This window comes from Helianthus annuus, chromosome 14 (genome assembly GCF_002127325.2).
Source record: "Helianthus annuus cultivar XRQ/B chromosome 14, HanXRQr2.0-SUNRISE, whole genome shotgun sequence".
NCBI classification, from domain to species: Eukaryota; Viridiplantae; Streptophyta; class Magnoliopsida; order Asterales; family Asteraceae; genus Helianthus; species Helianthus annuus.
In genome coordinates this window covers 105,227,066-105,299,154 of record NC_035446.2, presented here as the reverse complement: position 1 = coordinate 105,299,154, position 72,089 = coordinate 105,227,066, and the positions used below count along the sequence as shown (strand labels likewise).

General features: G+C 35.9%; 4 protein-coding genes and 1 pseudogene across 12 annotated transcripts; 1 reads left to right on the top strand and 4 right to left on the bottom strand.

The window, feature by feature from the left end:
* Positions 1-24,503: 24,503 nt before the first annotated feature.
* Positions 24,504-28,035, bottom strand: LOC110907071 (annotated as a pseudogene).
* A 3,182-nt stretch (positions 28,036-31,217) lies between these two features.
* LOC110908908 lies at positions 31,218-35,397 on the top strand. The gene is made up of 4 exons (XM_022153906.2): positions 31,218-31,615; positions 34,042-34,116; positions 34,433-34,573; positions 34,790-35,397. The coding sequence occupies exons 1-4, from the start codon at positions 31,451-31,453 to the stop codon at positions 35,096-35,098; spliced, it is 690 nt and encodes a 229-aa protein (XP_022009598.1). The 5' UTR covers positions 31,218-31,450; the 3' UTR covers positions 35,099-35,397.
* Positions 35,398-38,524: 3,127 nt separating this feature from the next.
* On the bottom strand, positions 38,525-39,831 carry LOC110907070 (ATP-dependent DNA helicase pif1-like). Its single transcript, XM_022152104.2, has one exon. It carries the CDS (start codon positions 39,719-39,721, stop codon positions 38,543-38,545), a length of 1,179 nt encoding a protein of 392 aa, XP_022007796.1. The 5' UTR covers positions 39,722-39,831; the 3' UTR covers positions 38,525-38,542.
* On the bottom strand, positions 38,548-51,505 carry LOC110907069. Of its 9 annotated transcripts, none has more exons than XM_035982634.1 (11): positions 51,366-51,505; positions 50,140-50,222; positions 49,797-49,888; positions 48,411-48,579; positions 44,577-44,659; positions 44,234-44,339; positions 43,220-43,583; positions 42,673-43,111; positions 41,627-42,567; positions 40,301-41,518; positions 38,548-40,189 (listed from the first exon to the last, which is right to left on the bottom strand). In XM_035982634.1, the coding sequence occupies exons 7-11, from the start codon at positions 43,293-43,295 to the stop codon at positions 39,840-39,842; spliced, it is 3,024 nt and encodes a 1,007-aa protein (XP_035838527.1). In that variant the 5' UTR covers positions 43,296-43,583; positions 44,234-44,339; positions 44,577-44,659; positions 48,411-48,579; positions 49,797-49,888; positions 50,140-50,222; positions 51,366-51,505; the 3' UTR covers positions 38,548-39,839. The 9 variants fall into 9 exon arrangements, 8 of the variants coding, with proteins under 8 accessions (XP_035838527.1, XP_035838525.1, XP_035838526.1 ...); XM_035982632.1 differs by having other exon boundaries at positions 44,234-44,325; XM_035982633.1 differs by having other exon boundaries at positions 44,234-44,659; positions 49,797-49,902.
* A 13,298-nt stretch (positions 51,506-64,803) lies between these two features.
* On the bottom strand, positions 64,804-65,876 carry LOC110907068 (replication protein A 70 kDa DNA-binding subunit E-like). The gene is made up of 5 exons (XM_022152102.1): positions 65,724-65,876; positions 65,368-65,635; positions 65,149-65,248; positions 64,927-65,046; positions 64,804-64,822 (listed from the first exon to the last, which is right to left on the bottom strand). The coding sequence occupies exons 1-5, from the start codon at positions 65,874-65,876 to the stop codon at positions 64,804-64,806; spliced, it is 660 nt and encodes a 219-aa protein (XP_022007794.1).
* Between the last annotated feature and the right edge of the window lie 6,213 nt (positions 65,877-72,089).

Here is a 72,089-nt window from a genome sequence, read left to right as displayed (position 1 = left end):
AAACGAGCGTAAACAAGTTTATATACTTAATATCATATTTTATGAGTGTCAAAACAGGTTTCTTAGTATGTACATTACAGATTATGCATAAATCGCTAAAATAGCTTTCTGTTGACTTTTTAAGTGCGCGCTTGACTCGATATTTGACATAGTTAGAGTGGTGATCAGGGGGAACCTTTTTAGAGGTTTATTACCCACATAAATACCAACTCAAAACCACTTTTGATTCGTCATAAGACTGAACCATTTGCAAGTTATTGTAATGACAACCGTTAGTTACGACGGTTGTGTTTATAAGCTATAACTATGGAAATGCAAGACCATATTGATTGTGAACGACTTACAGAAGTTGTTTCTTGCTTATAGAGCAGAGATGGATGCTTGGGAGCTCTTAGAATGATCAGAGATGTGTGTTTGAGGTGTGGTGAACATATGCTCACAAGTATGCTATTTATAGCCAAAGAAAGCACCTAAGATCATCACAACTCAGTCTACATTTGATCATGGATCATGGGCAGGTGTCCCTAAGTGATATGGGTCAAGTGTAGGGTGCCCATGCCTCATTCATTGGTGTTTTGATCGTTCAAAGGCTCCAAAAGGCAAGTAGTTACAACTTTCTGCATCTGGGCGTTTTACGCGGCCCGCATGGGAGTTCCATGCTTGTTTAATGCGGGTCGCCTGGGATTCAAATAACAGGCGCGTAAAACAGGAGGCTCGCGGCCCGCCTACACTTAGGCTATTACTTAACGCGGGTCGCGAGAGGCTTGGTTTCCAGAAATTTTAAATCTTTTGAAATGATTATCAGAATCTGGTAATTAATAACGAAATCTTTCGTAATGATTTGCCTGGCCTTTCGGTTTTGAAGAGGTAACTTTGCGGTTTGGCCCTCGGTTAATTACAACTAGGGGCCTCGTGTTATTTATCCGCGTTGTTAAGTCCCCGGTTAGTTTATTAATTATTCAGAAAGCCTTAACTTTCATTATTGACGCTTTTAACCCTTCTCCTACGAATTCGATCGTAACTTCCTCGTTTCATAACGAAACTTCGCGAAATTTATATATTATATTTTAGTGAGTGTATAATACCGTTACAAAGCCTTGGGAACGTCAAAGGGTCACTCAGAGGTATAATTAAACATGTTGACACGGTTAACCCCTGTAGCTTGTAATCTCTCACTTTCTTTGGCGTTTCGCTTCTGTACGATCTATGATTTATTCGTTTGAAGGTTCAAGCATTATTTAGGGTTACTATACAGTATATTTACCCTTGTTGACATTTATAACCCTCGAATTTATATACTTTCAAGGTTTGTCAAGATTAGTCCTTTATTTAACATCAATGCCACGTGTAAACAAATGACACGTGTTAACACATTATTGGACACAGAAATTCGAGGTGTTACATCCTCACCCCCTTAAAATAAATCTCGACCCGAGATTTTCTCAAATAAATAGGGGTACTTTTCTTTCATTGTGTCTTCGACTTCCCACGTATATTCGGGACCTCTACGAGCATCCCATTTGACTTTTACAATCGGTACATGCTTTCTGCGAAGCTTCTTTACCTGTCGATCCTCAATCGACAAAGGTTTTTCTATAAACTTTAAGCTCTCATCTATATGCACATCTGTGTGTGGAATCACCAATGATTCATCGGCGAAGCACTTTTTGAGATTGCAGATGTGGAACACGTTGTGAATTCCATTGAGCTCTTCAGGCAAGTTCAACTTATAGGCGACTGACCCGACCCGTTCAATGACCTCAAAAGGTCCTATGTATCTCGGACTCAGTTTGCCTTTCTTGCCGAAACGCATCACCCCCTTCCAGGGTGATACCTTAAGCAACACTTTTTCACCTACATCGAAGTGAAGATCCTTACGTTTTGGATCAGCGTAGCTTTTCTGCCTATCGCGGGCAGCCTTGAGACGTTCCCGGATTTGGACAATCTTGTCCGTCGTCTGGAAAACAATCTCTAGTCCTGTTAATTGGACCTCTCCTACTCCCGCCCAACAAACAGGCGATCTACATTTCCTAACGTATAATGCCTCGAAAGGCGCAACCTTTATGCTGGTGTGGTAGCTATTATTGTAGGAGAATTCGATTAGGGGTAGGTTCTTATCCCAGTTACCACCTAAATCGATCGCACATGCACGAAGCATGTCTTCTAGCGTTTGAATGGTACGCTCACTCTGACCGTCCGTCTGTGGATGGTAAGCCGTACTGAAGTTCAAACGCGTGCCCAAAGATTGCTGGAAACTCTTCCAGAAGTGAGACGTGTACCTGGTATCCCTGTCGGAGATAATAGTCACAGGTATGCCGTGTAAAGCTACAATCTTATCAACATAAAGTTGGGCTAACATATCGGAGCTATACGTCTCCTTGATGGGTAGAAAATGAGCTGATTTAGTCAGCCTATCGACTATGACCCATATTGTATCGTTTCCTTTCCTGGTCTTGGGTAACTTGGTTATGAAATCCATAGTTACGCATTCCCACTTCCACTCGGGAAGTTCAGGCTGTTGTAGCAAGCCAGACGGCTTTTGGTGCTCGGCTTTGACTTGAGCACAAGTCAAGCACTTTGCTACGTGGGCGGCCACAGACTTTTTCAAGCCTATCCACCAATTTTTTGCCTTTAAATCTTGATACATCTTGTCTGCTCTAGGATGGACTGAGTATTTGGAACTATGGGCTTCCTGGAGGATAACATCTCGTAGTCCTCCATAAATTGGAACCCATATACGTCCGTTCAATCTAAGGATTCCATCCTTGCTAAAAGTCAACTGCTCCTCAGTTACTCCTAACTTTTCATTAGGATAATTAGCTTCCAACACAGCCTCTCGTTGTGCAGCTAAAATCCTTTCAATTAAATTGTTCTTGACCTCCATGCTTTTGGCATTGATTCGAATAGGTTTTACCCTTTCTTTCCTGCTCAAGGCATTAGCGACTACATTCGCCTTGCCGGGATGGTACCTGATCTCGCAATCATAGTCATTCAAGGTTTCCATCCAACGGCGCTGCCTCATGTTCAACTCCTTCTGGTTGAACAGGTGCTGGAGGCTTTTGTGATCGGAATAAATCACAAATTTAATACCATAAAGGTAATGCCTCCACAATTTTAGTGCAAATACAACGGCACCCAACTCCAAATCATGGGTGGTGTAATTCTTTTCATGCACCTTTAATTGTCGTGAAGCGTAGGCAATAACCTTGCCCTTCTGCATAAGCACACACCCCATGCCTAGCACAATGTCGAAACCCGCTAATTTGAAGGGAAGTAGGGATAAAGGAAAAGAATGGTTCCTAATGGATATTTCACATCCTTCTAGAACAGTAGAGACGGTTTCTATCGTGTCGTCTGCTAACTCTACTTCGTATTTCATATCAAGGGTTTTGATAGGCATATTTAGTAGTTGGCAAAATTTCTGGTCTACAAAGGATTTATCAGCGCCAGAATCGAATAGTACTCTTGCAAATATATTATTTACGAGAAAAGTACCTGTAAGCACGTTGTCGTTCTGGACCGCTTCCTTTGCATCCATGCGAAAAACTCTCGCATTTGACTTCTTTGTCTCTTCCGCCTTCTTGGCATACTTAGGGCAGTTACTCTTGATGTGCCCCTTTTCATTACAACCATAGCAGGTTGCATCCTTGATCTTTTTGCACTCCACAGTCTTATGATCCTTGGACTTGCATAGTCCACAGGAAGGAGTCTTTGATTGCGACTGTGAGTTTGATGCAAATCTGCACTTCCCAGAGTGGGGTTTCTTGCAAATTTTGCAGTTGAGCCTTTCACCAGCTTGCCCATCTTTCTTTGCCTCCGACCCCTTTTTGCCATCACCGTTTCCACGGTGCTTTTTCCCTGACCTCCGCGAGGTATCATCCTCACGTTTCCTCTTCTCAGCCTCCTTGCTCCTTAGTGTCCTCAGACGGACAGCGTCTAAGGTGAGAGACAAGGAGAGGTCAGTAACTGACCTGAAGGTCGTCGGCCGAGAGGCCTTTACACTCGCCTTTATTGCGGGCTCCAAGCACCCAATGAAACGGGCGATTCTTCTAGACTCTGGTGTCACAAGGTACGGAACCAGGCGAGACATCGTATTGAAGCTTGTCAAATAAGCCTGGCAGTCCAGGTTCGTCATTACCAGTGACACAAAGTCAGCCTCGATCTTCTCAACCTCATGCTGAGGGCAGTAGTTTTCCTTAATGAGAGCAATAAATTCCTCCCATGTCATCTTGTACAAAGCAGACTTACCCGATGCCTGCACCAACGCTCTCCACCATGCCAGGGCCTCGCCCTTAAATGACTGGGACACATACTTCACCACATCCCTCTCTGCACACCCACTGATGTCCACAATAGTGTCCATCTCATCTAGCCAGGTGATACAATCAACAGCACCTTTCTCCCCCGTAAATTCCCGGGGCTTACAAGATACAAAGTATTTGTAGGTGCAACCCTTAGCATTGGATGCATCAGTATATTCTCTATCGCGATGAACGCTGTTCTCAGTGGACGAGTGTTTGTCGTCATCTTTCTTGGGTTGAGAGGGTGGTTTGGAGTGTGTCTTTGGTTTAGAGGGTGGTTTTGATACGGTTCTGCCTTGGGACTCAGTATATTGACGATCAAGAGCTGCCTGAACAGCATTGTCAATCAGAGCCTTTAGCTGTGCGCCTGTCAGATGCACTGGCGCATTGTCGTAGTCATCTTCATTTGTATGGCTGTTCTCTCCATTGGGATCCGCCATTGTAACTTGAATCTGTTACAGAAGATAACAAAATTTTATTCAGGAGATTATTATATAATTGTCTTTTATGACAATTTGTCAACCATGGTAACAGAGACCATATTTGGTTAACTTATTACTCATTAAATCTTAGGATTTGAATATATCCTATTTTAGCTATATCAATAACATTGGCGGCATAAAGCCTAATTACGAGGATGTTTTATATTATTAGCCGAGATTTCAGAGAATCAAAGGCATAGAGATTTGAACCGTAGTTCTTTTATCTCTTTCTGACAGAGAGTCATAGACTACCACTGCCTTTTGTCTTTATAAGACAATTATTATGGCCCATAGGCACTACACCTCTAATGGATGTTTCAATATGGTTGGCCCGTAGGCACTACATCACTAATGGATGTTTCAATATGACTGATCACTTGCATAGGTGATTTAACCCACGATTTATAAATTATTTAGTTGGGCTTTTAAATCCTTAAAGGATTATTGTATAAGAATGACGCGCGTGATTTTAACGAATCACATCTGCCATGGTGGTTAACATGCTTGCAGCGGTTAACAAGGAATCTGAATCCTTTAATTAAGTCCTACCATCTTGACCGGATCTTAAAAGACACCAGGCTAGGTTTCACTCTTTAAGATTCTTTATTTAGGCAGATCAATTTAAAAGGATTGGTTTTGATTTATTTCATACGTATTAAAACAAAACTCATAACATACATTCCATAATCTTAAATATAATTACATATTGCCCTAAACGGGTCTTTCAAATAGAACATACCTCCATAGAGGTTTAAAATAAGTGACAAGTCCACGCAGGGACTAATACAAGATAGGTGTCCATGTAAGGACTAGAAGATAAGTCCACGTAGGGACTGAAATACGATAAGTGTCCACGCAGGGACTTATTTCAAAATAGAAATTACATTAGTACAACTATTAAGGGCTAATGGTCACGTTTCTTCTTCTTGCCCTTTAGTAGGTTCGCCAAGCCTTTGAGAAATCCTCGGTGGCTCTTTTTCTCTTCTTCGAACTCTCTCTCCACACGATCTAGTCGATGGAGTATCTCTTCTTGTTCAGGAGGAGAAAATCGTGGTTGTGGCGCTTGTTGCGGAACTGGGGGTCTGGGAGGTATTGGATACCCATGAGCTGAGTAGTCCGGTGGTCCCATGTTCCCATGAGCTCCGTCGGGGTAGCGCGCATTATATCTAGCTGACACCACATACGGGTCGCGCTCATAATTGTAGTTATATTGTGCTTGTGACGGTTCGAACGGGTTGTAAGCCGTTGGACCCGTGTAAGTAGGTATGGGTTGGTCATACCCAAATGGTGGCGAATTTGGTGCAGCTGGTGCGGAGTTCGCCTCCTGTATAGGACTTGAAGGTCCTTCTTCTTGTAGTGGCGGATAGTGGCTACTACTAGAGTGTCGAGGGGTGCTGAAATGGATACCCCCTCCTCCTCGTGTGGACATACGAGCATTTGTCCTCCTACGCCTTGGCGGATCAGGCATTACTGGTTGCGCCGGTGGCGGAGGTGGTGGCGTAACTGCCTCAAAGCGTGAATCCTCAGAGGGATCCTGTGGATGTCGCGGTTGTTGAGATGTCTGTTGAGGTGGCGTGTAGTACCACTCATGTCGGTCAAACAACGCTTGGAAACTGTCTGGCCCCTGATAGGGTGTGCCATGGAAGGATGACCCATCCGAGACTTCTATCGGATGCGTGGGCGTACCACGAGCAGGTTCAGTTGGATCAGTATCTTCATCCATATGGTCTTCGGAGAAGTGATCTTGTGGCCCTAATGGAACAAAGCGTGAAGGTTCCTGTATGTAGTCAGCCGGATTAAACTGACCTATGAAATATGGAGTAGGGTCGTCGTAATTTCGGTGCGATACCGAACGTTGTAGAGGTATGAAGGAAGGTTGTGGGTTGTTGGGATCATTTTCTGAGTTTGGCCCAAAGGAGTGCCGGTAGGATGGCGTCGAGCTGTGCGAGGTGGAATGCCTCGCGGGTTCGTAAAGATCTCTTCGTCGTTGTGGTTCTTCACTCCGTGTCATTGAAGGATGTCTTGTACCTGATGGTCCAGCTTCGTTATCGTGATGTGTCACGATATCCCCTCTGCCTCTTCTTCCCCTTCCTCTTCCTCGGAATATAACAGGTGGCATTTTCCTGCTTTATAAAACTTTAAATTTCCGGTAATAAAAGAAAAAGACAAAATTGGAATAACAATTCGAATTTGTCCTAAGTTCTTGTCTAGACTCAAGTATGTGCAATTGTGTCATTGAGATTAAACACATTAGGATAGTGTTTAATTCACTCAATGTTGGCTCTGATACCAACCTGTCACACCCCGATTTCCACGTGTCTCACCGGTGGGCCCGGTAGGGGATTTCCGTGATGATGTTGGCAACAATATAGTCAAACCACACAATTATATAATGCACAGCGGAAGCTTAAGATAAATATATAAACTTCAACCTCTGGTTGTAATATCAAATGTATTACAGAAGTTGAATATATCCACAGCGGATCAAAAATCATAAATATTGTTCATTCAGATGCAGCATCGAGTTTGCGAGACTATGTACGATGCTTAGGACGCCTATACCAGCCCATTTCGTATAGTACCTGCACTTAATCTTTTTGGGGAAAATACGTCAGTGTACACTGGTAAATACATTCAACTGACACATTTGAAAATGTTTATTAAAATTGATTTGAATGCACAAGGCACAAACTCTTTTATAACTTGGGAAAATTATTAAAATCTTGTGAACGTTTTACATGTTCTTTTATGCGTTCAGTACCCCGGGTCGTGCCGGGTTAAAGATTTATAGACACGCCACATTGCGTAAAACCGTAGTATAAAAACCAACGGCTACGTCTTTTAATTTAATGTCGACAATATATACCGGGTGTACGCCTACACCGGGATGTCGATGGTCGTGGCCATTTCGTAAAATGATGCCAAGGATATCCGGGACAACGGTCATTAAACCCCCCAAAGGCTTTTAAGAAACAAAACTGTTTAAATGAGCCGATCATATTATTTAATTAACCACCTAAGCGATGGAAGAGTATAATGCTCAATCAAGCGGTATTAATATACCGTAACCCAAGCCCATATAGGGGAAATAAGTTAAAGTATTTACCTTTGCAAGTATATATCCTTAGTTCGATTAAATCGCCGATAGCTTTTACCGGGGCTCCTAATCTGGAACGAAGGTTTTAATTAACCTCTTAGAATCCTAACGGGTCCTTATATTAGCCGTAGCCTAGACCGGTTGGTTCCGATATATATAGATATGGTTTAATCGCGCGAAAAGGCGAAAACCGAGAGTGGAGTGTGATTCTGACCCAACAAGTTCAGAGACTTGTTATATATGGGTTTATGGTTCACACTCTGGATTTTGGGGTTCAAATAATATAATTTGACCCGTATCGGCTAAACTATGAAAACTAGTTTCATAAGCCGAACCGTGCGCGCAATAGGAGAAACGGTTAACCATGAGAGTCTTACGCTTATTTCCTAAGTCAATATGCCTTAAAGAGGTTGTGGTATCAGTAGGATACCTTCCGTGATGCCCGTAACGAGTTTAAGTTAATATTATGCCCCGTAGGGGCTTTTCGGTCATTTTAAAGACTTTTAAAGAGCTTTTCGAGTTCTACAGGAAATCTGAGTTTCCCGAACAGCTTATAAAGCTTAAAATACTTTATTTATTATTTGGAATCAGTACCAATTGGAATCGGGTCAAAAGACCTTGTAGAACTCATGTTTTGGCCGAAAAGGGCATATTCGGTATTTACCGAACCGTAGCCATAACCGCAGGTTATGAGCGAGGTAAAAATTATTAAAAATCTTTAAAATTCCCAAAATATTATTTTAATACAGTGGGTTAAAGTTTTGGTGACGAAATCTTGGTTTAGATAGGTGTTATGCTAATTGCGCCGTTAATTACTAAAGTTTACTTTAAATGCGCCATTTAGCATAACTCTCATTCTAGACCTCGGATTGACGTGAAACTTTAAGGACATGCTTATAATTTAATAAGCAAGGTTCTGGTCCGTCCACGTGTCCGAAATACTCGTTTTATTTTCAAAATGGCGTTACGGTCAACTTTTAGGCGATTAACGGAAATGCGTAAAAGACTCGGATAACTCATGAACCGATCACAGAGGTTTATACCATCATGTAACCTGGTCCTAAGAGAGTCCTAAGGTATGTCTATACCTCACTAAAACGGGTCAGAACTGAAGTCAATGCAAAAGTCAAACTTTTGCGACATTCGGCTCCGAACCGGTTCAATATAGCAAATGATCGATTCAAACGAGCGCAAACAAGTTTATATACTTAATATCATATTTTATGAGTGTCAAAACAGGTTTCTTAGTATGTACATTACAGATTATGCATAAATCGCTAAAATAGCTTTCTGTTGACTTTTTAAGTGCGCGTTTGACTCGATATTTGACATAGTTAAAGTGGTGATCAGGGGGAACCCTTTTAGAGGTTTATTACCCACATAAATACCAACTCAAAACCACTTTTGATTCGTCATAAGACTGAACCATTTGCAAGTTATTGTAATGACAACCGTTAGTTACGACGGTTGTGTTTATAAGCTATAACTATGGAAATGCAAGACCATATTGATTGTGAACGACTTACAGAAGTTGTTTCTTGCTTATAGAGCAGAGATGGATGCTTGGGAGCTCTTAGAATGATCAGAGATGTGTGTTTGAGGTGTGGTGAACATATGCTCACAAGTATGCTATTTATAGCCAAAGAAAGCACCTAAGATCATCACAACTCAGTCTACATTTGATCATGGATCATGGGCAGGTGTCCCTAAGTGATATGGGTCAAGTGTAGGGTGCCCATGCCTCATTCATTGGTGTTTTGATCGTTCAAAGGCTCCAAAAGGCAAGTAGTTACAACTTTCTGCATCTGGGCGTTTTACGCGGCCCGCATGGGAGTTCCATGCTTGTTTAATGCGGGTCGCCTGGGATTCAAATAACAGGCGCGTAAAACAGGAGGCTCGCGGCCCGCCTACACTTAGGCTATTACTTAACGCGGGTCGCGAGAGGCTTGGTTTCCAGAAATTTTAAATCTTTTGAAATGATTATCAGAATCTGGTAATTAATAACGAAATCTTTCGTAATGATTTGCCTGGCCTTTCGGTTTTGAAGAGGTAACTTTGCGGTTTGGCCCTCGGTTAATTACAACTAGGGGCCTCGTGTTATTTATCCGCGTTGTTAAGTCCCCGGTTAGTTTATTAATTATTCAGAAAGCCTTAACTTTCATTATTGACGCTTTTAACCCTTCTCCTACGAATTCGATCGTAACTTCCTCGTTTCATAACGAAACTTCGCGAAATTTATATATTATATTTTAGTGAGTGTATAATACCGTTACAAAGCCTTGGGAACGTCAAAGGGTCACTCAGAGGTATAATTAAACATGTTGACACGGTTAACCCCTGTAGCTTGTAATCTCTCACTTTCTTTGGCGTTTCGCTTCTGTACGATCTATGATTTATTCGTTTGAAGGTTCAAGCATTATTTAGGGTTACTATACAGTATATTTACCCTTGTTGACATTTATAACCCTCGAATTTATATACTTTCAAGGTTTGTCAAGATTAGTCCTTTATTTAACATCAATGCCACGTGTAAACAAATGACACGTGTTAACACATTATTGGACACAGAAATTCGAGGTGTTACACTTTCGAAGCTGTCTCACCGTACACACACAATAAATCTCCATTCGCGAGCGAGAATCAAATCATCTTTTCGAAGCATACAACTTCAGCATGGTTTTCGCGAAGAAAGTCCATGCCTATTATGACGTCAAAACTTTCGAGTTGCATCGGAATAAGGTCGATTGGAAAGAGGTGATTGTTGAGCTTGAGAGTACAATCACGAAGAACAGAGTTAACGGCAACAGTTCTTCCAGTAGCGACTTCGACTTTGAAAGACGAGGGGAGATAAGAACGCTTACGACTAAGGAGCTTCTCGAATTCAAACGACACAAAGCAGTTATCGGCTCCAGTATCAAACAAACATGATGCATAAATACCATTCACAAGGAACGTACCATTAACCACGTTGTTGTCAGCCTGGGCTTGATGGGCATTGATGTTAAAGGTTCTGGCACGGGCTGCTTACTGTTGCTGCTGAGGCTGTTGCTGCTGCTGCTGGGGTTCCTGCTTCACAACCCGGTTCGGGCACATGTTTGCAAAGTGGTTAGGGTCACCACATGCAAAGCAGACTCGAGCATTGACCGCGGGTGCTTGAGCTGCAGGTTGGCCTTGAGGGGCTGGAAGTAGAGCTTGATGAGCGGCGGCTTGAACTGGGGCTTGACGGGGACCATAGCGGCAATTCGCAGTGAAATGGCCGTAAAGGTTGCAGTGGGTGCAGAAACGGCAGGCGATTCCCACCGGGTGATGGTATGAGCATGTCGGGCAGAGCGCGTGGGGACCTGTGTAAGCGCGCTTAGCTGGCGGCGCATTGATGACTGGAGCTTGTCGGTGGTGAGACTGCTGCTGAGCCGGTACGGCTTGCAGAGGGGCAGCAGTTGTTGTCACAGCACAGTTCTTGTTGCTAGAGCTGTTGTTATTGTGCTTCTTCCTTCTTCTTGACGACTTGGAGGGTTGAGCAGTGGTGGTGTCGACGGTGGACGTGGCGGTGGCTTGGTGCAGAGACTTGGATGGCTTATCCCAGAAACCATATTTTACTCGCTTGTCATTGATCTCGGCGGTAAGCAAGTAGGTCTCCTCAATTGACGATGTCTTGGCGGCGTGAACAAAGTCGGCTACACAGTCAGGTAGAGCTCGAATATACTTCTTGATGGCCATGTCTAGAGTCTTGACCTGATCGGGGCAGATGATGCTGAGTTGCTTAAAGCGTGCAATTAAGGCAGCGTTGTCTCCATCCTTCTGCTTGATGTTCCAAAACTCGTCCTCCAGCTTTTGGCGTTCATGGGGGGCAAAATTCGTCCATCATAATTGCCTTTAACTCCTCTCAAGTCAGCTCATAAGTTGCATCATTTCCGCGCTTGTTTCGTTCGGCCGTCCACCTGTCTAGAGCTCGGGACTGGAAGACGCCTGTGGCATTGAGGGTGCGGAGATTCTCAGGACAACCGCTTTGGCGCAAAGTGACTTCAACTGAATCGAACCATTGAAACATGGCGGTAGGGCCATCTTCTCCGGTGAATTCCTTGGGTCCGCATGCTTTAAACTGTTTGAAGCTGAAACCAGTCTTGCTAGCATCTTTGGGAGCGTTGGTTCGCGACTCTTCAGACGACTTGCTAGCGTTTTCATATGCGTCGCTTACAGCTTTAGCCACACTCTTGGCGATGAGAGTAGCGAGACGCTTGTCTCTCTTCTCTTGGCGAGTCAGATGGTGTCGAGATCCAGACGACGACATGGTCTGCAACAGGTATCGTCACAGGACTCAACACAACGTAATTGAATCTCACCTCACACGTCTACTACTTACTTAAAGCTTAGAAACACGCCGAAACATGCATCACACAAACACGTAGGCACATAACCACAGATTCACGTAATCACAGAAACATATAGGCACGTAGAGCACAGAGACACATAAACACAGAAGCACACATACATTTGAACACAGAAGCAGTTAAGCACGCAGTTCTCTTATAAGCACACAAAGTATTCTGACTGCCTCAAGATCCTATCATTCAAAGCTCACGTGTTGTTCGTATATGGCACATCGAGTAGTTTCGTATAATCGCATAGCATGTCGAGGATAGTATAGCGTATATCGCATTATAGTACTGTATAGAATTGCAACGACTTGTTAGCGATGTGTAGTGTGTTGTGTGATTTGCGGAATCAAAAGGCGTTAGATCGAAACCCAAGGTACCTCAAAACGCTAACAGTTTAAACATACAAACAGGTAATTACATATAAAGCTCATAAAAATCGAGCTAATAGATTGTCTGCGGCTACTAGACATTGACTACCCAAAGCGATTCGACTATTCACAATAGGCTTGTCGTCAATTTTCGACTTTCGGGATCGCGTTCCTGCCTCGATTCTCGGGCATTCAACACGTTTTCCTTAAGTCATACTGGTGAGTTCAGGTCGTTGGAGTCCGTCGAGGCTTTGGTGAGATGAGTAAAAGTTGGAATAAGTTGCCAAGGTTCGGGTTTCACCCCTGGCTTAGCAATTTCTTCCTTGTTTTAGTAAAATTTGAGGAATTGAGCAGGTAATTCTGTCGAGAGTTTGCGGTTTTCACACCTATTCTCGATGAATAATCTCCTCCCAATTGTGAATAAATTGCAGAGTGAACAAATAATTTAGTCGAGAGTTCGAGGCTTTCACACCTAATCTCGACCAAATTACTTGTTCGGTGTCAGATGATTAGGCGATAGCAGTGTAGTGCAAAGCAAGAATAATGGAGCATATAAGCTTGGGCTGTTGGTTCCTAACTATAGTCTAGGTCTCTAAGACAGCGACCCGGACTAGGTCGTGTCCTGCCTAATTCCCTATAGTTATGGCTCTGATACCAATCTGTCACACCCCAACCGATGGCGGAATCATCGGGGCATGGCACTGAGCGAAACAGATTGTCCAGAAGTTTCCATAACAACTATCCATATAATCCAGTTAAAGATACGTCCCATACCGTATCCCGAATAAACAAATACATTATTACAGATAACATCCAAACAAGTAATTCTGTTCCGACAACTCAGATTTAATTTAATACAAAACATAAATATTGTTCAAATGCTCATAAAGACCCGGCCTGACAAGATCTACAGACAACTATGCTCTAGTTGTTCTTTCCTGACAGACAACTATTTGTTGGGGGCCTCTAAAGCTTTATTCTAGCCTCGCTTTCCTAGCAAGCAAACATCTTAAAGACCTGTCACATACGTTAAAATACAGTCAATACATAAATGTAAAGGTGAGCATACAAGTTTGATATAGCATATAGAGTTCGAATAGTTTACGCATAACCAGCACGTACACAGAGGAAAACGAAACATGTTAATTATCGACATGGACCTATCGATACCAATGACTGCGGGTTGACCGTCCAAGACGGTTCGCAATACATGATTACCACCGTAATCCATGCAAGTAATTGTCCTTAACAACCCCCGTGTGAACGGGTGCTGAGTCCAAACTATAGTACTACGTCGTTAAGGCAGGTAGACAGCATTCCACGTGTAAACACAATCAACAAGCATTCATTTAGTCACGTAATACATACGAATCGGTTAGCGTTCAAATAATTGAGTAGTGTGTTCGACAGTGATTTTGATAAGTAACGTATGTAACACCCAAAAGTGCTAAAAGCAAAAAGGGATCGAGTATACTCACAGCGGTTGGTTGATGGATTGAAGGGAGCGCTTGGGAGTAGGGTTAGCCTGAACAGTTCGATAGCGTAGCGATGAATACACATAGAATGGAAACAAGTGTAAACGGGTCAAACATCCTAGTCGATCGAACGGCATGTTCGATCGGGTAGGTTGTTCCTTCGGATGGACAATCCGTTCGGACAGCCTGCCCGATCGGCCGGTAGGCTCGATCGATTGGACTGTTCGAGTGGATTGTTTCTTCCTTTGATGTGTTTGTGTATGATGGTTTGAACTTTTGAAGTTTTCGTTGTAGCATTTGAGAACACTGAAGTGTTCTTACCTTTCAGGTCGATCGATCGAATGGTCTGTTCGATCGGTCGGCTTATCCGTTCGGTCAGGAACTTCAGTAGTAGTCCTCATCAGGTTGTCACTCGATCGCGCAGCATATCCGATCGAACAGCCTGTTCGTTCTGATAGCATGTTCGATCGGTTGGCACCCCAATGCGTCGAACGAGTTGAAAATCGATTGAGTGTTGAAGCATAGTATCTCATGATCCGAAGAGTAATGTTTACCAATCGATTTGTTCGATCGGTCATTACTTCGTTCAATACCATACCTCATGAATTTGTCAAGGTGTGGGGCCACATGCTAGCCGATCGGCTGGCCTGGTCGATCGACTGACATGTCCGATCGGTTGGGCTGTTCTTTCGAACAGCCTAACCGTTCGGTCAGCATCCTGACCTGGTTGGCCTGTTCGTCTAACACTTGGTTGTTCCGCTTAATTGACGTTATGTTGAGGTAGTTTGACAACGAGTTGAACTATGACACTTTCGTTCTTACTTGTTTCTCCTGCTCGGACAGGAATCACCCAAGTCCGGCCGGTGAACGGTTCGGATCATCAGTTTAACGTTTAACCCGTAGTCGGTGAACCTCGTAGATAGTACCCGAATCTTGAACCACCCAACCATTGGAATGATCGGTGAGTTGGCACAAGCTCCGTTTCTACCGGTTTGAAGGCATTGAGTGTAAAAGAGTTGAAAGAAAGTTGGAAATCCTCCTTTCAATCCTTTACATCGTGTAAATGTTTAGATCTCTGATAGATCTTGACTTGTTTATGTGGAAATCGGTTAGATCCGAGCTATTCATGGTGGATTGAGGCCAAAACATGATGTTCTTGAAGAACACCATGATGACATCATCCTAGAATGCTTAGATCTTGATGATTTTACGGTTAGAAATCATGATTTGAAAGATAGAAAGGTGTAGAAGCCTGTTTTGTTTAAGAAAGTACAAGATTTAGGTTGGAAACTTACCGAAATCGGAAGAAATCTGAGGAAAAAGGAGGAGCACGAGCTGGTCGGTCAGATTACTTTCAGTCCCAACTACTATATCTAACATACAATCTCCTAGGATTCACCCTATCCTTACGTTACCATTCGTCGTAGTTCGATTTCGATTGTATTCGATTTGAGTTTCGAGCTTCGATTCGAGTTTCGATTGAATACCACACAAATCATAAAGTAGGCACGCACAGGTAACACGTAAGGCACACACACAAGTAATATAACACCAAAGTTGCATAGTTCGAAATTCGAGTTTGATTGATGGTTTGATTAGTTTGATTACTGATTGATTAACTTTATCGCATTGTTACTTCCTACTATTCACAGTCGTAAGTCGGTTCGCGTCGATTCAACATTCGATTACTTCGATTCCTTCTTGATTACAACACTTACTCCACACAATACAAATAAAACGGAAAATAGACTATCTATAGTCAAAGAAAGTCAAAGTTGACTTGGATTTTGACTTTGACTTTGACATTCGAAAACACAGGGTGTTACACGTGAAGACCAATAGTAAGCATTTTGAAAGGTATTAAGAACTAGTGAAATTCCCCGCGTTGCGCAGCGGGGAATTCGAACGTTATTTAATTCGTTTTGTTTTGTAACGGGATAAGCACGATACCCGTTCAGTTCGTTACCTACCGGTGTTTTACCCGTAAATACCAGTACCATACCGTTTGGTTATCAATATTACAAATTTAGAAGCAGAAAACAACGTAAAAGTGAAAAAAAGAAAAAGGAATAAATCACGGAAAATATTATTAACAATAATAGATACTCTCACTTTTATTTATTAGCAGGTAATAAAAAATTTTCTTTCCCATCAAGGGCATCGAACCCGAGACACTCACTATATTTGAATGTTCATACAACTAACTGGATTACAAAAGTTTTTTTAATAGTTTTGCGCAATTATAACTATAATATATACATAAAGCGGAAAAGGAGAAAAAAAAAAAGAAAAGAAACAGCAAAGCAAAGAAAAACAAAAACGATGGCAAAAATGTAAATTTAAATTGAGGGCAAAATCGTAATTTGGCTGGAAGGAGAAAAATAAAACTAATTGCAAAACTGTAAATCTAAATGGGGCAAAATTGGAATTTTGAACCGATGACAAAATTGTAATTTTTAGTTATGGACAAAAGCATAATTTTATTTTGAACTGGAGGTAAAAACGTAATTTTGAACTGATGACAAAATCGTAATTTTAAAACGGGGATAAAATCGTAAATTGGTGGGACAATGGGGGAGTTCCAGGCAGTTGCCTCGCACTATGCCCCCATCTTGTGTCTGTACTTATACACTGGGGGCAAAATCGTACTTGTGAGAAAGAAAACAAAACTAATGGCAAAACTGTAAATTTAAACGGGGCAAAATCGTAAATTTGAACCGAGGGCAAAATTGTAATTTTTCACTGGGAGCAAAAAACATAATTTTATTTTGAACTGGAGGTAAAAACGTAATTTTAAGCAATGGCAAAATCATAATTTTAAAGCGGGGCAAAATCGTAATTTGACAGGGAAAGCAAATAAAACCAATGACAGAAATGTAAATTTCAAATGAGGGCAAAATCGTAACTTACCTGAGAGGAAGAAAACAAAACTAATGGCGAAACTGTAAATTTAAAGGGGGCAAAATCGTATTTTTGAACCGGGGGCAAAAGTGTAATTTCTCACTGAGGGCAAAAGCATAATTTTATTTTTAACTGGAGGTAAAAGCGTAATTTTAAACCGACGGCAAAATCGTAATTTTAAAGCGGGATAAAATCGTAAATTAGTTCGTTCCCAATTTCACATTTAAGGGCATATTTGTAAATTCAATATTTAAAATAATATATATGTACTGTTCATCGCACTTCGTAAATGTTATAGAGTAAATAAATGTATTTTTAAAAAAAGTAGAGATATTGGGGGTACTAAATGACGATTCGGTGCTAATAAAAAGGAAAAAAAACTATGTAGTTTAAGGATATAAATAAACAAGGAAATTGTTTTTGGTAGATAATCGGGTATACCACCAAATTCCTTACCCGTCCATACCAACAAAAATATAAAATAAAAAGTAATCTCATACCTTATCATATACCCGTCCTAAATGCTTTCGGTTTTGGGTTTACTCGTCGAGTTTAGGTTCGAATGTTCGATTTTATCCCTGAATGCCATGTGAATAAAGTTGTATAGGTGCATGGGTGAGTTGTGTGCATGGTTATGTCATGTTTAGTGTGAGGGTTCGTTCGTAACTGTTAATTGTGATGAATTACTAACCTTGTTTTGTGGAAACTTAAATCCTTATTGGTTAACAAGGTAAAGTGTGAAAATTTTGTAAATTATAGCCTCACTAGCTAAAAATCGCATATTTTAGTATGTATTTTATGGCGAGTCTAAGTGGGAAGTAGCATGACATATTCGGGTTATCTTATAGGGCAACTGAATGACATAGTAGCCAATTTAAGACTAGCTCACTTGGTAAAGACTCTTGTCTCTTAGGGGGAGGTCTTGCGAGTTGTAGTCATAGATCAAATATACACTACTAGAAAAGAGGGTTTTTTGTCATGAAACATTTGATCACAAAACAGTAGCAATTTCCCTATTGTCACCATTTTGCCACTAAAAAGGCGGTGACAAAAACACCCGTGTCAATTGCCCTAATGTCACCAAATAGTCACCGTTTTTATATTTTGCCACCTTATTTTTGCCACAACAAAATTGATCAAAATTATTTGCCACCGCTTCTTGTTTACTACGGTCCGGCCACCTTGTTTGCGACCGATTTGCCACCATTTTTTGCTACCGATTTGCCACCATTTTCTGCTACCGATTTGCCACCATTTTCAAACGGAATATGTCATTGTACACATAAAAGCTTCCTTGTGGTGTTGGCATCAAATAAAACATCTGTATCAAAACCAGGCAAACAAAACATAAGAAACATGTTGTGTTGTATCATTAACAGGTAGGGGTGCAAACGAGCCAAGCGGCTCGCGAGCTACTCGAGATCGGCTCGAAAAAAAGCTCGAAACGAGTCGAGCCTTATCGAGCCCGAGCAGAGCTTGAGCTTAAAATAAAGCTCGTTTGTTTATCGAGCCCGAGCTCGAGCCTTACATGTGAAGCTCGTTAGGCTTGTCGAGCCTTATCGAGACTTAGTGTAAACGAGCCGAGACGAGCCGAGCTTATTTTAACTTGTTTATAAGCCGACCTCGCACCTAAAAATAAGCTTATTCATAGACACTAATAACAACATAATTCATAACTTAATACAACTATTTCCATTGTTGATGTAATTAGTTGTTAGAAGCTTTGTTTTAAAATGTGCGGTTAATTTTAATACCTGAACCTGATTTCGATGGGGTAAACCGCCACTTCGGTTCCGATTCGAAGAGGATTTGGTTAGGGTTTTGTCTGCAGATGATGATGATGAAGGTTGTTGTGGTGGTGCAGAGGAATATCTATAGTAAAATACATCATCTTCATCATCACTGTATCTTGATCCAATCATTTTGGAACAATTTAGAGCATCAAATTCTCACAAATTGGTACACAAAGATGACTAATTTATGACGAAAACTGAATCAATTAGGGTTCGATGTTGTGTATCTGACCTGAATATAGATTGAATAGTGAAAATCAACAGTTGTTGTGGCATCAAATGAACTCTAAAATGGCCGATTTGATGTTCGAATTCTGTAGAGTTCTTCGATCAGATCAAACATACGGGAGAACAGTTCTTTGAATGGCTAGACCTAGGGGAGCGGGTGAGAAGCAGGGAATAAAATTTTGGGTGGGGAGTTATTTGGTTGGAACCCAAATTATTTAACTTTTCGAGAGCGCGTAGATTCATTAAAAAATAACCTGTCTATTTGAATTTTCATGTTGTCACCGATAACATGGTCACAATTAACAAATACCTTTTTATTTTTCATGTTTTTGCGTATTTTTACCACAAATTGCCACTGAAAATAAAAATGTGGCAAAAATTGCAACCACTTTGCTACCATATCATGATAAATACACTTATTTTCATTTCCGTGGCAAATCGGTGGCTAAATTTGCTACCATTTTTTTTGGTAACAAATTTTGGTCACAATTGCCCAATTTTCTAGTAGTGATATTAAGAAATATATCTAGTAAAACATAGGACTTTATCCCGGCAGATCTACAATTTGACAATCAATATAAGTGTTTAATTAACTAATGAATGCAAGAAACGAATAAATCCGTTATTAGCTAGCAAACAAACATTATTTATCTAAAAAACTTATGTAGAAATCATCAAACTCGAAAAAAACAGTAGAAATCGTCAACCTTGGTCTCTGCTAGAAAGGACCATATATAAATACAAGAAGAGCAGGCCTACGCCCGGCCCTATTGTTAACAGTAGACATCAGAGAGAGGAGTAATGGCATGGCTTTGTAGAAGCATGTGAATGATATACAAAAGTGAAAGAAGTTAATGCCTACGTAACTATAACTATGAAAAATTTAAGTAACATGATAATAAACTCAAGCCAGACCATCCAAGTGGGTGACTTTAAAACCGGTTTCACGACCCTCTCACAGCTAAAACTGGTTTAAAAAACGCCCCTCCTCCACCTCTTATAGAAGCCGTTCAAGGGTGTTTTTCCATAAAAGCGTCGCTTCTCCACCTGAGCCCAAAAACATCCAAAACCGACTATCGTGGATGCTCTTAATGTTAACACATAACCATATTTATCAACTACCTAATCCCATGGCCCTTCCTCTATATATCTTATCATTTATTGTAAAATATTTGGGTTAAGCTATGATTAGAGGTGAATAGGTGATGATGGTTAAGTTTTGTTTATTTTTGTTTAAGACCATAATATAACAAAAGAGTTTTGATTTTTTAGTATCTAAAAATAATTTGGTTCTTGGTAAACATTTTGGGTTTAGTTCCGACAAGCATAAGTTTTTTATTTTGTATCCATATTTTAGGATTACACCCTACAACAATAACTTCATGCCTGGTTTTGGAATTTTGCAAATTGTGAGTTAGTCGAACTGCGAACATTTCTTATAATTACCAAATAAGCTACTTTTTTTAAGAACAGCAGAATGGGAGAGGAGTCTCTCTAAAACCGGATAATTCCGTGACGGAGCTTTGTGGGGACTTAATACATATAAATTTTTCGTAATTTTCGGTAAAATTTACACTACAAAGTGAAAAAACTGGGGGTCGGGGCACTCCCTTGCCCACACTAAGCCCAACTCATGCAAGGCGTAACCCGTCACCCTCAGGGGCGGACCTACCCACATTGGTGGGTGGGCGGCCACACCCCTTGAAAAATAAATTAAGTGCTATTTTTCGTCTAAAATCCCAACCACACCCCTTTTATTTTTTCAACCGCGCCCCTTGAAAATTTTCAACCGTTCTCCTTAGAAAAAAAATATTATGAATTTATGAAAAAAAAATTAAACACTAATTATTATAAATATATAAGTATATAACACAATTTGTATAATTATTCTTTAACCACTTATTCACTTTACTTAACCCAATCTACAATCTAATTTTATTAACTCAACTAACCAACCCAAAGATTTATCCTTTTTTATTGATTGTTTTTGTTGTTTTATGTGGTGATTAGGAGAAAATTTAGATGTATAAGGGTTTGATCTTTTTATGTTTTTTGATTTTTTTTAGTTGTTCTAGACTTGTAGTTAATTATTTTGTTGTTTTATTTTAAGCTTTGTTTGTTTATATGATTACTAATCAACATTTAAAACTATTTAAAACAATGAATGGTTGAAAATTATGGACTATGGTATTGGTTGAACATGATTATTTATTTTGTTTAAGTGTTTAGTGTTTATATAAACTTATGGAACAATTTATATGTGATAAGAACCATGAGTAGAGAAGTTATAGCGTGATTTCTCAAGGGGAAAATGGTTGAACCATTTTTTTCGTCGGATTGTTCTAATTAAAGACCAAACTATGTCTTATATAAGTTTTTTTTTTTTGGTTTTATTTAATGATTAGGGTAAATAGAAGTAGGTAGGGCTTGAACTTTGATTTTTTTTTGTTACTTTACTTACTTGTGATGGTTTTTTATGTTGTTTACTATTTTACTTGAAACTTTGTTTGTTAATGTAATAGGAAGTTAGGAAATAAGATTTGATTGTTTCAAAATTGAAATTGACCCGACCCGACCCGATCTGATCCGAACGGCGAAACTTTGTTTTTGTTTACTTATTTTACATGACCCGACCCGATCTGACCCGCTATGAACCGATTTTTTTTATATAGTAAAGGGACTAAAATTTTTAAATTTTTTCTGCACCCCAGAAAAAAGTTACTGAATCTGCCACTGGTCACCCTTCCATCAACCCAGGTTTGATTCTAGGTGCCGCCATAGGAAGTTTACAATAACTTTTGCCACTTACAAAACTCGAAGCTGTTACTTAATACGAAAACTATCAAAATATTAAACATGAAAATGACATATATCTAGATTTTACATATCTAGTTTTGGCATGTTGTGTTTAATTCGGTTTGTTTTTTGGCCAACTCAATCCCAACCACTAGTTTGGGTTAATCCTGACACCAAAAACCAAAACAGCAAGTTTTTTATTTGAATTGATTATGTTTGGTCGGCTATTTCTAGTTAACAGTAAGCCTATATATCCCTAATAAATAGATTGACCAACAACTCCAATTGATTTTGTAATGGGTCGTATTATCTGGGCACCTTATTCCAATAAATTGACACTCTCAATATACTCTATATAGGTCGAACAGAGCTATACAACCCGTATACTGCATAATAATTCTCAAGGTCATTCAAAGGACAATGTTGTCACATGTGAATCTTATACGGGTAGTATAGAGCTATACACCCGTATCACGTACGAGGTAGTACGATGTCATTCAACAGTGACAGAAAGTGATGGATGTGATATTACGTAAGCGCTATACAACTCGTATAGAGCCATACGAGTTGTATAGAGCCTTGGTGAGTGAATGATTTTGGCATTCTTTCTCCTTTTTAAATGACGAAGAATCCTCATTTCGCTCATTCTTCTTTCTTTCTTTCGACAAAGAATTCAAACACTTGATATTTTGATGCCTTGGTTCGACCCAGTTACGTTTTTGGCGATTCGCCAGGCAACACGAGCACGCTTATTTCGGAAAGCAGTCTGGTATAGTATTTATTAACTTGTTTTGTTTATAAAATACTTACCACTCTATTGTTTTAGGAGGGGTCTGTCATCCTTGATTCTTACGATGAGAGAGTAAATGATGATCACACGGAGGAGATCGTGTCTGGCTTTCGTTCTTATTATAAAGAACTGTTGTTGCCAGACCTGAAAGAGGTAAGCATTTATTTACTTATTTGAAATATGTGTTTGATTTACCATCATCTTTTACCCGTTGGTTTTATTCAGTTTGCTGTGCCAAGCGGAACGTTGTTGCCAGATCTGAATGAAGTAAGCATTTATTTACTTATTTGAATTAGGCGTTAGATTTAATGTCCTTTTTTCCCTGTTTTTTTTTTCAGTTTGTTGTGCCTAGCGGTGAATACGATTACGGGTGTTCGGGTTATGAAGACGGGTATGATGTCTTATACGAACAACAAAACTATGGCAACAACATTTTTGTTAGTGAGAACTCGTGCGAATAACAAGATGTTGGTGAGCCTTCTTACACTCAAGAGTCATTAGTTGATGAGCAACCCACTTACCTGGAAGTTTCGTACAAAACCGATCAGGTATGAATGTTATATATTTTGTTAAAATATTATTATAAATGTTATATATTTTGTTAAAATATTATTGTAAATGTTATATATATTGTTAGATATTATTATAAATGTTATATATATATATATATATTTCAAATATATAAATTAAAATTTATATATTTTGTTAAAATATTATTGTAAATGTTATATAAATTTTTCATTTATGTTGTTTAGGATTTTATGTCCCGCGATGAGTTGGAAGCTTGGGTAAAACAAAGGGGTTTTTGATAACGGTTACATTATTGTTACTAGACGGTCTAAGAAACATAGGACATGGCTCCAACACTGTCGTAGCGACGAGTATAAGAGTAAGGCCATGGTTAGGAAAACCGGCAGCAAAAATTCTCCCTTTTTATGGTAATAGGGTTTCTCGACGAAATGTGTGGCGCTTGGCGGATAGATAAGCTGAACAAGAATCATAACACAAAACATAACCATGGCCCTACTCAACATCTGGTGGGTTATGCGTATGCCATGAGACTCACTCGTAATGAGTTTAGATTGGTGAAAGAGCTGACCGATCAAGACATAGAGTCCCGTAAAATCTGGAAAGCCATAATCTAACAGAACCCTAAAAACAAGTTTGTTTCAAAGGACATACACAACGCTCGTCAAAAGATTAGAGCCCTAAAGTTCAATAAAAAATGTCTCCCGTGCAGAGACTAGAACATTTTTTGTTAACGGTAAACTATGGGGAGAAGCGTTAGAAACTCAAAAGTCAATGAGGGATAAAGGAATCATGAAAGAGCCCGGTTGTAGTTGGGTACGAGTCAAGAACAAGGTGCACACTTTTGTGGCGGGTGATAAGAGCAACGAACACAATGATGATATATACACGTTCTTGAGTAATATGAATGAAAAAATAAGGCAAGCTGGGTACTTGCCGGACACAGACTTTCTTCTTCAAGATCTTGATTGTGAGGAGAAAGAAGACACATTGTGCAATCACAGTGAGAAGCTTGCAGTGTCTTTTGGATTGCTAAATTTGAGCGGTGAGACGTTGCTCACCGTGTTTAAAAATTTTAGGATTTGCAGGTATTGTCATAACGCCATCAAGATCAAGTTTATGGCAAAAATTTCCGGTGTGACTATTGTTGTTAGAGATTCATTAAGGTTTCATCATTTTAGAGACGGCCATTGTTCATGTAAAGATTTTTGGTGATAGTTGTATGCTACAACATTGGACATTACATTGATTGAAAGAATTTTTTTATAATATTCAAGCAATAAAAATATAAAATACTACTATTTTTGATTGAGCACAAAATCATGTCCAAGAAAACGAAATACAATTCGGGTTAAAAACGCTCTTTGATCACTCCAACTGAGCATACCACAAACCTTGAATTTTCACATCTTTGGGAGCTTTAGCCCCCAAATCGGTATCGGAAGGTTGAATGCTCTCAAACACACCGATCACCTAATCGGTTTCAGGCTTGCTCGAGGTCACACTCAACGTGATCTTCCCTGTTGACGATGTAACGTTCTTTACATTCTCCTTGGCAAGCTACTCTTCATCTCCTCGCCCGCCAGCTGGAAGCGCAACCGCATTGTCATAACCGGTGGATCCACCTCGGCCCTTTGGGTCAAGGAAAGAAGAGCCTTCGTAAGATGGCACTAGAAACTCCCCACTAAAGTTCTCGGGTGGACCGGTTGCCACAAGTTCTTTGACTGTAAATAAGAACGGCACACGCTCACCACCAGGAAGCTGAACTGTCACACCCCAACCAATGGCGGAAACATCGGGATGAGACGAAGTGTGAAGATTGCTCGAGACATCATAACGCTAATAATTGTGACAAGTATTTAAATAATCGTTTCATTTCATTTCTAAAGAATCAAGTACAAGGTTTTGAAACAAAATACAACAACATAAATAATAAAATGATACAATACAAATACAATTCTTTCTAAGTGTGTATCTAAGCATCCTACTAGATTCCATGCATCGTCAACATCCACCTGTAACATGTTAAAATAAAGTTCAATGCAAAAGCAAAGGCGAGTATACAAGTTTGATACGTACATAGCAAAAGATAAGTTTGAACAATTCCTCATAGCAAGCATGTGATTCAAGATGAACATTTAAATATGGTATGTGTCTAACATATCAAACCAAGGAAACGCAATATGCTCATGACATAACCGAAGATAAAGAGGCGGGTCGTTAATCCTATAGCGCTACATATGTCACGGTTTGGCTCGTACGAAGTTAATGATAAATTCAACACATAAGATAAATCCAAGTTTAAAGCATCAAGCCATCACGTATACAAGCATGTTATAGGAATGTTCATGTGTTTAAGCAAAATGTTCATGTGTAAGTTTGTTGATAGATAAACATGTTACACCCCAAAAGTGGTAAAAGTAAAAAGGGGAATACGAGTATACTCACAAGGTTTGCATATGTTTTCCGATTATCCAATTGTTGACGAGTAGAGATTTAGAGTCCGAATGTATAAGGGTTAAAGTTCAAGTATGTTTAGAGTCGAGATTCGGTGTTTAAAACAACATAAAAATAAGATATGAGAATAACATGGAAAATAATCATTTAGTACATATGATGCTTGTTCTTGACACTAGGAAACTCGAAGGAGTTTAGATGTTTTCATGGAACAAGGTTCCATTAGAATCGTGACAAGTTATCATAGTCTAGGATGATGTAATCTAGTACCCCGACATATGAACACTAGTTCATCATCAAGGATTCGATTATTCGAATAATATGTTTAGGGTATATAATATATGTCCAATAGTTCAAGCATGAGGTAGAAGATTAAAATCTTCATTTTGGTACCTCTAAATGTCATAGAAATCATGTAGGAGGTAGGAAGATCAAGCTTCCATTTAGGCACCTCTATGTGTTCACCACTACACTTGATATAAAAACAACCAAGGAGAGTCATGAACATACAATAAAGAATAAGAAATATACACACTAACTAAGAGAAATCATCAAATCATGTGAGGATTGTATGTTTGGACAAGAGTTGTTCCATAATCACTCATGTATCAAAGACAAAGTTTGACATGACTTGTGGGTTAAAAACCCTAAACAAAACACCAAGTTTATGAGGTTTAATCCTCTGATTTTTAAGTGTCTCAACCTTGTTTTTAAGCCTAACCAACCACTAAAGTGTTGTAAGCATTAGGACATAGGTTTGAGATGAGATAGACTCAAGTTTGGTAAGAAATAACAGGGATTTCATGAAAACAAAAACAATCAGTGGACTTTGGAGCCTTTTTGCCGGAGTTCCAGGGACTTATTTACTGTGAAAAACCCATGGAAACGTAGATAAGGTCAATACAAAGTAGTAGGAAAAAGAATCGAGTGAATCGGATAAGAATTGAGTGAGTTATGCTCATTTTCGTGAAGGGGTGTCAATCTGCTCGAACCCTTGCTTTCAGCTACGGTTTGGAGGATGTTTTGAGAGTTTTTAGTGTTGCAAAAGTGGTAGGGAGGCTGGTTATAAGTGATATTTATAGGGGGAAGGATTAGGGTTTCAATGGGTTGGGCTTTGTAAGTGTTTAGAATGGGTTACACCTTGAAACTAGCCCACAAAACCCAACTATATGGGGCTGAATTTTGCTGAATTGGGGCTGCCATATTTCTTTATTTTTTTAAAACATTATAATGAGTAATTTTGTTAATTAAGTTGTGTAATAATATGCAACAATGTTTCCCCTAACTTGTAACAAGGTGAAATATGAAATAAAACATGATTTAACTAGGTAAAAAGTGTAATGTACAAGTATGTAACATGTTTGTAAGTGACAAGTATATGTCACATATTAGATGATTAACCGTTGTATAAATAAGCATATTATTAGGGGTTTTTAGGTATCAACAATTTAAGGACAAGCATGGATATGCATCGTGAATAAGTATCGTATAAGTATGAATTACAAATAAGGATTCGATGTACAATGAATTCGAACGTATGAACATGTATGAATATGTAGATGGTGAATTTAAAGAAATACGAATTTTATTTATGATCCAAGTCTCGGATTTTACAACGAAAAGACGACTACAATAATACAAGATTTCCAAAAATAGCATTACAAGGCGAGCTTTCTAATTATGGAAAGTATGAAAAAGCAGGGCGTTACATGAACGGTCACTGCAACATAATCGATACCGTCCTTTTCTTCGAATTTGATGGTTCCGTCGGATGACACTTCTAACAGGCCCTCGATTTCGTCAAGGGTGTATGTCACACGAGTCATTAGTTTGGTCTTTTGGAACTCGGGTGCAGAGTTTTTGCTTATACCCTCGGCTTTGACCGTGAAAGATGTCGGCTCTAAACAAAATTTCTTGGCGTTGTACTTGCCGGGTTTGACCGTGAAGCCTTGACTCCACTTTCAATGGTTGGGCATTGGTTTGTTATACCTGTTCCTTTGACTTCCATGTATGTCTTACTTTGGATTTCATCAAATGTTAGTCTTTTTGGACTTCCTTCAATACTTGCTCCTTGTTTTTATAGAATAATGAAAACCCTGTGAGTTATTGTTTATTAACACCTCCTAAACACTTTACACTCTCAAAAATCATCCCAAATCCTTCAAAATCTCCAAGTGTTGGCAGATTGTATCAAGGTTCAAAACAGTGAGTTTTGAACACTTTTTCTCATCTTTTCTTCTTGTTTTTTTTTTTCTATTCTCCTTGGACAACCTCTAGGGACATTACCCAAAGTTCACCAAGGTGTAACAAGAAGGTATGTCTTCTCAATTGAGGTCCAAAGGCATAATATTTTCTATTTTCAACTAAACTATCACAAACTTGTTGTTTTTCTTGATCAAACTTGTGGAAAATTTTTACCAACCTTGTCCCCAACTAAACTCATGTTGTGGGGCTTATGTTATGATGTATTTCCATAAGTTATGAGGCTCAAATACCTCAAGAACTTACTGCCCTAAAGGTTTCCAAACAACCTACAAAGTGTTGAAACCATCCAAGTCCTACAACCTTCAATGTTGTGAGACTTGTGTTTTGGTAAAGTGTGAACAATGGAGCCTTGGCTTTCCAACTATGATTCCACTACCTCACTTAGTTAGTTAATCCATTTTCTTTAACCTAAGTCATCAAGTAAACTTTCCAGTAATAAAGTGTATAAACTACACCAAGTCTCTGGAATGTACTAGTCTAGTTTGAGTTTCACCTGGTTACTTGATGATTTAGATGATTACTTATCTAAGTAGCTTCCAAGAATCAAAGTAAGCCAACCCCACCTCGTTTCCAACATTTTCCAAGTTGGGTATGTACACGTCCGGGTTATTCTTATTTGGCTACTTAGCAATCTAGTAACTTGTAAATTTACATTCTTATGTTTCATGACCATCTGAATCATCCGTGTGATGATTTGTGTATTGGTGAACCTTAGGGTTAATGAATTCATCCAACCCATGCATGACCATACTTGACTAATCTAACAATGGACTACTGACTAAATGATTATATATATAGGGTGGGAGTTGGCTACAAAGTCCATTTTTCCTACAAAGTGTACAAAGTCATAAAACACCACAATTTCAACCATAAAACACACTCAAAACCCACAAATAATAAAGTGAAGATTACTAAAACGCCATATTTGTGGGTTTTGTGTTGTGTTTTGGATGATAAGGCTTTGATTTTCGAATGACTAACATTAGTGTGTTTTATGTTGATTATCATGTTGTGTTTTATATTCATAGTTCTACGATGGTGTGTTTGAAGTTTTTATGGACTGTTAGGGTTTGGATATTGTGTTTTGGTGGTCTTCACTCTATTATTTGTGGGTTTTGAGTGTGTTTTATGGATGAAATTGTGGTGTTTTATGACTTTGTACACTTTGTAGGAAAAATGCACTTTGTAGCCGAACCCCACCCTATATATATATATATATATATATATATATATATATATATATATATATAATAACCGAACCCTAAACACTAACCGATTCATGGATTGATGTCAAAGGTTATGGTTATAGTATCTTGGATTGAAACTTCTCATGTTTGGACTTCCAATAGGCGAACTTGTGCCTATGAAAAACACTTAATCATGGGGTCCAAATTTGGATGTTTTGTCAATATAATTTTTATGTACTTTCCTACTAAGTAAGCATCTCGCATCTACATTCCGATTCCAAAATCTGTCGAACTCATACGCCTCGTTTATCCTTGTAGGATAACTCGACGGTTTTCTAAAACTCTAAACACAAAAAACTCACATACGTGGAAATTGCTACGCAAACCGTGAGTATACTCGATCCCTTTTTCCTTTTAACACACTTGGTTCAACATGTACACTATATTACAAATCACATACTCACGATCAAAGATGTTCATATAATCACTCTATCCACTAAAACATGATACACGTTATATTCTTGTTTATACATGCTATACTCATTCTTGTGTACTATATGCTCATTAACTTTGCAAGCCTACCTTAACAATTATAGGGCTATAGGATTAACGCACCGCCCGTACTTGTGGTATTGTTAGGTAATCTATTTTACGACCTTGTCGTTTCGGCGACAAGGATACGCACGATTGCGGTATACTTTGGTTTGACTTATAGTTTACACATGCTAGTATGTTATAAACAATGTATGCAAATTGCCATGTTGGATATGAGACAACTTTTATTGATACTTGTGCTATGTAACCAAACTTGTATACTCGCTAACCTTATGTTGGTTTTATTTTAATACATGTTGTAGGAAACGTATGATGACGATTGAAGAAATCTATTTAGGATGGACTTAGAAACACACTTAAATTCTTTATTTGTATTTTGTATGTTGTTTATATTTTAGTTGCAAAATGTTGTACTTTCCCATTTCAAGACAATGTAATCCTTTTAATATGAAAGGATATTTGGTTTATTTAAATATTGTCACATTAGCACGTTATGAAATCTCGAGCAATCTCGTTTTCATCTCACTCCGATGTTTCCGCTATTAGTTGGGGTGTGACAATTATACAGTTTTGTTTGTGGACCAACATACCGATGCCCAGTTTTGTTAATAAATTAACTTGGTAAACCACCATAATTTATTAACATAGGTGATTTACTATGCATAAATGATGATACCCAAATAAATAGAAGCTGTATCCAAGACCATCATCTCCGCGTTTTAAGTCCTAGCACACCAATTTCAACTTTTTGTTATCATCAAATAAACAAAGAGAGTATAAAAGTTGTGACGTCTGATAAGGAGACGAAGGAAAGCCATAGTAGATAGGTGTTGAATGAATCATGATAGACTAATGTAGGTTTGTTCACGAGCCTAACTGAACTGAGCAACGCTCTGCTAGAACTCGGCTTGAGTTCAAACCTAGTGGCTCGACTCAGTTCGAATTTATTACAGTGAGTAGAAAGTTGATTCTCGAACTCGCTTGGTTTATAATAGAGTAACTTTGTTTGCTCATTTTCGCTCACATTCAATTTTCAAATTAAACTTTAAGAAAAAGTAATCAAACTGATTGTGACAGAAATGACTGCAAAGGTAGGATGACCAACGTATGAGAGAAAGAAGTATGTCAAACCAAGGATGACGGTTTGAGATGAAATTGAGATGAAAAAACCATGTTGCCCTCATGTGAGAGGCACATAGTAAGACTTAACCAAAAAAATTTAACTAGGTTAGGTCCAAAGGACCTAACGTATTAAAAACCAGTAACATAAAGGACAAAGTCTGTAATTTTTTTAGTTAAAAAACACCAATTGTAATTTGATGCAAACGTAAAGGATACCGGTTATAATTTACTCAAATTCTTATATAGATATGAATGCTACAAAACACTATAACAGAAACTCATTTTCAGTCTTTAAAGAGTAGCAAATTAAATCACAACAAAATACAGGCAATATACAAGCAGGTGCTAAACGAAAGAATATAATAATAAATAATAATAACAAATAATACGTAAGTGAAAACGACATCAACTTTCTTGAACCTCGAGTAAGAATACACTCCATATGGGTTTGTATTGGTTTTCCCCCAACTTCATTATTAGGTCCCCTATCCCCTACGCTCATCCTCACCTTTTCTCCCCTGGACTTCTTGTGTCATCATCCTCATCCCTCTATCCTATATATAAAGGCTTCTACTATAATAACTCCCTATATAAAACATTGTCACACACCACATGCATCAACCACTGTGTTTTCCTTAAGCCCACATAGAGAGCTTTGCTTTCTTTTGTGTGTGTGTGAGAGAGAGAGAGATATCTATAACAATATATAGAGGGAGTGAGAGAGTGGTGATGAAGCCTGCATGGTTGGAAGGGTTGATAGGGGAGAGCTTCTTTGGGATATGTAGGTTTCATGAGAATAAAAGAAAGAATGAAAAAAACATATTTTGCTTGGATTGTTGTCAAAGCTTCTGCCCTCACTGTCTTCCTACTCATCACTCTCATCCACTTCTTCAGGTATATATATTTTCAATTCAATTCTTCCATGCAAATTTCACTTCTATATTACTATAACAATTCTCTCATGGAATTCAACAAGAAAAAAAGTTATCTGATCTTACAAAATTCGACAAGAAGAAGTTAATTAAAGATTGCACACACATATATTAAAGATTACACACACATATATATAGTGACATATATACTTCAATTTATATATAAATAGAGTTTCTTGAATTTGGTTTATTAAATTCAAACACATATATAATTACATATGTACTTCAATTTATATAAGTGGAGTTTTTTAAATTCGGGATTTTACTGAGTACGTTTGTGTGTTATTTTTTTGGTTTGGTTTATTAAATTCAACAAGAAATTACTAATGATTACACACAAATACATAATTACCTATATATACTTTGATTTATATAAGTGGAGTTTCTTAAATTCGAATGTTTACTGGGTACGTTTGTTTGTTAGTTTCTTGAATTCGGTGACGAAACTCGATCAATATCTATGGAATTGAAGAGTTGCTTGTATTTGAAATATAATTTCCAACCTTGTGTTTTTGGAAATTTATGGGTATTAATCAAGAACGGAAAATAACTGTTTGATATCAATTTAATTTACACACAAACAAGAAATTTGGTTTGGACAAAAGATTGCAGTAAGTTCTCAGTTTTTTTTAGTTAAGTGATTTTGTTGATCAATTCGTTTGAAGCATTAATTTATTTGTAGTATTAATTTGTATTAATCTTATTATGCAGCTATTTCCCAAATTAATTACTAGAAAAAACTTACACGCATCTATTCTGCAAGAGTTTTATATGAGTTCGCATACAAACAATAGACGAATTTAGTCATATGTTAAAACACGAAATTGAACCTTCACCATAGACAAACTATACGAATATCACCAATTATGTATGTATGGACATAGTAAACGACAGTATATCACTATCATAAATTCAATTACAATACTGCAATAAAAATAAATATTTTGTATCACCCCATGTTATAGCTGTATACTGGTTTCCAGTTTTTAAAGAAATGTAAAAAAGCCAGTAATTATACACAATTTAATCTTGATTTTTTTTGGATTATATTGATTAATTTATAAGATTTAAATGTATCATTCATCATGTATAGTATTTAAAACAGAATATATACACTATATAATATATATCATTATTATATGCCATTGCTTTCACCTGCAGAGGTTCTCTCATCTGTTGCTTTCACAGAAAGTAGAAGTTTGACCAAATACTCCACACTGGTCAATTTTGTTTTTTACATATCAAAAGATCATCTTTTCAAACATGTAACTATTTTTTTCTTCTGTTTATTATAATTATTGATATCCAAGTTCTTTCATTCAATTATTACAAAAAAAACGTATATTCAAAAAATTATTAAAATGAAAGATATTGTCAATTTTATAAACTCTAGGATGAATACTTTCGTAATTATAAATTATAATTATTGATATCCAAGTTATTTCATTCAATTATTAAAAAAAAAACATGTATTCAAAAAATTATTAAAATGAAAGATATTGTCAATTTTATAAACTCTAGGATGAATACTTTCATAACATTTATCCTACTATATGAAGTTTATCTTTCTTGTGAGCATTCATGCACAATTATCATTTCTTGATGTGAAAAAATTGGTCTTTATAGTCTTTTGATCTTTTGATTGTTAAAACATAAATTTCAACTTACGTATTATTAATCACGAATGGTCATACTATACTATATACAAGTTTAGTATGATCATGCGATAGATAATGTATGGTCATACTATATGACAAATGATCAAATACAAATACTTTTAACGTACAAAACGTATTTCCTGAAAAAACGCGGGGACATTTTCGTAATTATTTTACTCGTAGAGTAATTATCAAAATTACTCTACAAATGATATTGTAGGGTAATTTTGATTTTGTAGAGTAATTTTGTAAAATGATCTTGTAAGATAATTTTGAATTGTATGTTATTTGGTTCACTTGTAGAGTAATTTTGATAATTACCCTTCAAGATCATTTTACAAAATTACTCTACACGATTAAAACTATCCTACAAGATCATTTGTTGATAATTACTCATACAAGTAAAATAATTATGAAAATGCCTCGCATTTTTTTTTACTCTTTCATGTCTTTCGTACATTTTGTACGTTAACGTATTTATACGCAAACTTAACACCATACTATATACAAGTTTAGTATGATAATGCGATAGGTATTATACAATTTTTCACGGTGATTCATGCATCAATGACTTGTACAATATTGTAGCAAACGGGTCGAATTTGTCACATATTGAGTTGTACATTGAAGAGAAAATTGTAGAAATATAAATATGGAAGGTGCATTAAGAAGTGGTACGGATAAGGGACAAGTAGGTGTGGTTATTTAACGGGGTTGTTTCATGTGATAGGTGAGAAGATATGTTTACCAGGATGTTGTTAGATTAGATGATCTCGAAAAGCTCATTGACTGTTCTTTTGTTCAGGTAACTTTCTTTTGTCTTTTTCCTCAACTTTTAAATAAATATTTAATGTTGTTAACTGTGCACGAATATTGTACTTTCTGCCTACATTTTATATAAAGATTTGCTTCAAAGTTAAAACACAATAGGTGACGGATCCATCCCTGTTTTATGGATTCATACGAATCCACTGAAAGAAGTTTTTGGATCCGTCACTAAACACAAGTACAAAACGATGAATATATTATGTGACATTGTCATCCCTTTGTAATTTATTTTTATAGTTTTAAATTCTAGTTTCTTCATACAAAAGTTGACTAATATAGTTATCATTATGTAGCCTTACACAATAAACAGTGCAAAAGTCATATTCTTGAACCAGAGGGCACAAAGCAGGTCTTGCAAGGGCCCTGCAAATTCATGCTTCACTTGTGACAGAATTCTACAAGAGCCATTTCACTTCTGCTCACTTTCTTGCAAGGTTCCACCCTAACTTGAATAGAGTATTATTACTTATTTACATTATTATTTTTACTACGCGTACGACAGCTGTTGAAATAACTGTTGTAACAACGGGGCCGGTTGACTGGTCGGACCGGAACCAACTCCATTTGTGATTGGTTTGTGGGACCATACCAGCTGGTTTGAACTTTGAGCTTTGCAGTTTTAACTGTTTTTGATTGGTTTGTGGGACCAGGTTGATCACATGGTGTATCAAGGGGAGGATTTGTCTGGCATCTTGTGTAGGTTTGATGTGACTGACTTTGCCTTCTCACAATTGGAAGGACTTAGGATGGACGTTTCGGAGTTCGGTGATGACTACGGCCAGATCACCCCCGACTCCATCCTTGTAGACTTTAAAGACTCGTCGGGATCTGATAATGGGATTATATATAAACCGGATGTCGAGAAAAAGAAGAAGAAGAAAAACAATGACTTCATTCCTAAATTCTTTTCCTTTGGTAGCAGAAGAAAAGGAGCCCCCCAACGGTCACCTCTTTCTTAAAACCATTTGCATGTTTGATTAATTATTATTACTCTTAAGTACTATAATTAGGTCTCTTATTATTAATGTCTCACAATAAGGTAATGTTGTTTATGACTCCCGGTTTACGGATGATGTCACTATGTCGATAGGAATGCGGTACGTAGCAATTCCGTTGCAAACCATAGGTAGATGTCTGGGATTGTAACTCTCTAGAGGCAGGTCTCGACTCAACTCAACTCTACCAGTTTTGCATTGGTGTAATGGAATATGCACATGAAAATATATAAGAATATGTTGCTAAATATTGAGTTCAAGTATCATCATTTCCAGTTATCTATTTTTCTAGAAATTTGTCTTAGGGTGAGTTTGGCTTTTTAATCAATAATAATAATTTTTATATCTTTGAATATCCGTACTAAACTTCATTCCCCACCATTTGCAAATTTGTAGCAACTTTTTAAGCATGTGCTAAATAAAGCCATTATTTTTGGGCAATTAAATTGATTTATTATTATTTAGATAAATAAATTCTTTATCTCCATTGTTTCATCCTTATAGTTTTGTCAACTTAAAAACAAATTAATAGCACATGTTTTGTATGTTTCTTACATCATCACCAAAATAGATTTAACTAACAAAATAAGAATAAGCAAGATTTCTTTCCTTTTATATTATCACAAAACCTTGTTTATACCAATTTTTTGTCTTTGACAATTTAAAAGGTTTTTAAAAATTCTTAATTTCATGCAATTTAATTTTGTAACCCGTAATCTTTTAAATAGTTTTCATGTTTTTACTATATAGATTTCATTTTCAAACAATTTCTAAAGGAGATTAATCATCAAACCCATTAGATAAAAACATTCATCATCTTCGGACATCATAAAACATACGTATTGAAGAACAACAATATTCTAGTAAAATATATTTTTATGATCAGTTTTTGTTTTTATCATAATATCACTGTTTCATATTATTATATAACTAGCATAATTTCATGTCTTTTTTGTTACAAAACACCACATACTACTAGATAACTAGCACAAGCACAATTTTCTTTTTTAGTTTTGTAAACAACACATATTGTTACATAACTAGCGCAATTTCATGTTTTTAACTTTGTAAACAACACATACTATTACATAACTAGTATAATTTCATGTTTTTTTTTTAAATTGTGTAAACAACACATTTTATTACATAACTAGCACAATTTCATGTTTAAAAAAATTATAAACTGAACATATTATTACATAACTAACAAAATTCAATGTTTTGTTTTAATTTTGAAAGCAACACATACTGTAACATAACTAACACAATACTCTATTAGGTTTTCCAATAACAACACAAAAGTAAAAAATAGCAACGCATAAGAATTACACAACAAAATAAGAACATACATATAAATTTAAAAATCAATACAACACATTTTTCATAGTAGCACATTACAACTACATAACAAAAACTTATATAAAACACATTTTTGTAACTCTTTTAAATGTCACTTTTATATAAGAAAAGTATCGCAACGCGGTACTCATTTTAAAGATAAAAAATACTTGTTTTATGGTATATTTTTTAGGGTTATTGGATTTTATCACCCCCAACTATTGGCTATTGGCCGTTGTCACCCCAAAATATCATTTTGACCGCCGTCACGCCCAACTTAACACTTAGTGTGTTTTGTCACCACGTCGTTAACTGATCACTAACTTCTGATTATGTTACTATACTTTTGGGGGTGTCATAGGGATCTTAGGACACCCCAAAGTATAGTAACATGATCAAAAGTTAGTGATCAGTTAACGAAGTGGTGGTAGAACACACTAAATGTTAAGTTGGAGGTAGCGGGCGTCAATATGATAGTTGGGGTGGCAGCGACCAATATTCAATAGTTAGGGGTGATAAAATGCAATAACCCTTTTTTAAAACAATACTAAGGCATATAAAAGTTACTTTAGTTTGAAAAACCTGGTGGAATTAGTATTTAATGGAAAATGACTAAACGACTAAAATACCCACATATCTCATTATATAATATAGTAATTGTTAATGATTATATGTAATCGATAGCCTTTGATTCAATTAATAAAAAATAAAGATCCGTTCTCACTGCTTTTTGATAACATGCGGTTTGTACCAGATGTTAACTCTATACCAATATTCCAGTTATGGTTTGATTCTTACTAATAATAAATTCAAATAGAAGTTTGTATATACATACAAACTAGGCTCAATATAAGTCATACGTAAATTATTTTTGTTCTTTGATAAATGCTTTAGATGCTTTGATAAATGTATTTTAACCATCTCTATACTAAAATATTAATAGACTAGAAAGTTAGGGAAACGTTTATTAAAGGTAATTTCATGAAGAGAACTACAATGACCGTATAAACACTGATATGTATTGGTTTAAGTGTAATGTTTAAGTTTGTTATATAACCACCTACATCACTCTACTACTAAATATTATTATATATGTTAAGAGATAGATTATGTTTTCTTGTGGTCCATACTTAAAAATTGTTTTAGTAACACGAACTTGCCTTTAGGAACTTGCCTTTAGGAAATGATAAGTTAAATGTTTAATTGGTGTAACATAATGTAGGTTTTATAGTTCAGAATAACAAGGATAATCTCTTTGAATCTTATGTTTACTTTAAAATGTTTTGGTGCTACTCTCACAATCTTTAATTGGACAATTCTGAGAGTAAACAAGAATGATTGTGTTTTATGTTCTAAAAAAATGTAACAAAAACGTATGTAATGCATACTCAAGACATTCTTTATATAGTTAGGAAACCATCAAAATGTTTTATTGAAGCAACACAACTCTTCGTGAATAAGTATGGTAGTTAGTTGTTGAAAACGGTTGCTAGTTATTTGTGTACCATCCGTAATAACTTCTTTCGGTAGAAAGGTGATTGCCATGTCAATGGTAACTCAATTTGTCTTTAGTTGGTTCCTAAAATAAAATTGGTGCTAAAGAGTGTGTACTACTCCACACCGCCTAATTCAAAATATAAGGCTAAAGGGTATGGAGAGCATGATTTGGGTCATTAATGCCACATATGATCATTATTGGATTGCTATACCATCCCCTTGCATCATCCACCATGGTTGGCATGGATTAAACCATGGCAACCATGAGCCTCCTTTCCTTTTTTAATGTTTCTTTTTCCTTTTCACAAAAATAAAATAAAATAAGAAAATAGTGGTTTGGGTCATGACCACACCCTTAGGGTAGTGATTTTGGATGATGGATTAGAAGTGAGTGACATGGCGCTGATGTGGAGGGTCATGATGACCATTAGGGTTATGACCACACCCTATAGCCTAAGTGTACTAGGTTAATGCCCGCGCAATGCGTGGCTTCATCCAAAACCATATTATTTCCTTTGAAATATAATATTTTGTACATACGCATACATTGGAAGAAAAAAAACAAAAAACAATTCAAATTCCGGAAAAAACTTCCTTGTAGACTACATTTCTTATTTTACTCGTTACATTCCCATCTTTGTCTAGTATAAGCAACTTCACACCGCCTTTGCTTTTAACTCTTGATAACGCAACATAAAGCTGACCATGTGAGAAAACTGGATATTTCAAATACAATCCAGCTGTCGATAGAGATTGTCCTTGACTTTTATTTATAGTCATTGCAAAACATACATTTATAGGGAATTGTCGTCGTTGAAACTTGATAGGAATTCTTTTATCCGACGGTGTTAAACTAATTCGTGGAATAAACGTTCTGGTCCCTATGTTTCCTCCGGATATAATCTCCGCCTCTATAACATGTTTATAAAGTTTAGTAATCCGTAGTCTCGTACCGTTGCATAAACCATTTTGTTGATCGATATTACGAAGCAACATTACAGGTACACCAACTTTAAGGACTAATCGATGATTAGGCAGACCAGAAATTTTTAAACCATTTAGAACATCGGGAGAATATAGTCTCGCATTTGCTTCATTCTTTCCTTGATCAGTTTGACAAATACTATTAGAACTCAGATACTCCACTTCATCGCCAGGAAACGAATCAAGCAACTTTTCATTAATTTCTTGAACAACCTCGTTCGTTGGTGCCAATATAGCTCTTTCAGCAAAATAATCTTTATCTTTGTACAGTTGAAGAAGCGAAGGATATACAAAGTCGATCAGATCTGACATAGGATCCTCAGAGCACTTGATTAACAAATCTTCAGGAATATCTATAACCACCTCACAATCATCACCGTCGCCAATCTTTCCCTCTCCGAAGTCAAGCAACCAATCCGCAAAAGCTTTAATCTCGTCTATATCAGATGTGTTGGCTCCTACAGTTAACCTCATGTTTTTGGTTAACGTAAGGACCTTGCAAGTACTCCAAATATACGACAACGTGATTGAAGCATTAACGATATCTCGCCTACTCCCATTTGGTACAACCGGAAGTATTTGTCTAAAGTCACCACCGAACACCATAACTTGTCCACCAAATGTCATCTCACATTTGAAGATATCTTTCATTGTTCGGTCAAGTGCTTCAAACGCATGTTTATGATTCATCGGTGCTTCATCCCAAATGATCAATTTCGTTTTCTTCAATAAATCAGCAACGTCATCATCCGGTTTAATAAAACACATCGAGGTTTCTGTTAAATTTAGAGGTATATGAAACCTTGAATGTGCAGTACGCCCACCAGGTAACAAAAGAGATGCGATTCCACTTGATGCAACATTTAGTACAATATCGCCTTTACATCTAATGGATGCAGATAATGTTCTTCCAAAGAAATGTCTTACCAGTACCTCTGTACCCATATACGAAGAACAAACCACCCGCATTACTATTAACTGCTTCAATTATCTCATCAAACACTAAACGCTGCTCATCGGTTAGGCTGCTTAAATTATTATCAAATTCAATGGCAGTAGCGCTTACATCGTACCTAAGCTCATCAACAATTAAACGGTTGTCTGCTGAATATATTGATTCACTGTCGGGTTGAGGCATAGACGAAAACCGACTTAAACTTGAGTTGTTACGTAATAAGTAACGCTCAATTTCCAACAACGTTAGGTTCCTTATTTGTTCTTCTGGAAGACACAAACCTATTAAATTTATGTAAATAAATTATTAAAATTCTTGTAAATAAAAATGAAATTAATTAAAACTAACGTGTAAAATATAACTGACAAAATATTACATAACAATTTGCGTACCTTCGATCCTCAAAAGCTTTTGCCGATTGTATAAAATACCATCCGCAAGGTACTCCCATGTGTTTTCCCAAACATGTTCAGGCTTTGATAATGTATTAGACGCCAACATTGTAGCAAACAGATTATGAAGATAGTAACCAGAACCTGTGTAGTACGCCTCTTTGATCGCTTCTATATACTCCTTGTCGTCGTCTAAAAGGCCTCTAGCGTAGCACGCATCTCTAAATGTTGGGAAGACTTGTCCATTTACAGTACGAATGTCTTCAAAAGACTTAGGACCTACTACCTTATTAAGAAGAATTCTTAAAAAGTATGCCTCGCCCATAGAAGGATTCACACAATGAATACGACCAATGGTTTTGCCTATTATGCGTTTATCCCATATCCTTTCATCCTTCTTCCAAACAAATTTAGTTGGGAACTCAACGTAAGTAAGGGTGCGCGCCAACGGATCTTTTTCGTTCTTTTCCATCCACCCCAAAAACATCGTAGAAGAAACATAAGGTTTTTGTAGAACACTATCAAGTTCGTCATCAGGGCCGTATACAACGTTTTGTTTATCAGGTAGATGAAACGGAAGCCTGATTACAGATGGATAGTGGTAATGAACATCAAATGCAAATATGCGCCATGAAGCTTCGCATGCCGAGAGATATCTACAATCGTAATACTCTTTGATTTCATCTTTTCCATCTTTAAGCTGACCTTCATCGCCATTTGGTACAAAACCAAATTCAGCCCTATCTGGTCCTTTGTTAATGTATTTAAACAAATACTTAATGGACGTAGCCTGGTTACACCATTCGACGTTAATGTGTGCTTGATAACGTCTCAATAGGGTTTTGCTATACGGAACCACGCTTCTGTTATCAAGCTGAATACCAGATTTCTCAACAAAAACACCTGAATCGGCTCGTCTATATACCAGATAACCATTCGAATCTAGAGAAGTCTTATCACAGAACTTCTTAGGAAATTTCTTCGAACACTTACCGTCGACCATACACGGACAATTTGGTTTTGCAACACCACAAGGTCCGTGAATCATATACTCGCTGACAAGAGTATATAGATCTGGTTCTAAGTTTTTGTCAGGTATCTCGGCAGAAATGAAGTTGTCAACATGCTCAACCGAAGGAAGCTTACTTTCGTCATGTAAGAACAGACAGATATGCGCATGCGGTAGACCTCGTTTCTGAAACTCTATAGTATAGACAACTGCAATAGGATAGTTAATATTAAAATACTTATTTTAGAAGTTACGGTTATGAACGTAGCATACCAAAAAAAATTATAATAAAGTAACCGACTTATATGGATCCTTACCTGCCGATGCATTGCCGAATAAAGATTTCTCTCGCAAGTCTTTCATGATTGCGTCAAGCTTAATTTTGAACAATCGGCATAAAATATCCGGCCTATCCTCGGGATTAATCTTCGTGTCCTTTAAAAATCTTTTAATCTCCGGCCATTTAGGATTGCAAGTGATCGTAATGAAAAAATCAGGGTAGCCAAACCATTTGCAAATGGCAATCGCATCATAATAATTCTCCCTCATATAACGCGATCCACCGGTAAATGAAGACGGTAGTAGTACGCGTGTTCCAACGTTTGACATATCTGGATTACCATTTTGTCCAAGCCTTTTAAGGTTATCATATGTCTCAGATCTCAGTTTTTTTTGCTGCATACGTATGAATAGTAATCGTTCACTTTCAATCATCGTATATACATCAACCAAGAATTGTTGCAAAAGTCTTCGAGCATTGAGAATCAAAGAGAAATGATTCACTCTATCTTGAACATGGTAAGCAAAATACTCTCTCATTGTACATTTTGACTCTTTCTTCTTCGTTGATGCCCTTCCTTCTCTATGAAGAATATCAATCCGGTAACCATCTTCACCAAAAGGAAAAAGCAATGGATACTGAAGCGCGAGATAACAAGGATGAAGCTCGCTAATACGTTGTAGACCATCTTTCTTTGACTCAACAACTACATCACGATTATCAAGAGCTTCCTCAATGTTTCCAACAATAAGCGCAGCAACTTCGGACAACGTCGGTAGGTTGTATGTACGACCATCTTTAGACCTATTCGCCTTAAGCCTTAATTTTAAGTCAACTTGAGGATTATCAACAAACCGATCTCGTACACGTCTATATGTTTTCACCAGCTCATTATTTGAATCTAAAATCACCTTAAGGTACTCTATGAGTTCAGTGTCAAGCAAATTAGAAGTTGCGGATGCTGGTTTGTTTGAGTTACTGTAAAGCAATTGTAAGACAAAAGCAAAAGTATCAGTAAGTGTTTATATAACATACAACCAAAAATAAATAAAAAATAAATAAAGAAATGGTTTCCAGGGATACCTAAATACGGTTTTACGATTACAGACTTCATTATCTGTATCGTATATGTAAAGCTGCGCAAACTTTGGTTCACCACCTTCTTTGGGAAGAAGACTTCCCAGTGTATGATAATTCTCGCCACTAATTCGGTATACATACGGAGCATCTCCTCTATTGATTTTCGAATCAACTTTACCACCCATTGAAGTGAACGAAAACATAGAATTAAAACGACGAATATTCAGTAAGAAATGCTTGCTCTTGTCATCTAAACTCTTAAAAAGACTTTGATATTCCAGACACGTCTCTTTAAAATTAGGAAGATGTACTTTTCCATAAGCACAACAAAGCATATAAGTTGTTCTTCCGGAGTAAAGCTTTCCTTTTCCGGCCTCAACTTTCCACAACTTAGCATTACATATGTCGCATACAACTACTTGATCACCATGATCCAAATAATCTATTATTGAGCATAAAAAAATATATCATTTTGTGGTATTGGTTATGAAATTAATATAATGACATTCTTCAAGTGGAACTTAAAGTAGTGAGTGTGTAAGGTACTTACTGTTAGAAACTCCTTTATATGGATCTTCAGGTAATTGTTGAGGAATAATATGATCGTCGGAAGATAAGTCAACCATTGGAATAGGATATACGTTTCTACCTTGATTCGTAGAAAACCTTTTGTAAGACCCTAATTACTATATAGCGGTTTTACATGTAAATACCAACAATTAGATGTGTAGTTAAGACTACACATACTATAAAAATACGGGTTTATTAAAACTTTTACAAATCATAAGTTATTCAACATAGCGTGATCGAAATCGTCGTTTAAAATTTACGATGAGGCAATGTGCGGAAGCATGTATCATTATCGTGTTCGGTTCTTCGTTGAGCTTGATCGTCTTCCGGCATCCAAAATGTACCTACATTTCATAAACATGAAATGCTTTAGTCATACGGGGTTTAAAACGTATCTAAACGAGTCCGGGAAGCAAAAAATGAATAAAATACATTTTTTATTTTTGTTACAGGGTCTACCGTAAATTACGGTGGCTACCGTAATTTACGGTAGCCCCTGAATGTTGATTCTCCTACCGTAAGGCAGTGGGTGTGTGGCGTAAAGACTTTAAGGCTACCGTAAGTTACGGTAGCTACCGTAACTTACGGTGGCCTCTGCAGGATTTTCCAAGTTTGCCGTTTTCTAAAACGAAAACCTTCATAACTTTTAGTCCGCTTGTCCGTTTGACCTACCGTTTCTTCCTACGTGATTGTAATTTGATCCTCCATCATATGGAGTTAAAATCCAACATCTAAATTCACAAAATTTTAACTTTCAAGCTCTCGGCTTGAAATTCAATTATGACACTTTTTTTGACCCGTTCGTGATTTATCAAACAAACTTGTTTATTACCTTTTCAAAATATCATGCATATCACGTTATATCAATTTACTAATGTGCAAGGTTCAAATTACGGGTTTCTTATGAATTCTTAACCCGTTTTACCTATCTACTCCTTTTGACCCGTGAAGGGAAGTTAAGCACTTTTAGCTATAAATCTATATATAAGCGTACCTGGCTCGAGTCAACGTATAGACCCGTTTATGCCTTGCTATTATTAGTTCAATATTCTATGATGACGCAATTATCCAAATTTCTATTCGTTCCTGTAAACATATGACTTAACAACCAACATTAGTCGATATGGTAATATGATGTTATCACCATCATTTGACCCATTTGGTCTATATGACCAAACAATTATATTTATTACAAATCATGGTTTTAAACGTTTTTATTCGTTTTGACCCATTCCGTTTTGTGTCGGAACCCATAATTCGAACATGATCTATTGATGTATTTATCACCTATAGAATAAATACGTATGCTAAAAAAAATAGGTGTAAGCTTTACTTACCTTTCATCCAAGCAAGTCTTACTCGTGCCTTTATCCCGTTTGATCATCTCCTCCAAGCTTCACCTAGCTCGTCAAGAGTCAAACTATCATATTACCCATAAAATGGTTAGTTTAGTCATTTCATATTATGGCTACCATTTTCTATGGGGTTTCTTGCATATAATTTACTTAACTAAATCATAGGTCAGTTTTACTTTCTTAATAGTCAAACTACCCATATGTATTATATGCTTTAATCATTCTCTCTCTTTTTTTTTTCTCATTTTTACAACTTCGTTGACAAACCTATTTGTAGGTATTTTAAATACTTGCAATAAGCAAAATAACATGCTTAATATTCATGAAATCATTGTTTTATAAACAAGGCAAAGTATGAACAAAATACAACTTTCCTTGGATTAAGTTTATCAATAAAATGTGCAGCAACTTTACAATATAGCTGCTGAATCGACTCTTTTGACCACTTTGCGGTCTTATTTAGCCCTTTGTGATCAAAGATGAAATGAAGAATACTAAAATATCTTTCCATCCCAAAAAGAATCAGCTCAATCCGAGCATCCTAGAATTAATTATGATTTTTGCAAAATCAGCTCCGAAGTAAAAAAAATGCTTCCAATCAGCTTGCTGTCAAAACAGTTCAGCCGACTTCGGACACTGTTTTGACCCGTTTAACATCAGAATTTAACAAACATGTTCAAACATAAAACGTAGTATGTTTCAATACCTTTCTGAGCATATAAGGCTCAACCTCACAGGTTGTTCCAGTGATTTTATATGATTTTTTTTAAAACTGCAGCTCAATAATTTTTTAATCCCAATCAGCTTTGTTATATTTTCTTGTTCAAGCATTTCATCAAGCATCTTGTGTGCAACACGAAACATCAAATTTCTCCAGCCCATTTAAGTGTTCTAAATCCTTAAATTCTCGCATAATTAACAAGTACTAACATCAAACTTCAAATCTAACTTCAGGGAGTTCTATTAACACAATTTAACCATTATGATTCTAGTGTTCATCATGTTTCTACAAAACCCATTTAACACAAAATCGGGTGATCATGAATTCACAATTAGGAACATCAATTGAACAAGTAAATGACTAGGGTTTACTCCTAGACATAAAATCATTCCTAATTTCATCATATAACGAACATGCAACCATCAATTTCAGATTTCTAAGTTTACCTAGAAATCCAACTAGAGATTTTTTCATAAAATTTACATACCTTATGACTCCCCTTTCAATGGAGATCACGAATTTGTGTTTGAGACTTGATTTAGAACGAATTTGAGCTCTCAATTTGGTGGATTTTTGGAAGAACTAGGGTTTGTGGGATCCCTTGTGTCGCCCCCTGTGTTTGAACAACCAGACACACACTCTTGTGTGTATTTGGTGTGTTTTAATTTGTTTTTAATAAATCAAGTTTCAAGTTTAACAAGTTTGGCCCCTCCATTTTCCTTAGTTCATAATTTAAGTGTTTTAACCCACTCATAAGTCACTATCTAACCAGGTTAGAATTATTCCTAGTCAACTTAGTAGGTTCGGTAAGTTAAAAACCCGTTTTATTTTAAATCCCGTTAACTCGGGCTCCTTATGAACTTTTGTCTTCTCAAGTCGTTTGCTCTCTTTTTTTTTATTATTAGGCTTATTTATTTGAATTCCTAATAATTTCCAGGCTAATCTTTTCTGCTAACGGTATTCTACCCGCTCTTTAGTATTAACGGGGTTTAATTACCAAACTCATTTTCGGGGTGTTACAAGTCTACCCCCCTTAATGAGGTTTCGTCCCCGAAACCTTATTTATGTATTTCTTTTAATTTAGACTAAACGAACCTAGTTTCGTTTTCAAGACATTCACTCGTTCGTTTTGATCTAACGTTTTCATTTATATGGACGCGTACGTCTTTCATGTGTAAGGCCTCGCAGGCCGTTATTTTTAGCTTATATGCATTATCCTTATTGACCGAGTTGTCACTTGACCACTTAGTCTCATCAATCTGTTAACATGTTTATCCCGCGCTTGTCTTATATTAACAAGCTCTTTGTATTTGTCATAACGTTTGCTTGACTTTGAAAAGTTTTACTGGCTAGACTAATTAGTCGCCATCACTTCATACCCCTTCATCCGGGTATACTATTTTGCCATCACCGGCCTTATGTGTGTTTAAGATTTTCCAAATCCCTTCATACTATTTATGTTTGTTAGAACGCTGCTTTTGACTAAAAACTAAATTTTTAGTTTACGTTTTCTCTACCTTACGTCTTTCTCTCATATCTAGGAATGTTACTTACGAGGATTTGTTCCTTTCCATTATCATTTAATGCGGGGAGTTTCAACTAGTTCTCACGCTTAACCTAAATAACCAGTAGGTTCCTTCACTTAGTCTCGTAGACTATCTCTTTGGATTTCCACCTCTTTAAGGTGTGACTCAACAATTCTTTCCTTCCTATTTGTGACCCCAAAGGTCTTCTTGGTCCTGTAGACCTTAGTATTACTTTCAATCCCGTAGGTTATGATGATCCCGTAGATCATCTTTTACCCGAGTCTTTATTCAATTGTATATTTATATTCACGGTGTCAAGGTGTCCTTTTATATTCAGAATCATTTATTTTCGCTTTTGTATTTCATCTGACCTTGACCTTAGTCTAAGGCTACATTTGTTTTCTTTCGAATTTATATATATATATATATATATATATATATATATATATATATATATATATATATATATATATATATATATATTTTCCGACTTTATGACTTCTAACATTATTTACACGTTGGTTTGTCTTATGCTCACTGTTTCCCCGATTTATAATTATATTTCTTTTAAACCCATTACATAGGTTCATTAATATTTCACACTTTTATTTATTCGATTCACGCTTACTTACATTAGCAAGCGTCATCATTTATTTAATTCTTTTGACTTGTTCGTATGAAATTCCTTTGCTTACGAATGAAAATTTTCATTCTTTATTCAACTCGTTCAACTTTAAAATAGTTGAACGTAATTTATCAAAATTTCAATTTACAACATCTTATCGTCTTTTAGTCATGACCCGAAACCCGAGTCTTTTGAGTTTCCATCCGCGTTCCCGTTTCTCAGTCTACATATGTGTTTAAATCCTTACCCATCAACCGGGTATTTTACCGAAGTCGGTATTATTGCAACCCTCCCGGTATGCATTAAGACTTTGCTTCATTTTTATGTTCCGACTTTGTCCTCAAGTTTGACGTTTTACAAAAACGACCCGTTTAGAGACATATTCGCATTTTCCGGGTTCGAGTGTAAGTACACTCCCTCCCAGTTCATATCTTAATCGTTTTACATGTTTGCATTCTCCGGGTTCGAGTGTAAGTACACCCCCTCCCAATGCGTACCTTAATCATTTTACATGTTTCTTTGTCCCTTCTCTCGGGCTCATTATCCTAATATAATACGCTTCCGTCACTCGGCTATGCGTTTACATTATGATCAAATATTTTGCTTATCTGATTCATTTGGGTACTTTTTAATTTGTCCCACTCACCCAGTCCTTACTACATCGGGTGTAAGCGTGTCCATCATAAAAAGTTCATGGTATCATGTGTTCACTACCTACTTGGCCAGATTAGGCGATCAGCACATGACATACATGACCCTTTTATAACTTTCACATCATGCCCCATGTAAGTAACACCTCTATTTATTTCTCTTGGAAACAATACCCCGGATAGATTTTTCTATCCGGGTTTTTTTTTCCAAGTTTTTAATCTACATATGCAACTTTCAATCTATATGTATTTGTTGCATATTACTGTTTGTGCAATTAAATTTAAAATGTGCACCTGGTAATGCTTGCACTAACGGGCTTCTCTTGCCATTAGCCTTGTTTGCGATCGCTACGTGATTTAGGTCCTTGGTGAGTTTGTTCTACTTGTCGTACTTTGGACCGTTCCTCCGTCAATTCCGCAATTTGTAAGACTCCCGCTATCTTTAGATGCGAGTGTCCTTCAGCTAAAACATTTACAAGAGTTAATAATATCAACTTCAATAATCGCCCGTATTATAATACAAGGCTTTTTCTACTATACGCGTCAACGCGCGTATTTTCATCAACTATATCAATCATTTTAATTAGGGTAACGTGTATTACACGATAACCCTATGTGTTATTTACAACACTTTAATACGCTAAACCATTAACATACTTGTACTTACCGGATTTGCGATCAAGCCTTGAACCGAACACCAATCTTTATCAAGAGCATAAGGTTTAAGTCCAAGCATAGTTTTCCCACCATACTTGAATCTCTTAAACCAAGGCTCTGATACCAACTTGTAAGACCCTAATTACTATATAGCGGTTTTACATGTAAATACCAACAAATAGATGTGTAGTTAAGACTACACATACTATAAAAATACGGGTTTATTAAAACTTTTACAAATCATAAGTTATTCAACATAGCGTGATCGAAATCGTCGTTTAAAATTTACGATGAGGCAATGTGCGGAAGCATGTATCATTATCGTGTTCGGTTCTTCGTTGAGCTTGATCGTCTTCCGGCATCCAAAATGTACCTACATTTCATAAACATGAAATGCTTTAGTCATACGGGGTTTAAAACGTATCTAAACGAGTCCGGGAAGCAAAAACTGAATAAAATACATTTTTTATTTTTGTTACAGGGTCTACCGTAAATTACGGTGGCTACCGTAATTTACGGTAGCCCCTGAATGTTGATTCTCCTACCGTAAGGCAGTGGGTGTGTGGCGTAAAGACTTTAAGGCTACCGTAAGTTACGGTAGCTACCGTAACTTACGGTGGCCTCTGCAGGATTTTCCAAGTTTGCCGTTTTCTAAAACGAAAACCTTCATAACTTTTAGTCCGCTTGTCCGTTTGACCTACCGTTTCTTCCTACGTGATTGTAATTTGATCCTCCATCATATGGAGTTAAAATCCAACATCTAAATTCACAAAATTTTAACTTTCAAGCTCTCGGCTTGAAATTCAATTATGACACTTTTTTTGACCCGTTCGTGATTTATCAAACAAACTTGTTTATTACCTTTTCAAAATATCATGCATATCACGTTATATCAATTTACTAATGTGCAAGGTTCAAATTACGGGTTTCTTATGAATTCTTAACCCGTTTTACCTATCTACTCCTTTTGACCCGTGAAGGGAAGTTAAGCACTTTTAACTATAAATCTATATATAAGCGTACCTGGCTCGAGTCAACGTATAGACCCGTTTATGCCTTGCTATTATTAGTTCAATATTCTATGATGACGCAATTATCCAAATTTCTATTCGTTCCTGTAAACATATGACTTAACAACCAACATTAGTCGATATGGTCATATGATGTTATCACCATCATTTGACCCATTTGGTCTATATGACCAAACAATTATATTTATTACAAATCATGGTTTTAAACGTTTTTATTCGTTTTGACCCATTCCGTTTTGTGTCGGAACCCATAATTCGAACATGATCTGTTGATGTATTTATCACCTATAGAATAAATACGTATGCTAAAAAAAATAGGTGTAAGCTTTACTTACCTTTCATCCAAGCAAGTCTTACTCGTGCCTTTATCCCGTTTGATCATCTCCTCCAAGCTTCACCTAGCTCGTCAAGAGTCAAACTATCATATTACCCATAAAATGGTTAGTTTAGTCATTTCATATTATGGCTACCATTTTCTATGGGGTTTCTTGCATATAATTTACTTAACTAAATCATAGGTCAGTTTTACTTTCTTAATAGTCAAACTACCCATATGTATTATATGCTTTAATCATTCTCTCTCTTTTTTTTTCTCATTTTTACAACTTCGTTGACAAACCTATTTGTAGGTATTTTAAATACTTGCAATAAGCAAAATAACATGCTTAATATTCATGAAATCATTGTTTTATAAACAAGGCAAAGTATGAACAAAATACAACTTTCCTTGGATTAAGTTTATCAATAAAATGTGCAGCAACTTTACAATATAGCTGCTGAATCGACTCTTTTGACCACTTTACGGTCTTATTTAGCCCTTTGTGATCAAAGATGAAATGAAGAATACTAAAATATCTTTCCATCCCAAAAAGAATCAGCTCAATCCGAGCATCCTAGAATTAATTATGATTTTTGCAAAATCAGCTCCGAAGTAAAAAAAAAATGCTTCCAATCAGCTTGCTGTCAAAACAGTTCAGCCGACTTCGGACACTGTTTTGACCCGTTTAACATCAGAATTTAACAAACATGTTCAAACATAAAACGTAGTATGTTTCAATACCTTTCTGAGCATATAAGGCTCAATCTCACAGGTTGTTCCAGTGATTTTATATGATTTTTTTAACACTGCAGCTCAATAATTTTTTAATCCCAATCAGCTTTGTTATATTTTCTTGTTCAAGCATTTCATCAAGCATCTTGTGTGCAACACGAAACATCAAATTTCTCCAGCCCATTTAAGTGTTCTAAATCCTTAAATTCTCGCATAATTAACAAGTACTAACATCAAACTTCAAATCTAACTTCAGGGAGTTCTATTAACACAATTTAACCATTATGATTCTAGTGTTCATCATGTTTCTACAAAACCCATTTAACACAAAATCGGGTGATCATGAATTCACAATTAGGAACATCAATTGAACAAGTAAATGACTAGGGTTTACTCCTAGACATAAAATCATTCCTAATTTCATCATATAACGAACATGCAACCATCAATTTCAGATTTCTAAGTTTACCTAGAAATCCAACTAGAGATTTTTTCATAAAATTTACATACCTTATGACTCCCCTTTCAATGGAGATCACGAATTTGTGTTTGAGACTTGATTTAGAACGAATTTGAGCTCTCAATTTGGTGGATTTTTGGAAGAACTAGGGTTTGTGGGATCCCTTGTGTCGCCCCCTGTGTTTGAACAACCAGACACACACTCTTGTGTGTATTGGTGTGTTTTAATTTGTTTTTAATAAATCAAGTTTCAAGTTTAACAAGTTTGGCCCCTCCATTTTCCTTAGTTCATAATTTAAGTGTTTTAACCCACTCATAAGTCACTATCTAACCAGGTTAGAATTATTCCTAGTCAACTTAGTAGGCTCGGTAAGTTAAAAACCCGTTTTATTTTAAATCCCGTTAACTCGGGCTCCTTATGAACTTTTGTCTTCTCAAGTCGTTTGCTCTCTTTTTTTTTATTATTAGGCTTATTTATTTGAATTCCTAATAATTTCCAGCTTAATCTTTTCTGCTAACGGTATTCTACCCGCTCTTTAGTATTAACGGGGTTTAATTACCAAACCCATTTTCGGGGTGTTACACCTTTGTTTACCTCTTTGTTTCCTCTTTACACCTATATGTTGAAACCAACGAAAAATAATAAAAATGTCAACATCAAAAAAAAAAAAAAAAAAAAAGAAATGTGAAATACATAAATACATACAACCAACCTAAAGTAGATGCTTCAGACGGAGTTGTTAAAGGTGTGGTTACGCAAAAACGTGGATCGATGGTATTGATATAAGACAATGAACGCATTGGTGTTACGATCCGGCATTCATTTGTATGGGATGCAGAAACATTGAATGACTGAGTAACGTCTTTTGAAATGGAAGATTGGTTACTCAAATTATTTCTCTTATTATCCAAATGTAATTTCCTATATTTTCTTCGTTCAGCTGATTGTTGATGCTCAAACATCATTAGAAGCAACTGAAAAAAAATATGGATATCCGTAAAATATAAAATTGTAGAATAAAATTTGTATTTTTGTCTAAATAACCACAGAATTTACCATTTGTAATGTTACACAAATTATAAATGAAAAAACGTATTCATGTGTAAAAAATTATAGAATGTACCATTTGTAATATTAACCAATGGACTTCTTTCAGCTTCAACTACAACAAAAACAGTATAAGTCACCGTATGAAACATTTTTATGTATTACATAATTTTTTATTTAAAGAAAACTCATAATCATAATAAATAAAATTTAAATATGTAAGTAAATAACACCAACCTGATGTATACGCCTCGTACGGATTTGTTAAAGGTGTGGTTGGCAAGATACGTCGATCAATGGTATTGATATAAGATGATGAAAGAATTGGTGTTACAACACCGCAATCATTTGTATCGGATACTGAAACATTGGATGATCGAATTACGTTTTTTGTTGTGTTTAACTTGTTGGTCACATTATGTCTCTTATTATCTTCATGTAGTTTCTTTAATCTTCTTCGTTCAGCTGATTTTTCATTCTCAACATCATTATAACCAACTGAAAAAAAATTGATATCCATAAATTATCAAATTATACATTAACAAACGAATTCCTTCATAAAAAAACAAATAATTTTCCATTTGTAATGTTAAAAAAATTTTAAATGAAACATTATATTCATGTGTACAAAAATAAAAAATTTACCATTTGTAATATTAGTCAATGGACTTCTTCCAGCTTGAACTGCAACAAATAAACTCCAATGTACCAATCAAATATGTTTATGTATTACATAATTTTTTATTTAAAAATAAAAAAATAAACACATAATCATAGTAAAGAAACACAAAAGTGACTTACACGCCACGTAGGGATTTGTTAAAGGTGTGGTTGGCAAAATACGTCCATCCATGTTATTGATATAAGAGGATGTACGAATCGGTGTTACCACATGGCAAACATTTGTATCGGATAATGAAACGTTGGCTGAACGAATGACGTTTTGTGAAGTGGACGATTTATTATTTGCATTTCCTCTTTTATTGTCCAAATACAATTTCCTTAACTTTCTACGTTCAGCATAGTCTTGATGCTCAACTTGATTATGATCAACTGAAGAATAAAATGCATATAGTACTTTTTTAAGTATTTATAAAAAAACAATCAATTCATTTCTATAAAATTGCAAACATTACCTTTCGTAATGTTAGACAAAGGTCTTCTACCAACAGCACCTACAAAATTTTAAGTAAAATTAACATTACTTAACATAGTTACCTAATATATTATTTTTTATTGTATTTGTAAACAAAAATAAAACTAAAGTGCATACTATTGGAAAGTTCAACACTAATAGGAAGTGGAAATGAAGGTAAATGTTGACGTTTTGCACGCTTTAGCATATCCTAAAATTGTATCATATATAACATACCAATGTATTAAAATGACTGTTAGAACAATATAAACGTACAAGTATAATATAAAAAGATAAAACTTACGTGTATGAGAAATGACCAAACGTCAAAACTTCAAAAATGATGAATGTAGGGAGAGAGTTTTCTGATTAGACTTGTACAACCTTTAGTATAAAACATTGAGTGTGTATTATGAATAAGAGTAGAGGTTTTTATAGTATTGGAAGTGATTATAAAAAAGAAAACTATAAAATTTTTAAAAAAAATTCGGTTATAAATGTTGGTGTATACATCTATCGACTTCGTCTTGTATCGAGTCTTAGTCTTAGAATGTTAGATCAGGGCACATTGTACGAGATTTCCCAAGAAAGTTGATTTCCCATATATGAACATGTCACTATGTGGGAAATCAGAAAGTTGATTTCCCATATACGAACATGTCACTATGTGGGAAATCAGAAAGTTGATTTCACACATATGGACATGTCACTATGTGGGAAATCAAGATGTCACTATGTGGGAAATCAGGATGTCACTATGTGGGAAATCAGGTTTCACATATACGGACATGTCACTATGTGGGAAATTATGATGTTAGATTTTATAGATGATTTCGCTTTTATGTACATGGGTGATTTCGCTTATATGGACATGTGTCCTATGAGCGGAATCCCATGACTATATATAGGTGCTTGATGAGCGAAATCAGAAGTGAAGTCTTGTTTCCGGTACCGAATTGCTGCCGAAGTGCCGATTGACTTGTAATCAGTGTGAAATCAATATAAAAGGCAAGATTTAGTAGAACAAGCTGTTTTTCGTGTTCGTTTCTTGTTATTCCGCACCTGAAACGGATTAGAATACCTCCGATTGACTCGTTCGGGTCAGCACACGATCCTACAAGTGGTATCAGAGCTCGGGACGAGGAGTTCTGCATATATCAACTTGTTTTCATCTCTATTTCTAACTTCTACACCTTCTTTCATCAGTTCGGGAAGATTTCACGGTGATACAAGGTGTGTTACGAAGAGATCCAACTTATTTGAGACCAGTATTTTTAAAACAAGAAAGTTTGTATTTGTGAAACAATTTGCTTAGCCATGGCTGAAGAGTTTTACAATGCTTTTGCGACACCGGTTGCACCTGTCACTGCTGCTGAAACTGTATACAGTGAGAATGAAACGGGTACTCATCAAAAACCACCAAAGTTGATGTATATTGAAGATTTTCAGGGTTGGAAAAACCGTTTTGAGAATTGGGTTCAAGCCTACAGATTCGATGCTTGGTGTTCACTTCTGAAAGACTATGAGAGACCCAAGAATGAGCGTGGGTTGGAAAAGGGTTTCAATGATTTTACAGAAGCTGATAAATTGAAATATACTAGTGAAAAGATGATGATCAGCATTTTACAGCAAGCAGTTAAAGAAGACATCTTTGTCTTACTTCAACATAACGGAACAGCTAGATCAATCTGGGAGGCATTAATTCAGAAATTCAGAGGGAGTGCTGACATGATCAAAAACAAAAAGGCGGTATTGAAGAAGTCGTTTGACATGTTTACTGCATTTGATCATGAAACCACGAAACAGACAATAGATAGATGCTGTCATCTGGTTCTAGAAATGGGAAGATTGGATATTCAGAAAGATGATGATGAGTGGGTTGATAAGTTAGCAGAGGCTTTACCCCAACAGAAGTGGGGAACGTATCTGATGATTGTGAAACTCATGAGGAAGACTGAGAGTATGAACTTGGCTCAGTTTATCCAGAAGATTGAAGAACAGGAGCTGGAATTCAGAAGACTGCTATAATGACAAATCCAAATGCCAAGCAAGATGTCAGTCTGTACTATCGAGGGAACAAATTTGAGGCCACTCTCAGTCAAAGTCCAAAGATTAGTACTGCATTCAGAGCTGTTGGTTCTGCAAGTCTAAATGAAAGTACTACAACTCAAAGTGGTGGATCTACTTCATCATTCTCAAGCTTTGATCCAAATTGCAACACACCTAGCCCTCAGAAGCAAAATTCTACAAATATGCAGTGTAATGTGACATTGAACATTCAGAATGGTCAACATCTTTCTCCTGAGGTGGCAAAGCAACACATGACATCTCTTGTCGCCATGTTAGAGTCGTATGAAAGTTTGATTGCTGGAAGAATTGGTAATCCGATGCTCACAAAGGAAGATCACGACCAAATTGATGCAGAAGAGCTTGAGCTGATGGATGTGAAGTGGTGTTTAGCAAGTGCCTGCAGGAGAGCTGAAAAAATTCAACAAATTACCGGCAGAGACGAGTTTCGAGGAATGGCTACTTCTCCTCTTGGTTTTGACAAGTCAAAGGTTACTTGTTTCCGATGTAAAGGAAAATGTCATTTTAAACGGGAATGTAAGAACCAAGAGTCAACTGGAAGTCAAGAAAAGAGCAATTATTATCAGAAATCAATCTTTCATCAGATCGGTCAACAACCCCAACAAAAGGAACCGCAAACTGCTCATGGGAAAATGATTGAAGAAGCTAATAGGAAAGCTTATTTTGGGATATTAGATCAAAGTGATGAGGTTGTTGCACAGGGGTTTAGCTGGGACAGGTATATACCCAGTGGAACTAATCCTAATTTGGAACGTGTTACCAGGATTTTGGATCAAAATGAGGATTGTCAGAAAAGGATTCCGATATTTCCAGATCTTGGAAGTGATGTTGATACGGATGATGAGGAAGAGTATCTTAACAAATGTCGAAAAAGCATTGATCCTGACAGTTTTAATTTTTTCTATGCAGATAAAGTTGAGATGCTGAATCAAAAGAAGATTGCTCGATTGCAGAAAGAGCTAGAAGCAGAAAAGTTACTTGCTGATAAAAAGGCGAAGACTGAAGCTGTTAAAACAAAAGATGAAGCAACTGCTGAGATTGCAATAGAGAAGATTGTTGAAGTAGAGAAAGTAGTGGAGAAAATTGTCAAAGTCGAGAAACTCGTGGAAGTTGAGAAAATAGTTAAAGTTGAAAGAGTGGTCGAAGTAGAAAAGATTGTCGAAAAGATTGTTGAGGTCGAGAAACTTGTTGAATTTGAAAAGATAGTCGAAAAGGTAGTTGAAGTTACGAAGCCTTGTGAAAAATGTTCAGAATCTTGCAAAGATTGTGAAGGAAAAGACAAGAAGATTGCTGATTTAGAGAAGATTAAGGAAGATCTATTGTCTGATGTGAAGTATGTGAAAGAGTCATACGACGTATTGAACAGGACAGTTGACAATTTGAAAAGAACGAATGCAGAAATTGAAAAGGCAAATGACAAAATGAGTGCAACTTTGATGACAAAACAAAGTGTCATTAATGATTACATCGAAGATTGTGCTAAGCTGAAGAAGGAGCTGGAACTTGAGAAATTTGAGAGTGAAAGGATTAACCGATTACTTTTGAGTTATACTACATGTGATTATCTGATTGATCGGGTTTATCCTACTGTTGCAGGTCTTGAAGCGTTCAAGAAGAAAGAAAAAGAAGAGGATACTGGTAAGACAAAAAGTGTCAAGTATAACAGATGTCCGCCTCCTATGTTTGAAAGTAATTTCCCCAGGAAACCAAATGAGGAACAAGTAGAAAAGTCTCTAAACATCAAATTAAAGTCTGAAATCACTGATGAATTACCAGACAATATTGATGTTACATTCACAGCGTCTGACACTGATCATGAGTCTGAGTTAGTTAAGAGAGTTGTCGATCAGGTGTTGGATATGGATGAAGAGTCAAAGTCGGAGTCTAAGTCAGATAGTTCGAGTTCGTCTGAGAAGAGTCCGAGTTCACCGGTTAAAAGGGTTTATAATAAAGAATTCTTGTTATCAAAGAATAATTTGAATGACGAAATGTTTAAGGTTGCTTATACCTTGAATAATTCGGACAAATTATTTTCTGATGAGGAATTCCCAATAAGAAGTGTTAAAACTGAAATGATCAAAAAGGTTTTCAAATTAACAGAAATTAATATTTCTGAAATAAAAGATTTAGATCTTTCTGCAAAACCTAAAACTTACACTTCAAGGATTCAACAAAGAGTAAACAAGAAAATGGGTTACGGTTGTGGTTATGATTTCCAAAAGAAACCAAACCATAATGGTAATCTCAAAAAGAAAGGTCTTGGTTTTAGTTCATCAGAAAATTATAAAAATCAGAAAACTCATAAGCCAAAAACAAAATTTGTTTAAGGAGGAAGCTCAGAGGATGAACAGAAGAAACCATTCTGGAAGCAGTCAAATCAAGAGTTTCTTACTGAAGTGAAGAAGAATGTGAGAAAGTTTGCTGAGAGAGTTGACAGAAGAACCTGTTTCAAATGCCAAGAAGTTGGTCATATAGCTTGGAATTGTCCCAAGACCAACTATCATAAACAGGGAGTTTCTTCTAACTCTGTTTCGAGGAAGATGTGTGTTGAAAAGAAAGAACAACCTGTAAAAATTGTTAAAAATTTTGAAAATTCTACTTCTGAGGAAGGAGAAAGTTCAAAAATGTTTTACAAAAGAAGAGGTGATTTAAGCAAAAAAATATGGGTTGTTAAAACAGAAAGTAGTTCTGACAATGAATCTGATTCCATAAAATCAGAGGAGTCATTGGTTGATAAGAAGATTGTGGTTTCCGTTCCAGAGGTGAACGATGAAAATTTTCCTAAATTGTCAAAGAAAAATTTAATGAAGAAAGTGGGAAAAGTTGAGATATCAAATCAATTCTTCACTGATAAGGGAGAATTTGATGTTGAGAAGGCTTTCAACGGGAAAGTCAAACACATTTTCGGGAAGATGGTTGATAGGAAAGTTAAGGGTGCTAAAGAATTTTATAAATCAAAGTGTTGGTGGGACAGATGTGTTCCAAAATCACCCAAGGCTAGTCAGGCTTGGGTGGATGTTATGTTTGATTAAACACCTGACTTGCCGGAGATCCCAAGACTGTAATCGTGGATCAGGAATCGGCCCTTTCATGTTTAATGAGTTTGTATGAAAATTTGTTGAAATTGTTAAAATTTTACAGGTGAAAGGACTACGCCGGAGCTTCCAGGTTGGTAAGTGCGAAGCAGGAATCGGCATCCTGATTGATAAAATGGTTGTGTAGATGTGATATTCCTACAATTGGTAGTATGTTTTCTTCAAATGGTACAGAGGTTGCTTAATTGCAAATGGTAAATCAGGGACATTAAATTGTACTTGATTTACTATACATGATAAGTAGATGAACAAGATGACGAACCATATCCCCGTACTTAACAAGTGGTAAATTCACAAGTGGTAAAAACAAACTCATTTTCCGGAAAAATCATTTTGATTAAAACAAACTTAAGTGTTTTGAAATCTAAATGAGAAAATGGTTTGTCGTGAGGGGGAGTTCTGATTGTTTATGCCAAGTGGATGGCGATTTGAAGTGATTTGATATCAGTTGTCACTTTATCTGTACAGTTTATTTTTGATTTTGTTTCTTCAAGTGGGTCAAGAGTTTAGATAGTTTTCAAATTTTTCGTTAATGTGTTTGCATTTTAGGGGGAGTAAAAATTTTCAGAAAATCCAAAAACATTAGAAAATTTGAAAAAGCCAAAAACATGATAAAATGAAAAATGAGCTTTGTTGTATAAAAGAGGAAATGATAGTACATCAGTGGACAATCACGGCATGCTAAAGAATTGAAAGGTTAAAATAGTGATAAACGGTCTCACTGATGATGTGTCAGTAGGTTTTTGCACATTTAATAAGCTGTGATGAGATATAAACCTAAATTTCAAACTTGCTTAATTCGTGGGTAACATCTCTCGGATATATGGGTAACCCCCGAAATCTTGTTTGAAAGTTCCCTTATTCTGAGATACTAGGTCTTTATGCTTAGTGATATCTGGGGTATTATCCTGGGACTTCTGCTATATGGAAGTAGTGACCTAGTCCCTGGATAATACTTTCTGCAAATGCTTGAAATATAGCGCCGCCCTCAGCAAGTTGATGAAACAATAAAATTGATAGTCATTGCTGTTGTAAAAAAGATCCTCTAAAGGGGACCCACCAAAAGTCGAGCCGTCATCTCTCTGCTGAACGGAAGTTCTGACCTGAGCTCTCACGGTTTCGCACCTAACCCCTTACAGATATCATCTAGGTATACTCACCTGTAAGACTGAATATTGGGATCTGGATACAGGAGTATATTCTGAGGTGGGACACGCGAATAAGTTTAAGTCTCTAAGACATTAATCTCGTATCTCGAAACAGTTGAACTTTGTGTGAAAATTTAAGAGGATAAGTATACAGACAATCTAAGTGAATCGTTTAAAACTTAAAATGTTTATAGCTTAACGGTGTTGTTGATTTGTCTCATAAACTGATATGATCCGCTACACAAACTCACAAAAATATTGTATGTAAATATTACTTTACTGCATTTCATTTCGTTTATTTCACAAAATTCCAAAAAGATTTTCAGTGTGTTTTAGCATAAAATTTTGAAAAATTCAAAAAGATTTTCGACGACTGATATTGAAGAGCTGATTTTCAAAATTCCGAGTGCTAAACATGATGAACAGGTTTGAGAGAATTTGATTGAAAAGTGTTTCAGTAAAAAGAAACTTGTTAAATGATAAATGTTAATATCTGATTATATATTGATTGTAGAAGAGTCAGTGTTGATGCATGCAATTTTGATAATTTGTTAAATATCTTATTCTTGTGAATCTTATGTTTTGGGTAGAGAATGTGCAGGATTTCTTGAGCTGAATAAGAGTCAGGTTTCAACAACTGAGGACTATGTAAAGCCAGGTTGCCATTCTGATGCTGTAAAAGTCAGATTTGATCCCAGCATGTTTTGAGGGGGAGTTTGTCAGAGAAAGAGTTTGAAGATGCAAGAGATAGATAGTGATTTTGGAAACCCGAAGACTGATCAAGACTGAAGATGCGAAGACTCGACAGTTAAGACTCGTCAACATCTGAGGGGGAGTCTGTTGGTGCATACATCTGTCGACTTCGTCTTGTATCGAGTCTTAGTCTTAGAATGTTAGATCAGGGCACATTATACGAGATTTCTCAAGAAAGTTGATTTCCCATATATGAACATGTCACTATGTGGGAAATCAGAAAGTTGATTTCACACATATGGACATGTCACTATGTGGGAAATCAAGATGTCACTATGTGGGAAATCAGGATGTCACTATGTGGGAAATCAGGTTTCACATATACGGACATGTCACTATGTGGGAAATCAGGTTTCACGTATACGGACATGTCACTATGTGGGAAATTATGATGTTAGATTTTATAGATGATTTCGCTTTTATGTACATGGGTGATTTCGCTTATATGGACATGTGTCCTATGAGCGGAATCCCATGACTATATATAGGTGCTTGATGAGCGAAATCAGAAGTGAAGTCTTGTTTCCGGTACCGAATTGCTGCCGAAGTGCCGATGACTTGTAATCAGTGTGAAATCAATATACAAGGCAAGATTTAGTAGAACAAGCTGTTTTTCGTGTTCGTTTCTTGTTATTCCGCACCTGAAACGGATTAGAATACCTCCGATTGACTCGTTCGGGTCAGCACGCGATCCTACAATAAATGTAAAAAAGGAAACAATTTACCATTAAAATTAAATGGAGGTAAATCTATAAAATTTAATGGCGGTTTTTTTTAAAAAAAAATTATAAATTGTTGGTTATACAATTTATAAAAGGAAACAAATTCATACAAATTATTCTCTTTAGATAAATTTAAAAAAAGTGGAGGTTTATTATACAATTTTATATATGGTAGTTACATAATGATTACAGTAATTACATAATAATAGTAATTACATAATGATTACAACAAATTTATTTACATAAAATCGGTTAATAAAATTTCGATTTACAGTTTAAATATTAAAAAAAATTATAAACAGTTTTAAAAATTATACTTTTTAACAAAATATAAAGTAACAAAAGTTAAAGTTTAAAGAAGTATAAGTAATAGGAAACATTCCAAACCAACCATATGTCTCAACTAAAAAACCAATCATATGTCTCAAATAAAAACCAACAACCCATGCATCAAATGAAAAACCAAACAACCATATGTTTAAAATCCAAAATCAAACAAACAAACCAACCATGACAAAACAATCGAAACCAATCTAACACGCAAACGAAACCAAAGTAGCAATATTCGGAAAAAAATAAATTGTTTTTCTTAAACCTACTTCAACCATGAACTACTTCTCCAACTTTGGAACCAGCAAAATCGTTTCATCATCAACTTGAACATCCGAGACACCAGCCTTTTTAACCTTTGTTGATGATAGAGATGTGCTTTCTTCAACTTCATACACGTCAGCAAGGTTACGTTTCAATTCTGAAGACGAAGTCTAAGAACAATCTTTAGATGTGCAATCGGGTGTGAAGCTATCACCAATAGAATCCACGGCATCCTGAATGATATATTCAAAATTAGAAAGTATATAAAATGTTTAAAACATTTGGTATTTTGTAACATTAACTTAAAATACATACCTTTAGAGCAAAAGGGTTTTGAGTTGACATATCACTAAGTGAAACATCAGCAGCCGCCTCGTCCACACCCTACAATTCAAAAAATAATAAGGCTAGGCACAACAAAACTAATAAATCTCATAACATAACTTTAATTCAAAGGTTTGTAAGTGTTAACCTGATTAGCTGGAATTCGGCTCTCCAAGGACTCAATGATTGCTGCATCATTTACCAACTTATGAACAGCATAACCATCAATATGGTTGTCAATATTGAATTGACTAATTTGAATCTTGAAGGCAAAGTTCTTATCATTCAAAGATTTAACTGATAGGGAATGGTTTTCTCTTCCAAAGATGCCTAATATACATGAATCAAAATTTATTGAAAAGAACATAGAAATAAGATTTAAACATTAATAATATGTAACTTGTATACGAATTTAAAGAAAGTACTAATGTGAAATACGTTACCTGATCCACTTTACACTTCTCAAGCAATTGAATTGCTGTCATACCCAACATTTTTCTAGCTTCACGGTCGAACAAAGTCAAAGAGGCAATAGCTGCATAATCTTGTACTCTTATTGGAATCCTAAAACTAAATGCACAAAAAGTGATTCACAAAATAAATACATTTTACATTCCTAAAGTAAAATAAAGTAATCATAAATATAATATAATTACAAATAATATTAGTAACTTACATCGGCGTCGCCGCCACAACCTCCTTAGGACAATCTTGATTTGAGCAAACTAAAACCTGTTTAAACTTCGGTTCTTCAGCACCGTCTTCAGCATCCTCAATGACCATAGTTGTCTCAACCTTCCGAGTGCACTCCTCACAACCAAGGTAGTACCAATCATCTTTACCATCCACACCCATGATCGTACCAAGAACTATGACCTCACAAGGCTGAAATTATATGTAAGACATTAGAGTTATAAAAATGAATTTTTGAAACAAATTTTGTGTAATGTATTTATTTAAAATATTAAAAAGTAGACACAAACCTTATCCAAGAGCGTAATATCACGGAAATTGGAAAACGGATGCTTCACTAAAAAGTCACCCGCAACGCTTATGCTTCCAGATGAACCAATTGATTTCTGACCATTAGAAGATGTTTTATATATCTTCTCAACAAACCTGATTACAATAATGGAAGCAAAAAAATTTAACAACATCAATAAGTAGTTCATATTTGCTTAATGAAAACGAGTCTTATTACATTTATAAATCTCAACTTTCTGTCATTAAGTCAAATTTCAAACACTTTGATAAGGAACATGCTATTAGCTTAAACTTTGATACATCTGTTAAAAAGTGTGAGAACTTTGATGGAAGTTTATATGGTATTCGTTTAGCATCTTTTGAGTCCATTAAAGGCGGTGAAGTCGATGTCAAGTATCGAGTTGGTTTGTACTTCATCATATATACCAACAATACTCTAAATTAAGAAATATATAAATATAGATTAATTTTTAATTTTTTTTTTGTGCTGATTACATTATTTATTAATCAATTTTTTTTCAGATTTTATTGGATATGTAGATGAGTGGTCTGAACCAGAGATGACCAAAATGAAGATGGGAAAAGATAGCAAATACATGAACTTGCAATTGCTGGATGAAGAGTCTGTTAATTAAATTCTAAATTAAGTTTATTGTAACTGTAGTGTCAAGTATCTTTTTTATTTCATGATATCCTCTGATATGTTTATTTTGTATTTATGTAGGGGTATCAAGTTAAACTGCACTTTATGGGATGAGTATTGCGATGAGATGTTTGGTTACATTCAGAGTCATAAAGAAGAAGTTCATGTTGTTCTGCTTGTGCAGTTTGGTAGTTTCAACAAGTATAAAGGTATTAAATCATTAAATACTTTTTTAATTTTATAAAATTTTTATATCATTTACGAAGTTGAATATCCTAATATCTGATATTAATTTTTTTACACAGGGAAGACGACGCTATCTAATGCTTTCCATATAACAAGGTTGTTTATCAATGCTGACATAGAGGAGATTCGTTCATTTAGAACAAAGTAAACAGTTTCTAAAATAATATGAACTACTTATTGATGTTGTTAAATTTTTTTGCTTCCATTATTGTAATCAAGTTTGTTGAGAAGATATGTAAAACATCTTCTAATGGTCAGAAATCAATTGGTTCATCTGGAAGCATAAGCGTTGCGGGTGACTTTTTAGTGAAGCATCCGTTTTCCAATTTCCGTGATATTACGCTCTTGGATAAGGTTTGTGTCTACTTTTTAATATTTTAACTAAATACATTACACAAAATTTGTTTCAAAAATTCATTTTTATAACTCTAATGTCTTACATATAATTTCAGCCTTGTGAGGTCATAGTTCTTGGTACGATCATAGGTGTGGATGATAAAGATGATTGGTACTACCTTGGTTGTGAGGAGTGCACTCGGAAGGTTGAGACAACTATGGTCATTGAGGATGCTGAAGACGGTGCTGAAGAACCGAAGTTTAAACAGGTTTTAGTTTGCTCAAATCAAGATTATCCTAAGGAGACTTTGTTCTAAATGAACGAATCTCCTCTATGTCAGCATTGATAAACAACCTTGTTATATGGAAAGCATTAGATAGCGTCGTCTTCCCTGTGTAAAAAAATTAATATCAGATATTAGGATATTCAACTTCGTAAATGATATAAAAATTTTATAAAATTAAAAAAGTATTTAATGATTTAATACCTTTATACTTGTTGAAACTACCAAACTGCACAAGCAGAACAACATGAACTTCTTCTTTATGACTCTGAATGTAACCAAACATCTCATCGCAATACTCATCCCATAAAGTGCAGTTTAACTTGATACCCCTACATAAATACAAAATAAACATATCAGAGGATATCCTGTAATAAAAAAGATACTTGACACTACAGTTACAATAAACTTAATTTAGAATTTAATTAACAGACTCTTCATCCAGCAATTGCAAGTTCATGTATTTGCTATCTTTTCCCATCTTCGTTTTGGTCATCTCTGTTTCAGACCACTCATCTACATATCCAATAAAATCTGAAAAAAAAAATTGATTAATAAATAATGTAATTAGCACAAAAAAAAATTAAAAATTAATCTATATTTATATATTTCTTCATTTAGAATATTGTTGGTATATATGATGAAGTACAAACCAACTCGAAACTTGACATCGACTTCACCGCTTTTAATGGACTCAAAAGATGCTAAACGAATACCATATAAACTTCCATCAAAGTTCTCACACTTTTTAACAGATGTATCAAAGTTTAAGCTAATAGTATGTTCCTTATCAAAGTGTTTGAAATTTGACTTAATGACAGAAAGTTGAGATTTATAAATGTTATAAGACTCGTTTTCATAAAGCAAAATTTCATGTTTTTTCATGAACTTGCTCCAAACAGTTGCCTGCATCCTGGTACCCTAATAAAAATAGAAAAAAATTGGTAAGTATAGACAAAAATATAAAAAATAAGCTACATTTTAAAAATCAAATGACATTCAAACCAACCTGCTCATCCATGACCACCATTTCAGTACCAAGGATTTCTCCTTCTCTTTTTGGATTCACACGAATCCAAAGTCTTAACACCTTGATTTTGATGGTAAACAACTTGGATCTCCAATCAAGATTGTTTAAGAAAGTAACATTATTTTCATCCATTTGTATGATATTTGAGCCGAACTGAGATGATTAATGTTAGAAAATAATTCGTAATGAAATCAAATGAATGTATTAACTAAATATATATATACAAATTTAGTTTACTTATTTTTGTAAAGTTAAAAAATTTATTAGAAAACAAAATCTTGCCCGAAATTAAAGACATTTTTATTTTTAGAAATGGGTTTACATTTCTAAAAAAACTACAAATCATCTTAAAGATTTAGGAATTTATTTATTCAAGTTAATTGATTAATTAAATATGGCATGATTGTAATGGTTTACAAAACTTCAATACAAAATATTAAAAAACGATTCTTACTTTCCATCATTAAAAACAAAACTTAGGAATGTTTTATTAAAAACTTAAATAAAACGGTCAAATATAATTTAGAATTTCAAACACAAATATAAAAAAAACTATATTCTAATTTCAAACCTTTTAATTTCAATAACCAACCTTTTTTTATTTTTATAAAAAAAATTTAAATGGAAAGTATTCTTAAGTTTATATATGCGTGTAAAAAGGAAACAACATAAATTCAACCTAATTATAGGTAATCCTATAGAATGTGGCAGTTTTTTTTTAAATATATATCGTGGGTTACAAAATTAAAATAGGAAACAAAATCATACGAAACTTTATTTTTATATCATTTTCTTTTTAAAAAGTGACGGCATAACCAATTTTTTCAAACAAATTACGTTAATGAAGTTTAATATGATCACTAATTTTCTTAATTATCAAACTAAGAAACATAAAATTTCCAAAAAAAAAAAATGTTGATTACACTAAAAATAGGATACTAATAAAAAACATGTAGAAAAAAAAAACAGAAACACAGTCTAGTCATATAAGCATTCAAAACTAAGTACTTCGGCCACAAATATAAAAGGCCCAAAAAAAGTATCACCAACATCTACCATGACATCTGATCTACGTAACAACCACACCAAAAACATACCACTAAATGTATTCTAACGATGAACAGTGTATGCAAAAAAAATACTACCAAATAATACCATGTACCTTCACCAACTCAGTTATAAAGCAACATACCTTTACTTTTAAGAAAAACCATCTGAAACGAAGAACCAAATACCGGACTGTTTGTCTCTAACAAACTATCACATACCGGTAACATTGAATCGCAGAGAGCATTGTGAGAACTCCTTACCAATAGCCACAATCCAAGTTTGACCAGCGCTGTCCTTGATGGTCAAATCCATCTTTCGATCCAATCCATGAGTTTGTGCCCACTTCTTCTTCAAACTCTACAAATCAGAATATAAGATTAAATAATAGCTACCATTAAATCTGGTTTTCCTACAACTAATGACTTCAACTGGATTTACAAAACATACATTAATATTATGAAAACCTAAATAATAAAAACTTACATAAACGTTGTCAAAAACAAAAGTAACCGGTACTTCGTCATCAACACTCTGTTCAAATACAGGCGCAACAACCGCATTATGCACCTATTCATCAGACACTTAAATTAAGTCATCAATTGGTTCTTTTTTTTTTATAACACACACTTCAGACAGGTAAGTAAGAAGGGCAGGCTTACAGCTAAACAAACTCAATTCAAAAATCTTAAAATCAACCATTTCTAAAACCAACAAATGATCAAAATCGAAATACACTATTACAGATTCTAAATAAAAGAAACTGTACACAGGAATTAAACACTTAATCGGCTACCAACAACAGTAACATCAACAAATAACAATACATGAACAACGAATTTAAAACCCTAAAACACAAAAAAATCCAAACATCAGAATCGACTATTAGAGACCATAAAAAAACTGTATAAATGAATTAAAACCCTAATCGGCTATGACAATCAGTAACATCAACTACTCACAAACGAACAATCTAACAAAACCATTGAATCCGAAAATCGAATCAAAGAAAACTAAATCTTATGTAACTGATGGGGTTGTCGGAATGAAGCATGAATACCATCGATGAAGAAAGTTACCTAAAAAGATTGGTTATACCTCTTCACTAAATCACCGATTTGATCCCCGTCGATGTGATTTCCTGCAAAATTAGCCATATGAAAACATATAATCGATCATGAAATACTATAATTAGATAGTACCGTAGACGATCTGACTTCAAATCCGATGAGTCTTGAAAAAAATTATTGGATCGATTATAGTTCCTGTGTTCGCCGTCTTCGTTCAGAGAGGAAAAAGAGAGAGAGTCCGATTTAGGGTTTTGAGAGGAGAGAGAAGGTTTAAGCGTAAATGAGAAGCCTTGGTTCAATCCTCAACTATGAGGTGTGCCACATAGATGCTGACATGGCCTGCTGAGTTGGCTTGCACCATTGGGTGACATGTGTCCCCCAATGGTTTGCTTTATTATATATATAGATTCTTTGTCTTTAGTTTTATGTAAATTTCAATTTACTAAAATGACTTGATGAAGCTATAATCACCAACACATTTTAATAACTTAAAAAATTGAAGGATTTTAGAAACTTACGGTGATAATTTTATATAATATTGTTTATATGATTATCTTTTTTTGAACGGTGCAAACTTTATTAAAACTAATAAAGCTCCAGTAAGAGGCCTGGAAGAAAACATACGTGAAAGAAAAAGAAACAAAACAGGTTACAACATTGCCATGATGTCGAAATCAAACCAATTCTCCCAGGTCACTGTAATTATTGCCTCACTATTTTTGAGCCACATAAACGAGTCCTCCGTTATTAACTCCACCAATTCTCGCCCTGCTATCAAGTTCCCTTTAAAGATCTTGTCGTTACGGTTGAGCCAAATCCTTCAAAACGTAGGGATTACTAACATTTGAGCAGGTTTCTTCCATTTTTTTTAACCCACTTGAGTAGCCACATGAACTAGAATCTGGGTAACTGACTTCAATTCGGTCACTGTCGGAATCCTGAGCCACCGTAGGTTGTGCCACCAAATCACTCTTGCATAAAAGCAAGATGCAATAATGTGATTGCAATTTTCTTCTTTTATCCCACAGCTATAACACATAACATCTATGCCTTGTACACCCCTTACCAACGCTACTTTTCAATCAACCTTACCTAAATTAGCTCATCATAGTAGGTAATTCACTTTCAAAGGGGCACAAGAGTTCCAACGGACTATACCCCCCATTACTCAAGACCGAAAATCTGGAACTGATCATGAGCCTTAACCATTTGGTTGAATTTTTTTTACCCTAATCGTCGGTCCATATCCACATGTCCTTGCCACATGAAAGAGGAATTCTTTGTAGAATCTCATTAGCGCACCAACATGCATCCATTCAGAATCGAAGGATGGGTTTTTAATCCAACCCCAACTCCACAAAGGCGAGTTCCCAAGCATTTCTTCACACAAGGACACAAACCTAATTTTGTTTGCAGCCAACCTGTAAGCCAGAGGGAATCGATCCTTCAAAGGACCTATTCCCACCCAATAGTCTTTTTAGAAGAGTGTATTTTCCCTTCTCCCACCTTTACTATAATACTCTCATTTATTTTAATCCCCACATGTTAAACGAATTAAAGAACAAATGATTGTAAAGCCAAAATATGCTAGTATGATCATGAATAAATCAAGTCATGAAGGTCCACTACTTCCAAAGATAGTGAATCTTGAACACTAACAGAAGATCTGTTTGAAGACTCCAAGATCTGTTGAAGGTTTGAAAGCTCTGTTGATGAAAATCAAAAGTCTGTTGAAGATCAAAGCTCTCATGAAGAATAAAGCATTGATGAAAAAGCTAAAACATTTGTTTAGCCTGACAGATGTTTTACATAAACAAACAGAGGTTTCCTAGAATAGATATTGATACTATAACAGAGTCTGTAAACAATTGTTAAGAGTCTTAGAACAGATGTTAAGAATGTTCAAATGTTTCTGACATCTGAGAATCTATTATGTTATGAATGTTAGATGTCACTATCAAGGTGACGTCAGCCCTGGTTATCTAACAGATGTTTGTACTTATTATAAATGGATCTTCTGTGTTCAAATCTATTTATCACTTTGAAAACATTCCTTATGTACAGACATGAAGTTAGTGATCAAGCTGAGGGGAGTAAGATTCATACTTGTAATTGTAAGCTTTTGATTATTTTTATAATACAATATGACAACTTTGCATATTTGTGATTGTGTTTAATTTTTGCTGCATTTATTTAATTCCTTTCATTATAAAATATAATCAACTACACTTCACTATTTCATTGATAACACACACAAATACACACTCTGATCTGTCAACATTTATTTAATTCCATGCATTTATTTATACCATTTAATGAGAAAATTACATCCCCATGTTAAAAGAGCTCAAAAGAAACCTGATATGTTTGCTAACAAAAAGGCAAAAGAGGATGCCATAAAGAAAGAGAAGAGGAAAGAAAAACAATTTTCAAAAGCTAAAAGCTCAGGAAAATTCGGGCACTTCAAAAGAAGCACCTGATCGAAAACAACGTACAAGGAAAGTTAAAATCACTACTCCTCAATCCACACAAACTACACAGTAGGGATGATCATTTGGTACTGGATACTCCATACCGAATTTTTTCGGTACCGGTACCCACTTTTTGGCATTTCGGTACAGGTACCGGTTCGGTACGGTACTGGTAAAATACCAAATGTTACCTTCAAATACCGGTACCATACCGTATCGAATATTTTGGTACCGGTGCCCAATTTTGACAAATTTCGGTACCGGTACCACGCTCATCCCTACTACCCAAACCACTGTTTGTGTCCTTCATAGAAACATCCGTTGGTATTGAAAATATGCAAACAGATGTTACAACAACAATAACAACTCTTGTCACCACTTCTGAACCAGGAAAAACCCATATCACAAGGGCTCCTACTGGTTTACTAAAGAGAAAAACAACAACTCACACTCCATTTCCTCCACCAAAAGAACCTATTCCTTATACCAGGGGAAGGGGACAGAACTTTATCATCCAATATGAGGGAGGATGAAAAAACTCCACTAGTTACACCCATTAAAACTACAACCTCTATCACTTCCAATTCATCACCACCACAAAAGCAATCATTACCACCATTTCAGAACCTAATCCAGCTTCTTCATCAACATCTACTCCATCAACTACCACAACATTAATTGCCATGACACATCCTTTGGAAGTATCCTTTGTATCTTCTAAAATACAGTCCTTCTACGCTACTGATGATTCAAGCCAGCTAACATTCCCATCTATACACAACTTTCTGAAGCCTACAAATGTCAAAGAATACGTATTTCAAATTGAAACAAGCTGAAAAGATAGTTGCTGAGAAGAGTAAAGGGAAGGATGATAAATATGCACAATTTATTTTGATTGAAGAACTCGGAAAAGTAAATGCTCTTTAAGATTATTCCAAAGATGTCTGCATGAAACTCTCTCATGCTCTAGTCACAAATCCCGAACTTAAAAAGACATCGAGAGAGGATAATTTAGATCACATAATGAAAAATAAACCATAGAAAGTAACAAGAGCTCAATTCTCAGGGTGGACAACTGAAGCCTTACTAGATGAAATCCTAATGATAGAAAAAATGCTCCTTGACCCATTAAACAAACCTACACCTCCAAAATTAGATGGCTGGAAAAAGGCCAAATGATAAAATGGCTTTGCAGTTAAAAAGAATGAAAGAAGTGATGGTTGCTACTAATTTTGGAAGTTTAAGATCAATGGCAAGATGGAGTGAAACAACTATTGAAGAAAATTACAAGAAGTTGGAAGAACTTAAAGAAAAAGACCCTTCAATTCCAAGAAAGCCAGCATATGATCAAATAGACTTTCCAATCAAAACTTTGGTTGCCCCAACTAAATATCAATCTACCAAAAACATGTCTTCAATAGTAAGAACTTACTTGAAAAGACAAAAAAAGATGTCTGTTGAAGAGATGATAGAATTTGAAGATTATTACAGGAAGGGAAGGATCAGAAATCAACTCATGTTTGTAATACCAAATGTTGGTGATCTTATTGGTCAAATGATAGATAGACCACCTTCTCCTAACTCATCTCCAATAACTTTTTCCCTAACAAATCCTTCCAGCTCCAAAATTCTAAAATGGAAATCAGATAATATTAGCCATGAATTGACCTTACTCGGAGCAGATAGAGATGTTGAAAAGATCTCCATGAATAATGCTTTCTGTTTGAAAAATGAAGATCTATAAGACCTATTGGGTT

Bases quoted from the DNA above. Each gene is read 5' to 3' on its own strand.
- LOC110908908 (XM_022153906.2), top strand. From the start codon at position 31,451: ATGAAGCCTGCATGGTTGGAAGGGTTGATAGGGGAGAGCTTCTTTGGG. The intron at 31,616-34,041 runs GTATATATATTT...TTCATGTGATAG, and splicing joins ACTCTCATCCACTTCTTCAG to GTGAGAAGATATGTTTACCA. The intron at 34,117-34,432 runs GTAACTTTCTTT...ATCATTATGTAG, and splicing joins TTGACTGTTCTTTTGTTCAG to CCTTACACAATAAACAGTGC.
- LOC110907070 (XM_022152104.2), bottom strand. From the start codon at position 39,721: ATGTGTTTTATTAAACCGGATGATGACGTTGCTGATTTATTGAAGAAA.
- LOC110907069 (XM_035982633.1), bottom strand. From the start codon at position 43,295: ATGGTTGACTTATCTTCCGACGATCATATTATTCCTCAACAATTACCT. The intron at 43,112-43,219 runs GTAAGTACCTTA...GCTCAATAATAG, and splicing joins ATATAAAGGAGTTTCTAACA to ATTATTTGGATCATGGTGAT. The intron at 41,519-41,626 runs GTAAGGATCCAT...ATCCTATTGCAG, and splicing joins ATTCGGCAATGCATCGGCAG to TTGTCTATACTATAGAGTTT.
- LOC110907068 (XM_022152102.1), bottom strand. From the start codon at position 65,876: ATGGATGAAAATAATGTTACTTTCTTAAACAATCTTGATTGGAGATCC. The intron at 65,249-65,367 runs GTTTGTACTTCA...TTTTTTTTTCAG, and splicing joins CGATGTCAAGTTTCGAGTTG to ATTTTATTGGATATGTAGAT. The intron at 65,047-65,148 runs GTCTGTTAATTA...GTATTTATGTAG, and splicing joins TTGCAATTGCTGGATGAAGA to GGGTATCAAGTTAAACTGCA.